At 45.2% G+C, this 72,089-nt stretch overlaps 1 protein-coding gene across 1 annotated transcript; it reads left to right on the plus strand.

Moving 5' to 3' along the window:
• The first annotated feature begins 8,830 nt into the window (after nucleotides 1-8,830).
• Nucleotides 8,831-32,278, plus strand: LOC137358650 (peripherin-like). Its single transcript, XM_068024795.1, has 9 exons — nucleotides 8,831-9,345; nucleotides 19,207-19,267; nucleotides 22,350-22,445; nucleotides 24,700-24,861; nucleotides 25,594-25,719; nucleotides 28,404-28,624; nucleotides 31,135-31,224; nucleotides 31,324-31,369; nucleotides 32,231-32,278. The coding sequence occupies exons 1-9, from the start codon at nucleotides 8,831-8,833 to the stop codon at nucleotides 32,276-32,278; spliced, it is 1,365 nt and encodes a 454-aa protein (XP_067880896.1).
• The last annotated feature ends 39,811 nt before the right edge of the window (nucleotides 32,279-72,089 follow it).

Genomic DNA, 72,089 nt, shown 5'->3' on the forward strand with positions numbered 1-72,089 from the left:
GTATGTTTTTCCACTGTCCTTGTGGTCTTCTAAATCTCCTGTGGTTGTGAATAGATAGCTTATCGGCTTCCCCTCAGCAATGCCAGGAGTTGCACCAAGAGTGAGGACTTTTCCTCCAGTTTTGGACTGGGATACTATAACAAGTCTGAAAGGCACAAGACACATCAGAGATTTTGAAAAATCAAATGAGACTTCCCTTTCTAACTGTTCACTGAATCAGCTTAGCTAATAATGTGTATGAAAAGGAGTTGCCTTTACGTAGGATTACGTAGGAAATACAGCACAGAAACTGGCCATTCGGCCCAACCAGTCCATGCCAGCATTTATGCGCCACTTGAACCTCCTCCCATCTTTCCTCATCTAAATCTATCATCACAACCCTCTATTCTCGTGTGCCTCATATACTTGTCTAGTTTCCCCTTAAATGCATCTATATTATTCACCTCAACCACTCCCTGTGGTAGCGAGTCCCACATTCTCACCACTCTCTGGGTAAAGAAGTTTCCCCTGAATTCCCTATTGGATTTCTTGGTGACTATCTTATATTGATGGCCTCTAGTTATGCTCTTCCCCACAAGAGGAAACATAATTAAAGTTCTGACAAAAGGTCATCGACCTTTACACCTGGTGTCTTTGTGACAGGAAGGAGGAAAATCAGTTTCTGAATGCTATCCAGCAACATCTGATGAATTTTGAGACCCCACCGGGACCGGGATTGGAGGCGGGTGGGAGGTAAAAATAGCCCCGTCGGCCGGTGTTCCGGTTCCCTGGCTCCGCCTTGCTTCCGTGCTGCTTTTGCGGAGGCGGGATGGGGCGGCGGCAGGGCTGCCTGCCTGCACACAGCGGGTAGCCATCACAGCTCATTAAGAGCCTATTGAGGCCAATGAAAGGAGGCCGACTGGGATTTTCCATCCCGAAGCAATCTCTCTGTTACTTACCTTCCCTTGCAGCCTGCTGCTCCTTTTAAGCTGAAAGAGTCTGATTGGCCCTCCAGCTTCGAGAGCCTGTCCACTGTCCTTACTTGGATGGTGAGCCTGTCTCCATGCCAATTAAGGGGGCGCCCCCATGAAAATCACAATGAGTGACTGTTCCCCTCCCCACCACTACCGCACTGCCCCCCCCAGGGCGTGTTTGGAACCTGGAAACAGTCCCGATGTCTGTTTTCCCCTTAAGTGAAAGTCCTGCCCCACATGTCTGGATGTTAAGTGAAGAAAGGATCAGGCTTGACTCTGATCCCTTCATGGTTGAATAGTCTGCCAACTCTCACTGTCTGGACTCACATAACAATTTGGCCACTTGAGATATCAGAGGGCTACTATGTGCCACTGGAATTATATTCCAGCAAAAGTTATTACTTTAGGAGAAGGTGCGGGGATCATGTACCCCATGTCCAGGACCCAAAAACCTAACTAGATTTTATTCTCTTAAAATCACAATATGTTAAGGATTAAATTTAAAGAACGTTTAGCTTTGGGTTGTCCTGAGCTTAAAGAAATGAATCAGGAGGAAAGAGTGAGTGTAACAGGATGCGGAACAGATGCTTGCTTCAGATGGTCAGTGCGGAAGAGGATAATGATAGTCCATTTATCACTGATTCAATTCCTGGGCTACTGCAATCATTTGTACAAAGTACATCTGGGAATAGGTTACTCGCACATGAATAATTAACAAACAGTATCATTTCTGGCTGCAACCTGCGTCTCAAATCTCAGCCTTTTGAGTGCCCCGAAGGTAGAAGGAATCTGTTACAATTGAAAAAAATGTGCTTTTGGAGAAGATTTCCTCGATGCACGATTAAAACAGGATCATAAACATGTTCTTTAGAAATGGGCTTCTGATTTTGTTCACGCAGAAAATTGTCCCCCTTTTGATATCGAACATTTTGGACATGATTCGTAACAAGAAGTAAAGCGGGTCGATGGAGTTGAGATACAGGTCAGCCATGATCTAATTGAATGGTGGAACAGGTTTGAGGGGCTGAATGGCCTCCTCCTGTTCCTATGTTCCTAAGAAAACCAGCCAGGTATCCGCTCCTAATCACTAATCACAAATAGAAGGATTTGGATTTATATAGAGCCTTTCACGACATTACAACAGTAACTACAGATTGAGTTCTCAAAGGTGGTTCTGTATGGGTATAAGAGTTGGACACTTGTGATAGGCTAGTTTGTTATTTGGCCTGGCCATAGCAGCTTTGGGAGCAAGATGCAAATCTGTAGGTAAAAGAAGTAGTTACTATTGTAATGTAGGAATTCAGATCTATTGTACACCCTTGACACACTATTCCACATTACTTTGCACACATCTCACTTAAGATTCTAGGTAATGCAGGCCTTTTTTTTGTGTTGTGGGTGGAAAAACCTCTCTACAGAAGATCAAATCAGTATCTCCTAGTCCCCAAATGCTGAATTATTCATTTTACATTAGTGTCCAAATAAATTGGTCTGTTCTAATCAGGTATATTTATTAATTTGGTGCCCTATACACACGCTACTATTCTCTATTGTAAAACTGGCTGATCCTATTGGAGAGGAGACTGGAGACAGAATCAGAACTGCAGTGGTCCTGCCTCGGCCTTAAACACATGATCCTGTACGAATTAGTGTTATGTGCAAAGCTCCCTTAGAACCCATTCTTTTGACCAAGCTTTTGGACATCTCTAATAATATCTTCTTCTTTGGATCAGCATCCATTTTGTCCCTTGCACCTCTGAGAAACGCCTTGGGACGTTTTTCTGTATTAAAGGTGTGACATAATTGCAAGTTGTTCTTGTAGTGATAGTACCAGTAGTGATAACAGTAGTAGTAATCCAGGGAGTCATGGTGATAGTCTCTCTTCATAACTAACGCCTGTCTGGTGCAATCTGACCCATGTCAATGCCAAAGTAATTTTCTCTAAGCTCCCACAATGGTGCAGTTAGTAAGTGTGGTACTGAGGCAGCCAATTCAGGAGGCAACATCGAGGGCTGAAGGGCCTGTACTGCGCTGTAATGTTCTATGTTCTATGTTCATTGTGTGGACCCAGCCACGGCAGCTGTAGGGTTTCTGACCCAGGGAGGGGGAAAAATCAGCCAGAGTGTCTGAGCGGATGTTGGGTGAGGAAAAAAAAATCCAGTTTGGCTGTGACATCCCATGTTAAATAGCCTGTCAACACTGTTCCGACTTGCGTATGAAAATGGCCAAGGGGATTGCTGAGGACCGTGGAACCTGTAACCCAGCAGTCCCTTCAAAAGAAGAGGGTTAAAAGCTCCCTTATATTGATACTGAATTCAAAATTGCTCAGGACTGACTTCACTTGACCTCAAATATGCACAGAATGGACAGCAGGAATTTAGACCTGGTCTTCTCTCCATTCCATATTTGCTGTGCAATAATTGAGCACAAATACAGCAGCTAATGTAAGAATTCATGATGAGACAGTGAAAGATATGATAGGGTTTTGGGGCAATCTGTGACACAGGGTATGTTCATACTGATGAGATTGAGTATGGCAGTGTTTAAGAAACAAGAATCAGTATCTAAAGAAGGTGTCTTGGAAAATCACTCCCTCAGCTCGGTTTCCCACTCATGGAAGTGCAGTTGTAGCAGGAAGATGGATGGGCACACACCCTGGTGCTGAATAGGAGGGAAAAATCACATTAAACATTCACATTCGACACCCATTCACAAGGACACTCCGATATGATAAAACATCCGATTTAGTGCTGAAAAGGAATCTTTCTGTCCTTACTCCAGGGTGGGTGAGAGGAAGGATTGCTCCAATGTTTGAAAGAAGTAGTTTGCAGAAAGAAATTATTTTTGCATGGGAAGAGATGTTAGTTTGGGGGTACTGGTAACCAGCAGGAGATTGTGCAATGATAGGATGGAGATCTACAACTCATTGGCTAAATGCCCACCCACTGTGGTACTAAGCATATTGACCAGGAAGATCCCAGATTCAATCACTGGAATTACACAGAAATTGCAACACAGAAACAGCCCAAAAAGTCCACGTTAGTGCTTATCCTCCACACGAACAGTAGTACTGTTTCCATGTGCCCGTCTTGTTCCCAAATCCCTTTATTCCCCATTCCTTCAGCCACCTATCTAACCAATAGTTAAATGTGGACCTGGTCTCTGCTTCTATGACTTATTCCAAGAGTGCATTCCACAGCCTCAACATGCTCTGTGTGAAAAGGTTTCTCCTGCTCTCTGTCCTAAATCACTTACAACCAATGTTAAATCTATGTCCCCTTGTTCTAGCACCCACAATCACTGGGACCAATCTGTATCGATCAGTGCTGTCGCAACCCTTTATAATTTTATCTTTTAAAAATGGCGTCGGCACCTGCACGATGGCACAGGATGGCGTTGCCAGGGACGCAGCGGCCACCCCTACATGTCATTGGGGGTGGTCGCTCCGCCCCCCCCCCACATTTTAAAAGAGCCCCTGCGCGATATATTGCAGGGACTCCTCGGCGGCCCTTCCATGTTGGAAGGCCGCCGAGTTGAAAGCACGCTGCCGAGGAACGCGGGTCCCTAGTAAATCTGCATCCTAGTGAGTCTACGCTGTATCCTCTCTATTGCCCCAACATCCTTCCTATCAGAGCCCAAAACTGCACACAGTACTGCAACTGTCGTTTTATTGAGGTTTTATCTAGAATCAATTCTTAGGGCCATCGAGTCATTCGCAGCATAGAAGGAGGCCATTCGGCCCATCGAGACCATGCCCACTCTCCGCAGAGCAATCTAGTCAGTCCCATTCCCCCGCTGGATCTCTGTAGACCTGCAAGTTTTTTTCCTTCAAGTACCCACCCAATTTCCTTTTGAAATAATTGATTGTCTCTGCTTCCACCACCCTCATGGGCAGTGAGTTCTAGGTCATTGCCACTCGCTGTGTAAAAAAGTTCTTCCTCACATCCTCTGCAGCTCTTGCTCAAAACCTTCAATCTGTGTCCCCTAGTCCTTGTGCCATCAATTAATGGGAATAGCTTTTCTTTGTCTAACTTATCTATACCTGCTATAATCTTGTACACCTCTATCAAATCCCCCCTCAATCTCCTTTGCTCTAAGGAGAACAACCCCAGCTTTTTCAACCTAACCTTGTAACTAAAATCCCTCATCCCTGGAACCATTCTGGTAAATCTCCTCTGCACCCTTTCAAGGACCTTCACATCCTTCCTAATGTGTGGTGACCAGAACTGGATGCAATAATCTAGTTGAAGCCTAACCAGAGCTTTGTAAAGGTTCAGCATAACCTTCCTGCTTTTGTACTCAATGCCTCTATTTATGAAGTCCAAGATCCCATATGCTTTACTAACCACTCTCACAATATGTCCTGCCACCTTCAAAGATTGATGCACATGCACCCCCAGGTCCCTCTGTTCCTGCACACGCTTTAGAACTGGGCAATTAAGTCTCCATTGCCTCTCCCTATCCCTTCTGCCAAAATGCATCACGTCACACTTGTCTGTATTAAATTCCATCCACCACCTCTCTGTCCTTTCTGTTAGCCTATCTAAATCCTGTTGCAGGTGGTTCATATCGTCTTCACTGTTGGCCACATTTCCAAGTTTGATATCATTGGCAGAGATTCTGCTCTGTATTCCAAGATCCAAATCATTTATATACAGCAAAAAAGCAATGTTCCTAGCACTGAACCTTGGGGAACACCACTGTCTACTATCCTCCAGTCTGAAAAACAACCATTTACCACCACTCACTGTTTTCTTGCTTATCTCAACATTTATATTTTATACCTCTTGGCATAATACCCAGTATTCCATTAGCGTTTTTATGGCCTTATCCACTTGAAGTATTGCTTTTAATGTCATATAAACCTAAACGTCCAAATCCCTCAGCTGTTCCATATCATTCAGCTTCCCCCATTTAAGTATAATTATTACTTTTATTCTTTTAACCAAAATGTACCACCTCACATTTACTGATGTTGAATTCCATCTGCCACATTTTGCCACCTTTTTATCAATGTCTCCTTGCAGCTTCCTTTGGCCCTCAGAATTATTTACTATGCCTCCTATTTCGTCTATATATTTGAACATCACTCCCTCTACCCTGTATCTAAATCGTTGTTATACACAGTGAACAGAAGCAGTCCGTCGACTTCCAGACACTCTGAGAAACCGTCTTTAACTCCTATTGTCTTGCTCTCTTCATTTTTAATCCAGTTTTTTACCTCCCAATAATTCCATGCCCCTTAATCTTCTCCAGTGATTGCCTATGTAGTACCTTGTCAAAGGCTTTCTGAAAGTCCCTATCAAGTGCATTCACCCATCCCCATATCTGTCACCTCCTCAAAGAATCTATCAGGTTTGTGAAGCAGGATTTTCCTCTCTGAAATCCACGTTGTCTGCTTCTAACTATTCTCTCTTCATCTAGATATTTAATAATTTGAACTTTAAGTATTAAAGATTCTAGAATTTTCCCTACCACAGATGTTCAACTAGAGGGACCTGATTTTGCTCTTTTTTTTGAGAATGAACATTTACTTTGGCCACTCTCCAGCCCTCCAACATACATCCACTCTCAATCGAATCCTGAAATATATCTCACCCCCCTCTCCTCATTTAACAACTCTTTTTTTTAAACTGATATATTTGTAGAATACCTTACTGTTCTTTTCAATGCTTTTTGAGATTCATTGTGTAAACCAATGATTTGGATACAGGGCTAGAGGGAGTGGTGTCCAAATTCGTTGACAAAATAGGAGGCTTAGACAACCTTAGATAAGGTAGAGAAAGAAAAGCTGTTCCCATTAGCTGGTTATACAAGGACTAGCAGACACAGATTTATGGGCAAGAGATGCAGGGGGGTATGAGGAAGAACGTTTTTTACACAGCGAGTGGTAGTGATCTGGAACTCGCTGCCTATGAGGGTGGTGGAAGCGGAGATGATCAATGACTTCAAAAGGAAATTGGATGGGCACTTGAGGGAAATAAACTTGCAGGACTACGGGGATAGAGTGGGGGAATGGGACTGACTGGATTGTTCTACAGAGTGCCGGCATGGTCTCAATGGGCTAAATGGCCTCCTTCTGTGCCGTAATGACTCTATGGCTTTATGCACAGCACACAGTTCTGAGAAGCAAAGGAAGCTGCAAGATGAGATTGAGGAGATGCTGGCAAAGAGGTGGGAGATGGAATTCAACATAATGAATGTGATAATGAATCATTACTTTCCTTATACTTTTCTTAACCTCCTTATTTTCTAATATTCCCTCATCTTTTTATCCTACCTAGAGACCTCATATGCCTGGTCAATAATCACCTCTTTAGGCATGTGGACACACTGCTTGAGGAAGAAGGAGTTCTGCACAAGTTTTAGGATTTCCACTCCCTTTTCCGTTTACTCCCTGTCCCAATTAATGAGCAGGTAATTAAAATCACTCAGAACAATAATGTGTTCTGACTCGTCTCCCTGATCCATCTATTGATTTCCCTCCCCAATTACGGGGTCTGTAGTACAATCCTGACTATACATATATATATGTTATTAATCTCACCATATATTTATATGTACATTTACCTCATCTATTGCTACCTTCTCTACTTGCATTTCCTGATTGCTTTTATTTTCCCTGCCCTCCCTCCCTAGTTTAAATGACTGCACTCCTATCTGTAACTTGACACTCCCACATCCTGCAGGAACAGCACATCCCTGACCCTTCCTGAACTGCTATTCTTCCTACAAATTGTAAAGTTATCGTTAAGCTTTATATTCTTAAAAACTTATGCTTCAATTAAATGACTGCTCTTACTTCCACTTCTGCTCTGAATTCAGACTCAAATGCTCATTATGCAAGTATAGTTTTCACCCTGTCCTGAGTTAGGTGATCACAGTCAGACCAGTGATGGAGGGGTTGGAGGGGGGGTTGCTTGCGGGATGACATAAAATTTGTCTCAATGTCCCCACGCTAGGGAAGGGGCAACCGAAATTACACTGTAATTACACTATGGCTCGAACTGGAAAGTGCTTGCAGATCTGTGATGGCTTCCATGGGTGAATAGGCTGCTAATGCAGCCTAGCCTCACACGTAGTAGCAGTCACTTGGTGACAGTACAGGATAGCGGTCAGCACCAGTGGAAATGATACCCTTGTGTAAGTCACTGCAGTCAGCTGAGATATTTTAAAGGAAAACATTTTGCTGCTGCAGAGCTTACAGTTCTGGGCATCACACTGGTGATTTCACAGTGCAAAGGGAGGGAGAGACCATGAGAACTCCAAGTACTCGTCCTGTGTATTCAGAAACCTTTGTTCCCTTTTTTAGTTTAACTTTGCTAATTGCCACTGGGAAACAGTGGGGTTCTATCTCAGTGTGAAGCAGGTGCGCCAGCCTATAGTTGCTCTTCCATCTGACGCTGCCACACAGCCGGACAAAGGCACCTACCAGTCATTACTTGTCCCATTCACCCCTTTTTATGAGTTCCCTCTCCAGGGTTGTCCTGTTTAATAACTTTTTGTCTTGGAGAAAAAACTGCAAACTTTTTGAAAAGCGACTGCTCCCTATCTATGTTTATGAGTACATAAGATCTGTAATATTTTCAGATTTATACTGCATCACCCCTCCCCCGCCAAGCCCCCTTTTCTTCTGTTTAAATCCCCCTTGCCAGAGCCAAAATTTCATTGATCTGTTCAAGTGCCGTGATGTGGAATGGGCTGGAAATCAGCCAAAGCCCCTGATCTGTGTGAACAGGGCTGCGATTCACCGCAGAAGGCGTGGTCAGTCATCGATTGAAGTCCTTATAAAGAACCTGGAGAGGTGAGGCACTTCCACTCAGTCTGTTCCCAGTCTGAAGGCTGCTTGTACTCTGAACACCATCCCACCCCAAAGCATGTCTTCCTATCGTGTCTCCAGCAACACAGCCTCTTACAGGAGGACATTTGGAGGCCCCTCCGTGTCCCCCATCTCTGTCTCCAGGCTGTCCAGCTCTGGGCGGCTGCTGACCTCTCCATCCTCTCTGTCCACGCTGAGGAACACCACCTACCGGCACAGGTCCAGCACTCCGGCCACGACCAGGATCTCCTACGACAAGGTGGACTTCTCGGTGGCGGATGCCCTCAACCAGGAGTTCCTGACCACTCGGACCAACGAGAAGGTGGAGCTGCAGGAGCTGAACGACCGCTTCGCCAACTTCATCGACAAGGTGAGGTTCCTGGAGCAGCAGAACGCCGTGCTGGTCGCCGAGCTCAACCAGCTGAGGTCCAAGGAGCCGAGCAGAGCTGGGGATGTCTACCTGCAGGAGATCAGGGAGCTGAAGAGGCAACTGGACCTGGTGGTCAAGGACAGGGACCGCATCCAGGTGGAGAAGGACAACCTAGTCGACGATCTGCAGAACTCCAGACAACGGTAGGACAGCTTTGTAGCAAAAAGAGTTCCTTTTAAATGAGAGGGGGGGGACGACTTCACATTTTCTGCATTTTAAAACAGAATCTAGGTGGTCTTGCTCCAAAATCATTTTTATTTTTATCAAAAATATCCATGCAAAGTAATCCCAGGCATGCGTTTTGCAGTGTGTGCTCCCAGTGTAATGCTTTAGTGCCATGTGATTGTAAATGTGCATCTTTTACTCTCAGATTTTGTGAAAGAGTTGCAATGTCTTAACAAATCTTTGGAAGAAGGGGAGGGGCGGAGAGCAGAATGCAAAACCGTTACAAACGGGAAAGTAGCACAAAGCTGGGAGATGGAAAAAGTGGGGACGAAAGGCCCTGTCTTCTCTCAGTCGAAACTAGAATATTTTACATTTGTTCTGAGCTCTCTGAACTTGCCTGGTTCAAGCATTCTTGTACATCCCCTTCAAGTAAATGGGCCCATATTGTGTTTCATGCTTCAATAAGAAGGATGATAGTAAGCGGTGAAAGAAAATGCCTAGGATTGTGAGATCTGAAAAGCAGAGTAACTTCTAGCAACACCAGGAACACTGACTGAAATAAACTAAGGGGATAATTTCGAACGGCGGTTGTACTGTTAAGAAATTAAATGGCATAAAAATGGTAGAAAATAAAAGATAAGTTATGTGGAAAAGTTAAGGAAGTCGGGCTTGTTTTCTTTGACAGAGTTCCAGCTGACCCTAATTGACATTTTCAAGATTGTGAAGAGAATTGACTAAGATGATCCAGGTACATTGTTCTGGTGAAGGCTTCAAATAGCAGGGGACACGAGCTAAAAACAAGGGAGTTTGTAATAAGAATAGCAGTCAGACTGAAGTTGGGTTGTGAGTTATCAGGGAGTGATAATGAATGGGACAATATAAATGGGAACAAGAGACAATCGAGTGTAAGAGATTTAGAACAGAGGGTAGGAGAAACGTCTTTACACAGAGAGTTGTGAAGCTGTGGAATTCTGCTTCCAGGGTTAGCGGTTGAGGGAGAAACTATGTCAACAGTCAAGATTAGATTGGATAGGTGGAGGAAGGGAAAGAGGTTGAAGTTATATGGGAATAGAGTGGGTAGGTGTGATTAAGACTATTTACACAGTGATTGGTTGGGCCAAATAGCCTGTTTCTTTGCTCTAATTTCTATGTCAGTATTTGTGGAGAGGGGTTAAGGGATATGGTCAGAAGGGATTAGATGGGCTTAGTCTATGGAAAAAGGACCGGTTTGTAGGGCCAAATGAACTTTCTCCATTGATCAAAATTCTTATTTTGAAAAACTCAACCAAACCTCTCAATAACAATGAAACATGCAATTAACATTTTCCAATCAGTAACAGTCATATATTACAACAGCGCAGATTTTTTTTTATATATTCGTTTGTGGGATGTGGGCTGCACTGGCTAGGCCAGCATTTATTGCCCATCCCTAACTGCCCTTGAACTGAGTGGCTTGCTCGGCCATTTCAGAGGGCAGTTAAGAGTCGACCACATTGTTCTGGAGTCATATATCGGCCAGACCAGGTAAGGACAGCAGATTTCCTTCCCTAAAGGACATTAATGAACCAGATGGGTTTTTGCAACAATTGACAATGGTTTCATGGTCACTATTAAACTAGCTTTTCAATTCAAGATTTGTTAATTGAATTCAAATTTCACCATCGAACCCATGTCCCCAGAGCATTAGCCTGGGCTCTGGCTTACTAGTCCAGTGACATTACCACTACACCACTGCCTCCCCGTAAAAATGGTGTCATATAGGGGGCTTGATTCACACATCACTGTACCACAGAGTGGAAAGATGTGACTATGTGGCAGTGATTCCCGACATGGTGAGTTCCCTATCTCAGCTATGCTGGTGGAGGGAGATGTGGAGCAGAGTTCCAGTGCTTCCTCCCTTACTGACAAAGCTGATGCATGAAGAATGGGCACCTGGCTGAGATACCAGAAGGAACAGTATTCCCAGCATAGGTTCAGGAAAGGAAGGGAGAATATTGGAGGGGGAATGTGGGGTGGGTGGGACTTGAGGGAAGAGGAAACCAGATGCTTCCCCATAGGGAGGTAAAATTGCAAGGAGAGTAATCACAGATCTGCTTTCCAGCACCTCCTAGTGCCTGGTTAAAGAGCAGCATTGCTAGAGGCCTGTGAGTACAAGGTCTACTCTCTTATCCAATATTGACTTGGTAGACTAGACAAGGAGGATATAGATGAAGGGGAAAACAGTGTAGAATATGCTACATCAATGGGTCTGGGTTGCACTTTGTGGCCACAAAATCGCCTCATAAAGATATTGGACTGCACATCTCTTTTCAACACAAAGTTTGTGCAACCCAGACCTTGTGGCCACAAAGTCAGTTCTTCAAGATGATGCCCAACACATTGGCCTAGATTTTCGGCTAAAAGTAACAGTGAGGCTACCAGCCTGATAAGTCTTAATTACTGCCAAGCAACCTCACTGGGACTGACAATGAGATTTTACAAGTGTGGAGCCTCATTCCTTCAAATTGTAATTATTCTCAGATTTAAAAAAGTATATTTATTAACTTTTTCTTTCTGTCTCTTATCTCTCTGAATCCTTTCTTGCTTTCCCTGTTTTTATTTGCTTTCCATACATGATTTGGCATTGAAGTTAGAGGAGGGCCCTCCTGCCCAGAGTCCAATTGAGCCACTTAAGTGACCAATTAAGGGCCTCTTCTCACTGCTGCTGGCATTTTACCAGCAATGGGTGGACTGCCTGGTGAACTCTGGTGGCCTCCCTGCGGGCTCGGGGTGGGGAGGCCCTCCTCTTCAGGCACTCTGTGGCCCACGGAGGGGCCCCTGGCAGCAATGGTCACTCCCATGGTAACCCACCCTCCGCCCTCACTAAGTCCCCCCCCCCGCCCTCCCCACAACTCGAAAGGTCCTGCATGACTGGCCTGGTGCCACCAGGCCTCACTTACCTGGTTGGGAGGGCGCTCCCAAAGCATCTTCTCTTCCAGGATCAGTCCCAGCAGTGGCTACCACTCCCGGTGGCGCTGCTGAGACTGCTGAGCTGTAGGCCCTCCAATTGGCCGGCAGCTCCTGGGGGAACGGGTGGCCATTCTTTAAAGGGATGGCAGCCTTGACAGCAACTAATTAGTTGACTGACAGAGGTAAAATGCGGCCAGTGTGGTCACGCAAACTGCCAAGGCGGGATTGCCCCTCGCTTTCTGGCCCATTGTCGAGACCCCCACCGCAACGACAAAATTCAGCCCATTATTGCATATCCTGTTCACAGAGTTTCCAGATGCCCTGCAGAAGGTGCCACACTGAAATGGATTTTTATTCATGGCAAGTTCCCTGGACAAGCCCATGTGGGCAAGTGCAAATGTACTGAACAACTGGCGCAGTTTGTTCACCCGTGACCGCAACATCCGGGCCATTATGTTTCCGCTAGACAGCATATAAATCAAAAGGTTGTAAAGCCAAAGTACTCTAAAAGCAAATGGTTGAAGGCTTCTGCCTTCCTGGCACTCAGTCAATGAGGCTAAAAAAAAACAACCTGGCTTCAGGTTTAGTCCAGGTATCATTTTCATGGAAAAGCTTTGCTCATTGTTGAAGATTTTTGATAGGGACCAATAGGCAGAGTTTTAGTTCTAGTACGCAAAAAAACATTGAAATATCAAATGGCCATGTCTGAGATTCTTGATCTCTTTTATTGTCAGGATAAAGTGCACTGACTGTATGCACCGCTCTGTTATTTAACTATATCCCACTCATACGCAGAGCAGCATCTGAAACGTGATTCCACAGTGTGACTGCACGTCGCTTCTGATGGTCTTGTTAGCCTTTAGAGAACTGTTGGTAAAGCATAAGCTTGACTCAGTTGGTTATCCATTTAGAAGGTTGTGGGTTCAAGCCCCACCTCTGGGACTTACGCACATGATCTAGATTGACACTTCAGTGCAATACTGAGGGAGTGCTGTATTATTGGAGGTGCCATCTTTTGGATGAGACTCAGGCCCCATCTGCCTGTTTTGGTGGATGTAAAAAATCCCAGGGCACAATTTAAAGAAGAACGAGGAACTGTCCTGGCAAATATTCCTCTGTAAACAACACAACTGATTACTTGGCTCTGGTGCTGTCCCATGCTTGTTAAGAGGTGAGGATGACATTTAGACAGATGAACCTTTCCAATAAAACTGCACAGCAGAGCTTTTGAGGTGCTTTTCTTGGTGTTTGGCAGCGTGCAGGCAGGTCAAGCTCTCTCAGTCTGCAGTTTGGAAACTTTGTTCTTCACCTCATCTATCAGATAGACCTTTCCTGTTCGGTATCTAATGGTTACAAACTGCAACAAGATAATCAATTTCTGTCATAAGCATGTTCTACTAACTATCTGAAGACTAATGGTGCCTTCGATAAACGATGCATTTAGCAGGAGATCACAGTTAATCTTCACAAGCAAGGATATGGGTTAATGGTTAATGGAAAGAAAGCACTTACCCAGTCTTGCTCCCCATTGAAACTCAGTCCCTGGGTTTCTTGTCCTGCGAGTTGGGTAAAAATGGTTTTTGATCCTTAACTGAAGGATTGGGAATTGATAGCTGGGCAAATGCTTTCCATTAACCATTAACCCATAGCCCTGCTTGTGATCCCATTAACTGCGATCTCCTGCTAAATGCATCATTTCTCAAAGGCACCATTTTCTTTATTAGTCTGAAAGTCTGTTCCATTAATGAAGCGTAGACTAATTGAAGGTGTTTACTTTCTCGTATCTAGTTCAGAGTTAACATTTCTGATGAAAGGTCACTGACCTGAAATGTTAACTCTGTTTCTCTCTCCACAGATGCTGCCTGACCTGCTGAGTATTTCCAGCACGTTCTGTTTTTATTTCAGATTTCCAGCATCTGCAGTATTTTGCTTTTATCCATTGACTGGGTCCTGTTCTGGGAAATGAATATGATCTTCAGGGTGGATTTAAGAGGCATGGGGTTCCATTGTATTCTAGCTAAAACTGTACAGTGTCCTGTTCAGACCACAGCTCGAGTACTGAGTTTAGTTTAGGTTACCAAGACATAAGGGAAACAGTCAGACCCTGGAGATGGTGTAGAGACGAGCTACAAGGCTGACCTCCAATGTCAAAGGATTGATTTATGAGGAAAGACTGGAGAAACTGTGGGGCTATTTAGCCTTGAATGGAATGGAGTGAAAGAGGACCTTACAAAAGTGTGCAAGATGCTAAATGACATAGATAAGGCTAATCTGGTGCACAACTTTGAGGTATTCCATGATATTAGAACCAAGCACCATAGGTTATAAGTGCAAATGAATTCCCATCTGTCAGCTCAGCGTTGACGAGGGGGCTGAATGAATTCACTCCATTGTTGTTGGTTCTGTTGCCGCCTCAGTCATCCTTCCTGTGACAAGTCATTCCTGACATTGTCCATCCAATGCTTATTGTATCATTTTTGATTCTTTGTATCCTGGATAATCCCAGTATTCCTCTCAGCCAACTTATGTCTGCTGTGCATAACTTTTTCTCGTCAACTTTTCTCAAGTTCCAACCTTCGGATCTGCATATTAAATAGGATCAACCATCACTTACCTTTTGCTTTTACTGAACTATCTTAAGGCTTCCACATCCTGCTTAATTGATGAAAGGAACATTTTGGACGGAGTCATTGCTAGGGGGAGGAAGGTGGATGCTGGGGTCGGTCTGGTTTCTGGGATAGTGCGGATTTTTCCATTGCTGCTTTCATATTTCGATATTAAGGTGAAAAGTTATGCAAAGAATTGAGTGGGAGATGTGTGGCTCAGTGGGCAGGATTTTTGCCTCTAAGACAGAAGATTACGGATTCAAGTCTTCCTCTTGATTTATACACGTAATGGATGCTGCTCTACAGGGAGCAGGAGTGGGACCACAGGATTACTTTTCTCCCCTCCCTCGCCTGGGATCACTGATTGGGCCCCTACCTGAACCCTGGCTGAGGCCAGTTATCAACAAGTTAATCATTTCATTGCTGATGTTCAGATCTCAGTTCCAAGAATGACATAAAACCTTGAGCATTGGGTTCCTTGTTTGTCCGTATGGAAAAACAAATAGACAACCATCTAGAGTGATTGAGTCAGCTTTACTCTTGACCGTAGAAGAATCGCAGTTACCCCTCTGAGCCTGCACTATATGCAGCCACAGGTGGCTTATGCTGCAGAGGAGTGCATCTTTCCTACCTTATTTTAACTAGCACAGAAGTGCCCACATTTTTTTGTCTTTGTGGGCCACTTAGGCATGTGCCATGGAGCCTCTGGGCCACGTATTCTTATTCATCTACATACATCTCAAGCTGCTGATAGTGACAGATCTTGGTGCCTCGGCTCTGAGCTCTGGAATTCCCTCCCTAAACCTCTCCGCCTCTCTACCTCTCTCTCCTCTTTTAAGACGCTCCTTTTAAACTGACCTCTTTGACCAAGCTTTTGGTCATCCGACCTAATATCTCCTTATATGGCTTGGTGTCAATTTTTGCCTGATAACGCTCCTGGGAAATGCCTTGGGCTGTTTTACTATGTTAAAGGTGCTACATAAATGCAGTGTTGTTGTTATTCTGATCTAGGATTTGTCCATCAACAAGAAAACAACACCAAGAAGAGACCTTTCCAAATCTCCAAGCCCACAAAATTTGAAGCCAACAGTTAAGCGGCCATGGAAACTGAGATGACAGAGCTTCAGGAGCTGGTTTGCCTGGATTTACAGGTCCCATATAACCCCAGGGCCATAGTTTGGACATTCCAGAGAAAACAGCGTTCTAGACTTCTGATTAGCTACATTAATACATTGCATGTTGTTTACAGCAGTAACATATTCCTCTTCTCAAGCTCTGCCCAATGGCAAAATAAATACATGGCCAGTGTCCCATTAAGCCATATAGACAAAAGGGTTTAGGTTCTATCCCTGGTCTAGCTGCTTTCTGCAACGTGAGCAATGTGGGTGCAACCACCAGTTTCAGGCAGGCAGTGGGGAGATAAGTCATTGTTTAGTGATGTTGGTTGTAAAGATGCTGGTAAGTATTGGGAAGACCAAAGCCATTGCCTTTGGTCCCTGACACAAACTCGGTTCCTTCGCCACCGACTCCATTCCCCTCCTTGGCAACTGCTTGAGGCTGAACCAGACTGTTTGCAAATTTGGTGTCATATTTGACCCCGAGATGAGCTTTTGAACACATATTTGCGCCATCACTAAGACCGCCTATTTTCACCTCTGTAACATCGCCCGACTTCACCTCTGTCTCAGCTCATCTGCTGCTGAAACCCTCATTCATGCCTTTGTTACCTCTAGACTTGACTATTCCTTAGCACTCCTGGTTAGTCACCCACGTTCTGCCCTCCATAAGCTTGGTCATCCAAAACTCTGCTGCTCGTGTCCTAACTCGCACCAAGTCTCATTCATCTATCACCCCTGTGCTCACTGACCTACATTGGCTCCCGGTTAAGCCATGTCTCGATTTAAAAATTCTCATCCATGTTCTCAAATCCCTCCATGGCCTCGCCCCTCCCTATCTCGATAATCTTTTCCAGCCCCACAACCTTCCGAGATATCTGCGCTCCTCAAATTCTGGCCTCTTGCGCCTCCCCAATTTTTATTGCTCCACCATTGGCAGCCATGCCTTCAGCTGCCAAGGCCCTAGCCCTCCCTAAAATCTCTGCCTCTGTACCTCACTTTCCTCATTTAAGCCACTCCTTATAACCTATCTCTTTGACCAAGCTTTTGGACATCTACCCTAATATCTCATTATGTGGCTCGGTGTCAAATTTTGTTTGATAATGCTCTTGTGGAGTGCCTTGGGACATTTTACTATGTTAGAGGCACTATATAAGTGGACATTCTTGTTGTTGGCTGAAGACAGGGTTGAAGCCCATTGTTAAGGCCCATACGTGAAGAATGTCCACACAGCTGAGGTACTGGAGGGCTTCTGGTGGCCTGGAAACCAGATTCCAGCAAGGGGAGTAAGGGATAAAGGGGCACGGACAAAAAAAACCCTCTGTTTATCTAATAACCCAGTTATACTGCTTTGGGTGCTTCAGTCTAAATGAGGTGGCATGACTGCTCCTGGAGACCCAGAACATGCAACATGTTGCGAGTAGTCTGAAGCATAGAGGCAGGAGGTCGAATTTTTGAATAAGAAACCACTCGGCTGGTAGGAAGTTAAAACATGAGAGGGAGTAGAATTATTCAGGCTGCTATTATGTAGCTCCATTGTAAATGCTTTTAGAAAAAAACGTGCCATTACACATAGCAACCAGAGCTATGCTGCTGCTTTCGGGAATTACCTCACTAACATGTTTGTATGCAGTCGAGGTTCAAAGCTTAAAATATTTTTTATTTAAAACCCAAAGTCACCAGGATACCACGCGACATTGTTATAAGTGGTGGGAGCCATTTGTAAATGAACAGGACTTTTCCTATATCTTTTTGTTTGACAAGTCCCACTAATAAATATGTTTTGTAGTTTGGGGTCAAAATTATTTCCCTCCAATAAAGGTCAATTGGATAATAAAAGCAAAATACTGCGGATGCTGGAAATCTGAAATAAAAAAATAAAAACAAGAAATGCTGGAACCACTCAGCAGGTCTGGCAGCATCTGTGGAAAGAGAAGCAGAGTTAACGTTTCGGGTCAGTGACCCTTCAGACCCTTAAGGTCAATTGGGGATGCATTCTATTTGTCCCCTGGGAACATAGTTACCCTAACGAGCTGGGCCTGAATAAATCTTCTTCCATCACTGTGGACTTTCCTGAACTGCATCCACAGGTTGGCTCTGTTTTTGTACATATTCGCTGGTTAGTGTCCCTGTCATTAATAGTCCCCCTGAATGGTTTAATTACAGTGCTCAAGTCATGCAGATCAGGAAGGCCCCAGGTTCAATTCCTGGCCTGTGCTTAATTAACTGAGCCTGCAGAGAGGCCTTGCCGTTGATCCCAATGCCCCTGGGCCTTGGACCATGGAGGGAATAAAGCAGCTGGGATCCCTGAGGTACCAGAGGGCTTCTGCCACTCATATAACCTTAGCCTGCACCCCAGCAAGATCCAGTGCCCACAGGAGAGGAGGAGGCGTCATTTGGGGCTCTGTTTTGCATCCTGAGTACTCCAGTCTCAAAACAACCACCATTCAAAATAATTGGCTAACAGAGTCCCCTAGTGGTTGACTACAGAAACCTCACTTTATTCTGACACGAACCCTCTGAATACAGACAGAAAGAATTTCCCTGCTATTAGCTTCCATTGCTTTTCTCAGTTAGTGGTGTGGTTGCCTCTGAGTGAGAAGGTTATGGGAGGCTGAGTCCCACTCCAGGGCAGCAATCAACTGATGCTCCAGTGCAGTACTGAGGGGGCGCTGCCTTGTGGGAGGTTCTTTAGCCAGTTTGTTAACGTGAGGGCTTCGCCCGTCTGTGCCGATGGCTCAGGTGGACATTGAAAGATCCCAGGGTGCTGTTCATCAAGAGGAGGGAGATCGCCTGGTCCTGGCCAACATTCATCCCTCAGCCAAGACCACCAAAACAGATACCCTGGCTCGGAACATTGCATTTTGTGTGGGATCTTGCTGTGCGCTAAACGACACTGTCAAGTTTGCCTACATAGTGACAATCACTGCAGTTTGGAGTAATTCATTTGGAGATGGTATGTGGTGCGATTGACGTGCACACCTTTTTTTCCTTTTTACGTTACTGCGCACCATTTGCCATACCTGGAGAGGAGAAGCCTCAAAGTTCCACACCTCCCTGCAGCAGCGTGCCTGAGATGGGGAACTCAGTGGCGATGGGGGAATCGAATATTTGAAGTTTTATTGTCTGGCTGGGAACTCAGTAACGTTCGCGTGTAATTGTGCTGCAGGTTGGAAGAGGAAGCCCAGAAGAGAGAGGATGCCGAGAATAATCTGGTACTGTTCAGGAAGGTGAGTGACTGAGACTGACTGGCAGCAACAAGCAATACACTGTCTGCAATTCCCTATCAATTTTCTCCCCTCCCTTCTTGAAGGATTTGACTTTTAAGGGGTATACAGTGGAACCTGTATAACCCAGACACTCTCAAAAAAATGGACACGTATTCAGGAACCTAAATAACTTGCATGGTAAAATATACATGAAGCGCTCTGAAACCATGGACACTCGCAAATTGCAAACTATGGAAAGCCTTCAATTCAGCACGAGGCAGTAGTAGGTGAAAGAAATTTGTGGAATGGAGAGCTCTTTACCCAACCTTCATAGCGGCAGAGAAACCGCTCAATCACTGGGAATGAATGCTTGCACGGCCCTGTCCCAGGGATAGAGGGGTTTCTCTGCTGCTGTGGATGCTGGGTAAAGAACTCCCCATTCTACTGAAAATTGTTACTGTACATACAATGATCATTTGGAAAATAAAGACACCGGCAAAAAAAGTCCCTAAGATGTCCGTAATTTACAGGTTTCATTGTAGTTCCATACATGTCCACACAAAAAACTCGCGAAAGCTGACACAGCCCCAGAAAACCTGACGCCTCCAAAACAGGCCTGGATATGAACCCGTAAATTCTCTTTTTATTACATGGTATTTCTGAAGTTTTCCCAGTGTTTTGGTAGATCATATTCCATGAATCATTTTGGTTTGCAAACTGAAACCCTTTGCTTCGCTTGTGACATGTGAAAATGGGTACTTACACTGAGAATACAGTGGGACATGAGCTTCTCATACTTGACCCAATATTCCACCAGTTGTATTGTAAGGAAAAACTAAAGTATACAATGTGTGATTTTTGCAGTGGCAAATTCAGATATGCTCGAAGAGGAAAGTGAGCACTGAAAGTGAAAAATGTAATTCCACGGGAGTCTGATTTAGATTTTTGACCCTTTTTTGGGTGCTTTTTCCAACATTTTGAAGTGTACTGTAATTCTGCTTCAGAAGCCAAAAATGATGATCAGTGGAGCACACTGGATCCACAGGTGATTCCAGCAACACAGTATAGACTACAATACAAGGGGGTAGAAGTCATGCCACAGCTATATAAAGCCCTGGTTAGACCATAACTGGAGTGTTGTGTTAGGTCTGAACACCACGCCTTAGGAAGGATATATTGGCCTTGGAGGGAGTGCAGCATAGGCTCACCAGAATGATACCTGGATGTTGTAGGTTAAATTACAAGGAGATTAAATTACAACTAGGGTTGTATTTCTTGAAATTTAGAAGGTTAAGGGGTGATTTGATCATAGGGTGAGGGGGTGGGGGTGGGGGGCGGCAGGGTGGAGGAGGTGTCTGTGGGCCAACCCAAAGAAAGAAGTTCCAACCCTTTTTTTTTGGCAGAAAGTCATGGGTTTAAGCCTCACTCCAGAGACTTGAGCACAAAATCTAGGCTGATACTTCAATGCTGTGCTGAGGGAGTATGCACGGTCGGAGGTGCTGTCTTTTGGATGAGACGTTAAACCTGTCTGCCCTCTCAGGCAGATGTAAAAGATCCCAGGGCCATTATTTCGAAGAAGGGCAGGGGAGTTCTCCCTGGTGTCCTTGTCAACTTTCATCCTTCAACCGACATCACTAAAACAGATAATCCGGTCATTATCACATTGCTGTTTGTGGGATCTTGCTGTGCACAAATTGGCAGCCACCTTCAAAAAATGCCTCGTTTGGCTGTTAAGCGCTTTAGCACACCCTGAGGTTGTGAAAGGTGCCCTAGAGATGCAAGTTCCTCTTCTCTCTCCTTGTCCTTCTAGCAGACTACCTATTGGCAGCTGTAAGCACATTGGTCTCTGACACATGTCCAACATGATCACATGTGTGCAGACGAGAAGCGTGGTCCTTTCCGGGATAACCTTGGGCGAGGAGACAGGTGGCACGGGGCATTCGCCACTGCGCAAGCGCACAAGCTGCGGCTGGCACAATTGCTGAACAAGGTGGCCGGCCACTTTTGGAAGAGGGGTGAGACAGTCACCGAAGTGCTGATTTTTGTCAGGAAACGCTGATTTGCAAAAACAATCGCGAGCACCAACTGCCAAGGCAAAACACTGACGGTTGGTATGCATGCAGTGCCACATGGTGCCAATCACCCCCTGGCACTTTGCCCGTGTGGCCATTCTTCATGTGGATAGCAAGTGTCATCAATAGCGACAGCTTACATTCACACACTGGCTTTCATGTACAAAAATATCCTAATGGTCCTTCACAGAATAGAAATGAATGAGGACACAGACACCGAGCCAGGGACCCAGAGATTAGGAGGTGTGAACAGAAACTTGGACAAAGAGATGGTTTTCAGAAGAGTTTTGAAGGTGGAGAGAGAAGTGGCAGGCTTTAGAGAGGGCGCTGACGAGACATTTCTTCATGCAAAGGCTGGTAGAAGTGTAGAACACTCTCACACAAAAAGCCGGAGATGCGAGCTCAATTATTCATTTGAAATCTGAGATTGAATGATATTTTTTGCGAGCCAAGGGTATTAAGGAATATGGAGCCAAGGCAGTTGGGTGGAGTTAGGATACAGATCAAGCATCATGTCAATGAATGGTGCAACAGGCTCGAGGGGCCTTCCCATTCTGCTCTCACCTGACATCCATATACCCACTTTTCAGTGTGGTGAGGCAGGGGTGGAGGGGGGGGGGGGTCACTGGATTCACATAGACATTAGAAACTCGAAGAAATGTTGCACGTTACTGCCTGAAATAATGTCACAGCTTCCACAACACGAGGCTTGTGGCATTTGCTGTATTTAGGAAACTGAAACTGTACCACATCAAGCTGCAAAATCTGGGCAACTTTACATACTTGAAGTGGGAAACATTACTTCAAACTCAAGCATTAAAACCAGTATTTTTAGTCGAAAACTAAATCTGACGATTTCATCCATTATTGAAAACTGAGTCCAGCTCAGAGCAAACAATCCTATTACAACAACAAGCTCAAGCAGAGGGATTAAAAATGTCTTCTTTTGCCCTTTTCCCTTGCTCCTTTTTCTGATTCCCCTCCTCCTTTCTCCGCTTCCCTTCCCTTTTCCCTGAACTCAAACCCCACAGGATGTTGATGATGCAACTTTGGCCAGGCTAGAGCTGGAGAGAAAGATCGAATCTCTGCTGGATGAAATCGAATTTCTCAAGAAGATACACGATGAGGTGAGCTGGGTTTTAGTTGTCTTGATTATTCCTTTGTCTGCTTCAAGGCATGCCGATAGTGGGAATGGAATCCTTTTCCACTCTGGACCTGAATTTGTTGGGTGTAAGGTGGTTTGGGATGTTATGAAATGAGCTATATAAATGCAAGTCATTTTTTTTTCCAGCTCTCCCAACACTTATAGTAAAAGCTCATAAAACATAGGAACAGGAGGAGGCCATTCAGCCCCTCGAGCCTGTTCTGCCGTTCAGTTAGGTCATGAATGATCTGTATCTCAACTCCATTTACCTGCCTTTGCTTCATACCCCTCATAACCATATCCAACAAAAATCACTTGATCTCAGTCTCGAAACCACCAATTTTCCCCCAGCTTCCACAGCCTTTTGGGAGAGACAGTTGAAGATTTTCACCACCCTTTGTGTGAAAGTATGAGACCTCATTTCACTCCTTAATGACCTGGCTCTAATTTTAAGATTGTGCCCCCTTGTTCTGGATTCCCCCAGCAGAGGAAATACTTTAAAAAAAATTCTTTCATGGGATGTGGGTGTTGCTGGCTAGGCCAGCATTTATTGCCCATCCCTAATTGCCCTTGAGAAGGTGGGGGTGAGCTGCCTTCTTGAACCGCTGCAGTCCATGTGGGGTAGGTACACCCACAATGCTGTTAGGAAGGGAGTTCCAGGATTTTGACCCAGCGACAGTGAAGGAACGGCGATATAGTTCCAAGTCAGGATGGTGTGTGGCTTGGAGGGGAACTTGCAGGTGGTAGTGTTCCATACATCATCTACCCTTGTCCTTCTAGGTGGTAGAGGTCGTGGGTTTGGAAGGTGCTGTCGAAGGAGTTTTGGTGAGTTGCTGCAGTGCATCTTGTAGATGGTACACACTGCTGCCACTGTGCATCGGTGGTGGAGGGAGTGAATGTTGAAGGTGGTGGATGAGGTGACAATCAAGTGGGCTGCTTTGTCCTGGATGGTGTCGAGCTTCTTGAGTGTTGTTGGAGCTGCACCCATCCAGGCAAGTGGAGAGTATTCCATCACACTCCTGACCTGTGCCTTGTAGATGGTGGAAAGGCTTTGGGGAGTCAGGAGGTGAGTTACTCACCGCAGAATTCCCAGCCTTTGACCTGCTCTTGAAGCCGCAGTATTTATATGGCTGGTCCAGTTCAGTCTCTGATCAATGGTGACCTTCAGGATGTTGATAGTGGGGGTTTATCTACCCTTTTGGATCCTTTTATTATTTTAACCACCTTGATTAAATCACCCCTCAATCTTGTAAACTCAAGGGAATGCAAGTCAAATCTATGCAACCTGTCCTCATAATTTAACCCTTTTAGCTCCGGTATCATTCTGGTGATTCTGAGCTCTAAGGCCAAGATATCTTTCCTGAAGTGCAGCACCAGATTCGTGAGATTGTCATCAACTGATGAAATATAAACCATTCAATCCACTTTGTGCTAATTGACTCTCTTATCCTGCAAGCCACAATCTCACCCCACCCCACTCCCAACTGTGATATAAACTGAGAATAAGTACAATGAGACGTAAAATCACAGCACTGCCTTCAAGCAAAGGCTCCAATACAGAAAGCTTTCTTTCCTGTATCAACAACTATCAAATTCCTTGCCCCATCACCACTGTTCCTCAACCAAATCTCAGTCTACTGATGCATCACCAGTGGGACATTTCTGCTTATCCTGTGTCCTCACAGTCCCTCTGAGTGATATTGGCTGAATGGGTGCTTGCTAGTCATACATTGTCGATAATTGTTGTGGACCATTGTGAAATCCACCAAGAATGTTTGAACCAGGCCCTTAAGTACCTTTTACAGCAACATGACGTTGCTTCATTGTCGCTGGGGCAATGTCCTGGACTTACCGCCCTAACACCATTGTGGAAAGACCATCCCCACATGGACTGCAGCAGTTCAAGGAGAAACAGCCACCACCACCAGCCCAGGGCAACTAAGGATGGGCAATAAATGTAGCTGTGCCAGCGTTGCCCACATCCCAAGAACAGAAAAAGGGCCATCAGTCTGGGTTGGCATTGACTAAATGTAAATGGAGAGTAGTCATATCCACTGTGCCATCCAGCCCCTATAACTATCCATTTTTGAACAAACATTGAGGTTTTTTTCCCTTTTTTTTGGAGAGTTTCAAAGTCATGTATGACTGTCAGTGGCTGTTCTGTTTGGACGTTTCATGTGCAGTTCAGTTGATGTATGTCTTAAATTTCCATGTTCCTCGCTTCTTTCCAATGTCAGGAGCTGCGGGACCTCCAAATGAACATGCAGGCTTCACAAGTACAGGTTGAGATGGAAGTGGCAAAGCCAGACCTGACTGCAGCTCTGAAAGAGATTCGCACACAGTATGAGACAATTGCCACCAAGAACGTGCAGGAGGCTGAGGAGTGGTACAAGTCCAAGGTACAAACTCAGCCGGATTCCGGAAATGTCTACAGCTGCGAAGAGCACTGGTGACTGATCCTGTCGTGAAGCCTATCACTGCAGGCCTCAAGTGCCCCAAGAGAGTAACAAAACCTCTGTGTCTTTCTTGTGAAGCAGTTTAGCAAAGATTATATTCTAAGTAACCATTTTTGTATATTTGTTCCTGGGGTGTGGATGACACTGGCATGGCCAGTATTTGTTGCCCATCCCAAGTTAGCCAGCTGTATGCCCAGAGTGGGTTGTGGCGGCAGGCCCCTTTCTTTGAAGGTTATTAGGTGGCCGGTTGAGTTTAATGGTCATCTTTTTCTTCTGACACCAGCCCACGAATTACCAGGTTTATTCAATTTCACAAAAAGGAGACATATATATCATATTTATCTTTATTTATTTTCCAAGCTTCTCTTCACTTTTCCTGCTAATGGTGGCTCATATTGGGTTCCAGTTACACAGGTGCCTCACCTCCTCGCCGATGGGCATTCTTCACGTGTGAAGCTTGATGGTGGTTGTCACCAGGCTATTTGACCACGCGTGGTGGCAGGGTGGGTGGCATCACGGCTGAGCTCAGTCCTTTCTCCATGCGTTGGCCATGGGTGCACACTTGCTAGGCAGGACTCAATGGATAGTTCCTTCCTCCCCGCGTGTTTATGCTGTTTTGTCTTGTTTAAGTGACTGGAGTGCTCTAACCGCATCTGGCCTCGTTCCACCCAACAGTTTACCGATCTGACAGATGCCGCCAACCGGAATAACGAAACTCTGAGACAGACGAAGCAGGATCTGAATGAGTCACGGCGTCAGATCCAGACTCTGACCTGCGACCTGGATGCCCTGAGAGGAACTGTAAGTGGAAAGAAAAGCCTTGACTTCTAAAGCCTCTGCCAATTGGTAAATACAACTGGGGGGAGGGGGAGGGTAAGGTCACCAGTTTCCTGCAGGCAGTGCAATGTGGGTCAAAAGTGTTAACCTTGGATCAGTGGGTAGCACTCTTGCCCTTTAGCCAAATGGTTGTGGGTTCAAGCCCCACCCCAGGAACTTGAGCATGCACTCCAGGCTGACACTCCAGTACTGCACTGTTACAGATGCTATCTTTTTGATGAGACATTAAGCTGAGGCCCCATCAGCCCCCTCAGGTGGATGTAAAAGATTGCATAGCCACTATTCCGAAGCAGAGCAGGGGAGTTACCCCAGTGTCCTGACGAATAGTTATGTCTCAATTGACCTGACTGTTTGTGGGAGCTTGCTGTGTGTAATTTTGCTGCTACATTACAACAGCGACTACACTTCAACAAAAAAAAAGACTTAATTGGCTGTGGTATGCTTTAGTATGTCCTGAGATTATGAAAGGCGCTATAGAAATGCAAGTTCCTTCTTTTAGTATAAAGTGAAGGAGAATGGGACCTCGGTAGAGGGAGGGGGAGCTGAACCGTTTGATGAAACCCTCAAGGGATGGTCAAACTGCCCCAGAGGGTGTGAAGGGTGTTTTCTCTTTTGCTTTTAAGTTGTGGGTAAGGGACACACACCAGTAGTGAGGAATCTTTCCCTCTCTGGTGTATTGATAACAAGAAGTCAGAGGAACTAATTAATAAAATAGGTTTAGTTTGTGACAGCCACTCATGATTAAAGCAGTGACAATGGCTACACTAGGAGACTGTAGAATTAATCAAAATTCTGAGTTATCAGCGTAGACATTTTTAGTCGCCTGTTCGGTGACATCATAAGATACCTCTGTGATTAGTAGATGGTTTTGTGTTTGACCCCAAGATGAGCTCCATCTTCAAGTCTGCCTACTTCCACCTCCCGACTTCACCCCACCTCAGCTCATCTGCTGCTGATGACAATCTGAGTTCTTTTTGCCTTCAGTCTGGTTTAGTAAATATACCGAGTCGGATGTGTAGGTAAAATCAATTACTTTATTTGCGCATTAGCCGGCGGACTTACTCTGACACAGCGGCACTGACTCCAACAGAGTCTGTCGGGTCCACCAGAGTAAGTGTCCGTTTGTGATACAGATACTACTGTTTATACATTAAGATTCATGCTACACCTCCTTGTTTAACCAATCAGTGCGGTACAATTCAACTTCAACCACGTGATAATGTGCAGTACATCTGTTATTGAGGTTAACAATACACTCCATTCTCAATACATATTTGTTACTAATATATAATATGGTTCTACACAAGCAAGATAAAAAGCAGACAAGCAAGATAAAATAGCAGGAGCAGAGGAGTCAGCAACGAACATTCTGGTCTCACTCCCCACATCTGTCATGGTTCTGCTGATACCTTGTGACTGATGGTTGTGGTTAGATTAGCTGCAAGCTGCATTCTGCTATGGCTGTTTCTTAACAATTAAGTCATACTAGCAAAGCTCAGCAAACTGCTCCTATTATTCCTAACTTGGCTAAATTTCCCATTAAGCATAGTACCATGCCTTTCTGCTCACTTCCACACTGAAACCCTCATCCGTGCCTTTGTTACCTCTAGACTTGACTATTCCAATGCATTGCTGGACTGGCCTCCCATCTTCCACCCTCCACAAACTTGAGCTCATCCAAAACTCTGCTGACCGTATCTTAACTCACACCAAGTCCCATTCACCCATCACCCCTGTGCACACTGACCTCCAGTGGCTCCCGGTCCGGCAATGCCTCGATTTTAAAATTATCATCCTTATTTTCAAATCCCTCCATGACCTCACCCCCTCCACCCCAACCCCCAGTCACCAACCCATCCTATCTCTGTAATCTCCTTCAGCTCTAAAAGCCTTTGATATATCTGTGCGCCTCCATTTCTGGTAACTTGCAAATCCTTGATTTCCATCGCACCACCATTGGCAGCCGTGCCTACAGCTGCCCAGGCCCGAAACTCTGGAATTCCCTCCCTAAGCCCCTCCATCTCTCTCTTCTCCTTTAAGACATCCTTGAAACCTACCTCCTTGACCAAGCTTTTGGTCAGCTGTCCTGATATCTCCTTCTGTGCTTCGGTGTCAACTTTTGATCGATAATCCTTTTATAAAGCACCTTGGGATGTTCTGCTACATTAAAGCTGCTATATAAATGCAAATTGTTGTTGCTGATTGTACATCCTTTGACAATTTTTCAAAACGTGAGGAAAAAATGGAGGTCATATGATGTCGATTTAAATTGAGAAACGTATATTTACAAATGTACCTCGGCGCTAATTTTTTTAAATTAGTTTGCGTTACGGTCATGTTTATGAAATCCTGATATAATATCATTGATCTGCTAAATAAACAGTAAAAATATACTTAGTGACTATGTGTCAGCAGCGGATAAACGGGCCAGAATAATGGCTTTTTCTATTGGTCAAGCAGACTCAAACAAGGTCGCAAAGAAGCTCCTGTTGTCAAGTGCAAATTAGTAGGATCAGTTAAACCCAAGTTCTTTGGGGGTTCCCATTGATTCTTAGCCTCTCAGGTCCATTCCGTGCCTATGGTATGTTATATGCTTTCAGAATCTGTTTTGTACGTTTTTGAGTACATCATTGAGCATTTGTCTACAGAATGAGTCTCTGCTGCGGCAGCTGCGGGAGATGGAGGAGCAGTTTTCTGTTGAAGCTTCTGGCTACCAGGAATCCATTGCCCGTCTTGAGCAAGAGGTTCATCACATGAAGGATGAGATGGCAAGACACCTGAGAGAGTATCAGGATCTACTCAACGTCAAGATGGCCCTGGACATTGAAATCGCTACCTACCGGAAGCTGCTGGAAGGGGAAGAGAGCAGGTGAGCAGTTTGGGAACAATCTTCAAAGTTGTCCTCATGAAGCTAAGGGCATGGTAGATAGTAGTTAGTGCATCAGGCCCCTGTTGCAATGGGAATTGCCACTCCAATAGCTCACCTAAGAGGCTATTCTTCATGAGTGAGCCAAGGTGATGTGATTCGACAGGGTAGTGGACAGTAGAAAGGCCCTGTCTCCCCTTGATGTCTAGAGGCGTGCAATTCCAACTGTTGCACCCTTTTGCTTCTAAATCAGCACAGACTTGGTCAAAGCTGGCACCTGCCTACATCACCACCTCCAACCTCCCCTCCAACCCACACACCATCCTGACTTGGAACTATATCGGCCGTTCCTTCACTGTTGCTGGGTCAAAATCCTGGAACTCCCTCCCTAACAGCACTGTGGGTGTACCAACCTAACATGGACTGCAGCAGTTCAAGAAGGCAGCTCACCACCACCTTCTCAAGGGCAATTAGGGATGGGCAATAAATGCTGGCCTTGCCAGCGATGCCCACATCCTGTGAATGAATAAGTAAAAAGAACGTGGTATGACAAAGAGTACTCAAAATTTGGCTCCCGATCAGGAAAAATGACTGCATTAAAATTTTGATCTTTTTTATTACCTCTTGCTTCCTCTTTATGATATTGTGTGGTTGGGGGGGGGAGTGGGGGGAGGTGGTTGGTGGTCACTAAATGGCTGGGAACTCTCTTGCTCTGCTGTCAGGTTTTACATCACCAGCCCCATAGCAGTATTTTGATCCATCATCTCCACATCTAAACACATTTCAATATGAAATCTCTTCGACCTATCAGAGTAAAAACCGAAGTGAACTTGTCAGGCTCTTACAGTGCTGAAGAAGCACTGATTTTTCCTGTCAAAGATTGGCATGTTTCCATCTTCGAAAAGATCCAGTCAACCGAGAGAATCTTGCCTTTTCATTGGCTGAAAAAATAGCTTGTCAAGCCAGTTTTCAGCCAATGAAATTTGAAAACAAATAGTGGTTCCCAACTCTTCACCAGTGGCAGTGGAGAGACTGAAGAAAGATTGGTAAAGGTTTGAAACTTCACAAGTGTAGCGAAGAGGGTTGGAATAGAACAAGAAAAAAGGAGGAGGATTCAAGTTAAAATGAAAAGGGCAGGGAATGAGGAAGAAAAGAAGAAGAGGAAGATAATTATCCAGCTGCAGTGTTCGCAGTTTTGTTTTTGTAAAATTGTGCTTTAGGAGTTTCATTTAGCAGTTTAGCATTAATATTCCAGTCATAAATTCACATATAAATGGGATTTTTTTGATGAGCTTCTGCTGAAGTTAGAACAGTGGTGAGACTCTGTGTGCTAGTGTTCAGTTTTATTCCGACAATATTGGTGCATATTTCAGCTCATTCACTGGAGTGGAATTTCCTCTTCAGGGCTGAGGTGTCAGAGTTTTGATGGGGCAGCAGCCCTTGTCGTGAAGCCAGGAACCAGCTGCCTGGTTATCCCGGGAAGAAGGCAGCACCTTCTCACATCCCCAGGACATCCCAAAGTACTTCACAACCAGCGATTTACTTTTTAGACAAACGCAACTGCCAATTTGCACACAGCAAGATCCCACCAACAGCAAGTGAGATGAATGGCCAGTTCATCTGTTTGAGGTGGAAGGAAGAGTGTTGAGTAGGACATAGAGTCATAGTTATAGAGAGATACAACACTGAAACAGGCCCTTCGGCCCACCGAGTCTGTGCCGACCATCAACCACCCATTTATACTAATCCTACACTCATCCCATATCCCCTACCACACCCCCACCTTCCCTCAATTCTCCTACCTACACTAGGGGCAATTTACCATGGCCAATTTACTTATCAACCTGCAAGTCTTTGGTTGTGGGAGGAAACTGGAGCACCCGGCAGAAACCCACGCGGTCACAGGGAGAACTTGCAAACTCCACCCAGGCAGTACCCAGAACTGAACCTGGGTCGCTGGAGCTGTGAGGCTGCGGTGCTAACCACTGCGCCACTGTGCCGCCCCAAAAGATATCTCCCTGATGATCTTCAAATAGTGGCATAGAGTCCATAACATCCACCTGAATAGGCAGACGGGTCCTCAGTTTAACCTCTCACCTGAATGGTGGCACTTTTGGCAGTGCCATACTCTCTCAGTATGGCAGTGAAGTGTCAGCCTAGATTATGTGCACTTGAGTTGATCACAGGAGTAACCCAGAACCTGTTGACAGTCTGAACGGTTGGAAATGTAGAGATTATGAATTAAGCCATGATTGTGGTCCCTAAGGTGCCCTGATATATCCCGGCAATCTGCTTGAATGGGCCTCTCACCTAAGGGGGACGGGGGGGGGGGTGCGGGGAGAAAGAACCAATGATGGAAATCACACAGCATCATAATAGGGCAACCCTGAGCACCACAAATCCTATATGTTATGCCGATCCCTCACCTATTCCTTGCAATATTCCTTTCAAGCTAAGTTTAAGGTAAAATATTCTGGAATTAGCAGTCACTATCTGTCTCTTTGTCTCAATAGGATTGCAGTCCCGGTCCAGTCTTTTTCTTCCCTCAGCTTTAGAGGTGAGTCTGCGAGGGTTCAGAAGACATATAAACACCATTTAAAATGGTAGGCTTTTACATCAGCGTGCCTGGGGACCATTTGATAATTGCTGTTTGTGTTTGGTTGTCATATTTTAGATTACGATCACAATTCAGATATTCAAAGCAGGAAGACTGTGTTAATCAAAACCATTGAGACCCGGGATGGAGAGGTGAGAATTACTGACTGAAAGAGCTGTTGGGTCTCTCGTCTTTTTGGAGAAATGGGGATTGCTTAAAAAGCGAGGTTGGTTTTGTGGGATGTCAGTAATTGGATGCTTTCCCCTGGAATGGGGTCTTCCTTTTCCAGGTAAAACCAAACCCAAATCTTAAAACTAGGGATGAGAGTTCAGATTCATTCACGCTTTGGATGTGGATATCCACTGAAATGTGGATATAGATATCCCTTCACCAGCCATCAGGAAGATAGAAACTTGCAGACTCACTGAACCAACCATTAGGGATTTGGATGCAATAGATACAACAAAAGTTTGCATCTATGTAGCGCCTTTAATGTAATAAAATGTCCAAAGGCACTTCATAGGAGTGTTACCGGGCAAAATTTTACACCGAGCCACATAAGAAGATATTAGGGCAAAAACTTAGTCAAAGAGGTTGGTTTTACAGAGCTTCTTAAAGGACGAAACCCCTCTACTCACCAAATCAACCTCCAGGAAATAGAGAAGAATGCCTTGAATAATTATTCATTTCTCTGATGCGTTGTAAGGTGGATAATTCAAACAGATAATTACACACACACAAACTCAGTCATCAAGAAAATGGATACACTAGCTGACCAGCTCCCTAGAATGACAGGGTTTATAATTCTGTTGCACAGACAGAAACTTCTCCCCCCACCATGTTTAACTGGGATTATGAATAGTCACATTCTGTTTGATCACCATTCTCACTGCCAACTGTTCCCTGACTTTTGACAGCAATGGGGGCAGTGTACAGTTTCTGAACTCTTTCTTTAGACTTGCTATCTATTTGCAGATGTTTTTTTCAATGTAATTTTTTTTTTGATTCCACAGGTGGTAAATGAATCCAGAAAGGAGCAACAGAACGAGCGTGATCACTGAATGGTCACAGCCTCAAACAATAGATAGTTTGAATTTGGGAGCTGCGTAAAATAGAAGCAGAAGTGAAGACTGATTTTTCATTTGCCCTTAGACAGTTTCCATTTACCCTTATTTCTGTGGCCTGTATTTAAAGTTCAGAGGTGTAAAATTCCCAATCAATCCATTACACTGTAACCCTGGAGACTCACTCTATACAGCAAGCAAATTCAGGGTCTGCCACATTCTTTCGATCCAAACACTTAATGGGCTCCTTATTCAAACCTTTACAATCATAAATCTAGACTTTTTAAAATGGAATTCCAAATGTATGTTGCTCCCCTCATCACCGGTGAGCTAGTCTGCTCGATAATGTCATGAATTCAATATCCAATTACAAATTCAGCTTGCAACTTCTGCAGAGCAGTCATAGGAACGAACATAGGGACAGAAGGAGGCCATTCAGCCCTCGAGCCTGTTCTGCCATCCAATTAGATCATGGCTGATCTCCATTTTAACTCCATTTACCCGCCTTGATTCCATATCTCTGGATACCCTTACTGAACAAAAACCTCTCAATCTCAGTTTTGGAATGTTCAATTGACCCCCCCAGCTTCAACACCTTTTTGGGGGAGAGAGTTCCAGATTTCCACTACCCTTTGTGTGAAGGAGTACTTCCTGACATCACCGCTGAACGGCCTGGCTCTAATTTTATGGTTTTGCCCCCTTGTTTTGATCTCCTCCATCAGAGGAACGAATTTCTCTCCATCTACCCTATTTAATCCTTTAATCATCTTAAACACTAGTCCATTGAAACCAATGGGAGCAACACAAACCTTTTTTTCCAGGAGTTTAAACCGAAGAACATTGTTGTTAATGACCTGGTGACGAACGTACAGACCAAAAGGCCCCAGGTCTGTTTTCGAACCTGAGCTCAATTATTTGACCACAGCCATGACAGCAACTGGTGTCAAAGGTCTGTCGACATCCATGGACCCATATCCCAGCAAGGGTCAGCGTCTTCTGGAGAGGTGGGGAGAGCAAATGAAAAATATGTCCCTCCCTTTTCTCTGGGGGGCGCGGGGGGGTGGGGGGGGGCGGGTTCCCTAGATTGTCTGGTGGAAATTGGGGATTTGTCAATTGGCGATTTGTAGTTGAGAAGCTAAGCGCTGCCAACCAGTAGCGACTAGTGCGTTGGCACAATGTTCTGCATTGCCGTTGCCTGGCAGTGCTTTGGAATGTGGCAAAAAGCCTTTACAAGTTCATGTGGCCTTAATTAATCTGCTCAGTTTAGCTTTGTCCTTTACGTTTTTGAGTGATAGATAAGACTTTTATGTGGTGTATACTTTTAAGTGGAATTTTAGTTGCAAGGACAAAAAAACCCCAAAAGGTTGCATTCATTATAAATGAGGCACAGCTTTTCACCACATTTTAGTGCATTACTGTCAAACTGTGGCTTTACTGAAGGTTTAATGCAGGAGTGCAGATGGAATGGAAAATCGTTATGGAGCCTCATTGGCCCTGAAGTGATGGCATGGGATATTAGTGTCAAGCTTTGTTTGAGAATTGCTCCTGTTAAGCGTCGTGGGACGCTTTGCTGCATTAACGACGTTATATAAATGCAAGTTGTTGCTCTTGGACAACTACTTATGGTGTTTGTCTGAAAGATCTCTCTGCTATTTTAGCCGAGATGGTGAGACGTTTAAAAAACTCTGCTGAAACAGCACCGAGAGGAATTTCAGTTCAGTGTGCTTGTTAGCAGCCGTGGCATATTTGCAAGGCCGTCATTATGTGTGTTAGATACATGAATAATAAAAGGGCCTTGTAAATTAAAACTTAGGGGAGAAGCCTCAGAGGAAAGATAATGTCAGGAGATGATTCTTAAAGGAGGTCCGTTTGAAATCAAAAAGTGATGTTGTTGACAAAGGCACAGTTACGACAGGAGTGTGTGTTCACACGAAGGAAGGGCCAGCTTCATGGCACGTTGGAGCAGAATGCAAAACAGTGTCGCGCATTGCGGTCGCTGCGTGTGCAGATTGCATGAAGGTCACTTCTGTGACGTGACATGGAGATCAGTGGTGAGGCAAAGAGAAAGTGACAGTAGGATTGGGGAAGGTAGCAGGAAGAGCCCCTGGGAGGATGGGGCACCATTTGGGATGTAAGGAAGCTCGTCAGAAGACACTGCAATCTAGTCCGGTTAGGATCGCTTTTCTAACCTTCCACCTACAAGTGGTTGTGGCCGTCCAGTACCTTGGTAAAGGTCACAGCCATCTGGTGTTCAGTGGATAAACATTTCAGGAAATCACACAACATGGCCATCGCAATTGACTATCCTGCAGGAAACCTAACCTGTGGAAAGGAATCTTAAGCTGATATGTTCAGGTACGCAATTCGTGTCACTGTTTAAATAAGAAATCCTAAAATCTGATATTCCTCCCCAAAATAACATTTAAATGAACCAGACCACTGTGTCCAGATTTGGGTGCCTTATTTCAGAGAAGATGACAAGGCCATGGAGAATGTGCAAACAGGATCCACTAGCCTCTTCTGGTAACTAAGGCTTCTCGGCCCTGCCACCGTCTTAAAGAAATTGAGGCACTGTTAATTACAACAAAGCAGGTTGTTGTGATCCCTGTGGAGACCACTAACAAATGAGAAGAATCAAATCCACTGATTGACTCTAATTTAGGAAACCAAACCAAACGGACAAGACTTCATTTATATAAATTTTACTTGAACACTCAAACCAAAACCAACATAAATTAACATGAAGCAACAGACAGGTCACGACCAATATATAACAAATTACACCTTAACTATCAGATACATCAGAGATGGGTTTCACTGGACAGTCCACCCAGCATAAATGGCAACAATTCCAGTCACACAGTTCTTCACAACTCTGAAGTTCCTCAGGCAGATTTTCAGCTCCCTTCTTCAAGGATTTAGCCGCTGTTCTTCTTCCGACAGCAGTTCCCTCTCAATCCAAACTCCACAGGTGTGGTCTTCACCACAAGGTGCACTTCTCCAGAACCTCCTCAGCTCTGCTCATGACAATCTTGATGGTGTGGATTTACTAGTCTTCCCTTTAACCGAGTCCGTCAGTGACGACCTGTGCACTGCATGGCCGGGTCTGATTAGTCAGCTACTTTTAGTAACAGAAACAGTTCCTGGATTCAGTCTTCACTTTCTTCTGCTTGCCAGCACTCCACTCCTGCCTGGTCTGGGGAGGACTCTGTCTCCTTTTATCTGGTGCTAACCAGTGTCAGTTTCCCCAGAAACCTGAAGTTGTTTTTCCAGTTTCTGTTTCAGTTCTGGTTTCTGTTTCAATTATAGTTTCCCTCTCAGTTAGGGCCTACGAAAAACAAACTTTGCAACCACGGATTCCATCACAGGGTCAAGAGGAGATCTAATCAAAATGATGAGGGATATCACTGCAGCACCAAAGTACAGACCTATTGTACAATCTGGTATATAAGCCACATCATCAGGTATGTTTTCATATCGGCCACTGCCACCAATCCCAGAAGGAAATGTCAGCCAGACAATAGGGGAGTGCCTTACTTATACATTCGACTTATACATTTTATGGTGCTTCGTAAACTCTTAAAATTAGGTCACAAAGATACACCAGCTGCTGAAATGCTGCAACACCAACACCCAGTAAACAGTCTGTGCTACAGAACGTGCCAGCAGAATTCAGAACAACATTTCTTCAGACTGTGAAGGGGCAGTTGTGAATGTTCCCACGCCAGGCCGTTCAGTGGAGTCTGTTCAGATAGCGAAAGGCAAGAGCAGGACAAACATTTGCACAGAGGGTGATCAGTGGCTCGGGCAGCTGCGGTATTGGGTTTCAATAGGAAGGATGTTGAAGTCATTGAGAGGATACAGTGTAGACTCAGTGGGACGCAGACTCACGAGGATGCTGCCTGGTGTGAGGAGATACAAATCTGAAGAAAGACTTGAAAAATTGGAGCTGTTTTCATTAGAATGGAGGAGATTATGGGGAGATTTGATATGAAAAAATTATGAAGAGATGGAAACATTGTTCCTTGTGATTAAGTGTGCTAGAAACATAGATTTAAGATTAAATGTAAGAGATTTAGGACAAAGAGCAGAGAGAAACCTTTTCACACCGAGGGCAGCAAGGCTGTGGGATCTCCTACTAGCGTTGGTGAGTGAAGGAGAGATGAGATAAGGTTAGGATAATTGGTTGACGGAAGGGGGAAGAGTTGGATATGGGAACAGGGCTGGTACATGGGATTAGGAGTACTGCTCATGTGGAGGATAAACACCAACACGGGCTAGTGGGGCTGAACAGCCTGTTTCTGGGTTGTAATTTCAATCTAAGGCTTGGGCACGGAGACCAAAACCTCTGAGCCACAGGACATCACTCTTAAAGGGCCCGAGGCGGGGGGGGATGGGTGCGTGTGGGGGTAATCTGATGCCATCACCCGCAGCAGCCCAGCATCCTTCTTTGCTTCGTTTAGACAAGAGTCGAACAGAAAGACGATGGTTCGGGGTAATGAGAACGCAGCAAGTGATCCTCTGATGTGAACAATCACATTTAAAAATACAAGCCAGCAAAATGCTTGCGGATGCGATTGACACGAGCTGCTTGTTGCAGTGAGTTTACTGGCTTTATACACTTTTTTAATATCTGACTCTGGGATTACACAGTGTGTACACAGGGACAAATGCAGTCATTTTATAACCTTTTTTGACAATGAACCTTTTTACCTCTGGCTTCTCCCCCGCTTTGTTTTTTCTCTTTACTGAAGCACAACTTTAATGTTGCTAATGTCATCTTTCTGTTCTCTATTTATAAGCTATCAGCAAACCCCCAAAACAATCAACAAATTGAGTGAAAATCAAACTAGTTACACGTTACCATAGTGCATTGAAAGAATGGAGTATTAGTCACACGTTTGGACAAAACTAGGTTTAGGGAGCCGCAAGGAAGTTGGGAAACACTTGCCTCAGGTTAATCTTGGCGATGTGAGGAGCGCTTGGTTTTGGCACATGTTAGTGCGACAGATGACGATTATTACGCTTCTGGTTCTGCGAGCAACATGTATGACTGGGAAATAAAACGAGTAACTGTGCTTCAGAAGTGTGTTGTTATATTTATACGAAGTGTGAAATTGTTCGTCAGAGTGAGATCAGATGGGGTGTAAATCGAACAGATGTGAATCCACCAACATGTCCCTTTGCCACCCAGTCGTTGCGGTTAAAGTTAAGCCCATCCCCCGCCACCACAGTCAAGCACACAAGAGTTGTGACTTAATCCATGAGAAGGAAATGCAAGATGGGATGGTGAGTTGCCTTTACAAGGTCATGGGCAGGTCACATCAGACAGGACATCATGTTCCCTGATCCTGATGCTCCTCTAGGTGTAACCTCGATACAAGTGAGTCTCCACTGCCTTTTAATTCTATTCATAAAAATGTCTGAGATCCTGAAATTGACCTGACTTTTATCAAAGTTGGCACCTTCTAGGCCCTCTGGCCTCATGGTCTTTGTGGTCAAGTATATTGGCCTTGTCACCCCCTGCTCCTCACATTCTAATACTGTGCTGACACACACCAATGAAGAATGACTACATGGGTAAGATATCGGAGAGCTGCTAATTGGCTGGAAGACTGTATCCAGGAACAGTCAGCAACCTCACAGGGGAAGAGCTGGGAAAAATTATTTTCAGCTCTCCTGGCTCTTCCTCCTTGTCAAACTATAGTTTGCCAAAGATTTCCATTTCAAATTATTCATTTTTCTTTTAAATTAAAAATTATCTTCGCTCACTTGCTGCATTCTTGTCCCAGTGGGGCTTCATTTACAGGGGCTAGTGATTGTTGGAAATAGGCCGATGATGCAGTGTAACTAGGCTTCCAGATGAGATGTTAAACTGAGGCCCTGTCTGCCCTCAGGCAGATGTAAAAGATCCCACAGCGCTATTGTCCCAGGCCCAACCATCTTCAGTTGCTTCATCAATGACCTTCCCTCCATCATAAGGTCAGAAGTGGGGATATTCGCTGATGATTGCACAATGTCCAGCACCATTCGTGACTGCTCAGATACTGAAGCAGTCCGTGGCCGCGTGCAGCAAGACCTGGACAACATCCAGGCTTCGGCTAACATCCTGGGGGTCACCATTGACCAGAAACTTAACTGTACCAGGCACATAAATACTGTGGCTACAAGAGCAGGTCAGAGGCTGGGAATTCTGTGGTGAGTAACTCACCTCCTGACTCCCCAAAGCCTGTCCACCATCTACAAGGCATAAGTCAGGAGTGTGATGGAATACTCTCCACTTGCCTGGATGGGTGCGGCTCCAACAACACTCAAGAAGCTCGATACCATCCAGGACAAAGCAGCCCGCTTGATTGGTACCCCATTCACCACCTTAAACATTCACTCCCTTCACCACTGACGCACAGTGGCAGCAGTGTGCACCATCTACAAGATGCACTACAGCAACTCACCAAGCCTCCTTAGACAGCACCTTCCAAACCCGCGACCTCGACCAACTAGAAGGACAAGGGCAGCAGATGCATGGGAACACCACCACCTGCAAGTTCCCCTCCAAGCCACACACCATCCTGACTTGGAACTATATCGCTGTTCCTTCACTGTCACTGGGTCAAAATCCTGGAACTCCCTTCCTAACTGCGCTGTGGGTGCACCTACACCACAAGGACTGCAGTGGTTCAAGAAGGCAGCTCACCACCACCTTCTCAAGGGCAATTAGGGATGGCCAATAAATGCTGGTCTAGCCAGCGACGCCCACATCCCATGAATGAATAAAAAAAATTTGAAGAGCAGGGGAGTTCTCCCCGGTGTCTTGGCCAATATTCATCCCTCAATCAACATCACAAAAGAACAGATTATCTGATCATTATCACATTGCTGTTTGTGGGATCTTGCTGTGCGCAAATTGGCTGCTGTGTTTCCTACATTACAATAGTGACTACACTTTATATAATGTTTCTCTGCTGGTGAGAGCCACTTTTCCTTTCCCAAGCCACAGCATTGTCACCTACTAGTTGCCTGGCAACACACAGGGACATCAAAGGCTAACGTGGGTAGGCTATCAGGGCTGTGTTTATTCTCTTGCATCCCACGACAGACATCCCAACTTTCCACAGCTCATTCCAGGAAACCGTTGCCAAAATAAATTGGGAATACTTGCCAAGGACAACTCCTGTAGCTTGGGGAACCTTTTCAAATTGCATTTATGAATATTTGAACAAAAAAAAGAGAGGATGTTGCCTCAGTGCTGTCAAGCAGACACTGGAGTTCAAATGTCACATGCGGAACAGGCTGCCGTGTCTTAAAATTGCTTCGTAGAGTTTGAAAAGCAAACAGGTTTTATTTTCTGATGCAATCTGCAAAGATACTTCCAGAATTCTTTCTCATACAAATGATTTCCATTAATAAAACACATAAGCTGCTCCACTGTTCAATATGTGGTAGGCCGCAGGCTTTTTCCCTCAGTCGTCCCCAAAGAGACCACTGGAGAGAACTGAACAGCATTCTTTTTCATGGTTTTCATTATTTTCTCCCCTTCACAGCCGAGCTTTGGCACTGCCCCCAGATGCATGCACATTGGGGGTGTGGTAGCATAGTGATTGTGTTACTGGACTAATAATCCAGAGGCCTGGACTAATGATCCAGAAATGTGCGTTCAAATCCCACAGCAAGCAGTTGGGGAATTTAAATTCAATTAAATAAATCTGGAATAAAAAGCTAATAATAGTAATGATAATCTTAGAATGACTGGATTGTTGTAAAAAACCATCTGGTTCACTAATGCCCTTTAGGGAAGGAAATCTGCTGTCCTTACCCAGTCTGGCCTGCATGTGGCTCCAGACCCACAGCAATGGCCTCACAAGCCACTCAGTTGTATTCAAGAGGGTGGTTCACCACCTTCTCAAGGGCAATTAGGGATGGGCAAACATGCTGGCCTTGCCAGCGATGCCCACATCCTGTGAATGAAATAAAACATTTCAGTGCAGGGCCATTGGCTAGCGATCAGTCAAACAAACCCTGAGTGAATAGGCTCTCTCAAATGCAGCAATGCTGAGGTCAATTGTCACTCCCTAAACTGCCTTCAAGAGAGGAGGGAAAATTAGTGAAAAAAGAGAGGACCGAAAGTTTTTTTGCCTTAGCAGGGGCCAAGTTGGCCGAAAGAAATCCGTCACAGAAGGAACTTTATGGCTTACATCGGATGGCATAGAATCTTTCAGCGTAGAAACAGGCCATTCGGCCCAACTAGTCAATGCTGGTGTTGATGCTCCACATGAGCCTCCTTCATCTGACCTGAGCAACATAATCCATCTAATATCCTACTAACAAGTAAAACTCTATACACTGAACGTCAAGGGAAATGCGTGAAGAGATGGCACAGGGCTGGAATTAAAGGCCGGCTCGGGTCTGCAAATGAAACCTGACCCGAGCCCGAACAGAACCACATCTGACCCGAGCCCGACCCAGCCCGAGTCCTTTCATTTTCCCCCGACCTGACCATCTGTTAACCTAGCTTCTGTTTTTCATTTTGTTTCTTATCTGCACAAGCTTAAAAAATCTGTAACTAAACAACCTTTCAAATCCAGAAAGTACATTAACATTCGAGCGTTTCCGACCCGACCCGATCCCGACACATGTCATACCGTCCCGTCAGGTTCGGGTCAGGTAGCCATGCTCGAGCTGGAATTGACAATAAACAGGTAATATTATCAGATCAAACATTAGAAAGAAGGGGAACTGTCATCACTTCTCAAGGGGTTTGACAGGGTAGACGATGAGAGGTTGTTTGCCCCCGGCTGGGGAATCTAGAACATGGGGTGACAGTCTCAGAATATGGCGTCGATCACTGAGGACTGAGATGAGGAGAAATCTCTTTATCCAGAGAGCTGTGAATCATTGGAATTCTCTACCCCAGAGAGCTGTGGGTGCTCTATCACTGAATATATTCAAGACAGAGAGCGATAGATCTTTGGGTGCTAAGGGAATCAACGGAGTTGAGGTAGAAGATCAGCCATGATCCTATTGAATGGCAGAGCAGGCTCGAGGGGCCGAATGGCCTACTCCTGCTCCTGTTTCTTATGTTCTTCTGCAAGGTTCCAATGCACCTTGACCAAACCTGATGTAACTACATAGATGTTCCACTAGGTGTCTTCAGAGACCAACCCAATGTCAGCCAGTTTTACTGTAAAGACAGAAACTGCTGGAAATGCTCAGCAGGTCAGGCAGTATCCGTGGAGAGAAAAACAGAGTTAGCGTTTCAGGTTGTTAGCCTTTCATCAGCCAGTTTTGACAACATTTGACCCAAGGTTGGTGAGACCTGCATAGTTCTCTGTCTGGATCAGAATCGTGTTGTGTGGCACTACCACCATGCTAAATGGGATAGATTTCAAACAGATCTAGCAATGCAAAACTGGGCATCCATGAGGCGCTGTGGGCCATCAGCAGCAGCAGAATTGTACGCAACCACAATCTGTAATCTCATGGCCTGGCATGTCCCCCACTCTACCATTACCATCAAGCCAGGAGACCAACCCTGGTTCAATGAAGAGTGCAGGAGGGCATGCCAGGAGCAGCACCAGGCATACCTCAAAATGAGGTGTCAACCTGGTGAAGCTACAACACAGGACTATCTGCGTGCCAAACTGCGTAAGCAGCATGCGATAGACAGAGTGAAGCGATCCCATAATCAACGGATCAGATCTAAGCTCTGCAGTCCTGCCACATCCAGCCATGAATGGTGGTGGACAATTAAACAACTAACTGGAGGAGGTGGCTCCACAAATATCCCCATCCTCAATGATGGGGGAGCCCAGCACATCAGTGCGAAAGATAAGGCTGAAGCATTTGCAACAATCTTCAGCCAGAAGTGCCGAGTTGATGATCCATCTCGGCCTCCTCCTGAAATCCCCAGCATCACAGATGCCAAACTTCAGCCAATTCGATTCACTCTGCATGATATCAAGAAATGACTGAAGGCACTGGATACTGAAAAAGCTATGGTCCTTGACAATATTCCAGCAATAGTACCGAAGACCTGTGCTCCAGAACTTGCCGCGCCCCTAGCCAAGCTGTTCCAGTACAGCTACAACACTGGCATCTTCCCTGCAATGTGGAAAATTGCTCAGGTATGTCCTGTACACAAAAAGCAGGACAAGTCCAACCCGGCCAATTACCGCCCCATCAGCCTACTCTCAATCATCAGTAAAGTGATGGAAGGTGTCATTAACAGTGCTATCAAGCGGCACTTGCTTAACAATAACCTGCTCAGTGACACTCAGTTTGGGTTCCGCCAGGGCCACTGAGCTCCTGACCTCATTACAGCCTTGGTTCAAACATGGACGAAAGAGCTGAACTCAAGAGCTGAGGTGAGAGTGACTGCCCTTGACATCAAGGCAGCATTTGACCGAGTATGGCATCAAGGAGCCCTAGCAAAACTGAGGTCAATGGGAATCGGGGGAAACCTTCCGCTGGCTGGAGTCATACCTAAAGCAAAGAAAGATGGTTTTGGTTGTTGGAGGTCAATCATCTGAGCTCCAGGACATCATTGCAGGAGTTCCTCAGGGTAGTGTCCTAGGCCCAACCATCTTCAGCTGCTTCATCAATGACCTTCCTTCAATCATAAGGTCAGAAGTGGGGATGTTCGCTGATGATTGCACAATGTTCAGCACCATTCGTGACTCCTCAGATACTGAAGCAGTCCATGTAGAAATGCAGACTTGGGCTGATAAGTGGCAAGTACCATTCGCACCACATAAGTGCCAGGCAATGATCATCTCCAATAAGAGAGAATCTAATCATCTCCCCTTGACATTCAATGGTATTACCATCGCTGAAACCCCCACTATCAACATCCTAGGGGCTACCATTGACCTGAAACTGAACTGGAGTAGTCATATAAATACCGTGGCTACAAGAGCAGGTCAGAGGCTAGGAATCCTGAGGCGAGTAACTCAGCTCCTGACTCCCCAAAGCCTGTCCACCACCTACAAGGCACAAGTCAGGAGTGTGATGGAATACTCTCCACTTGCCTGGATGGGTACAGCTCCAACAACACAAGAAGCTCGACACCATCCAGAACAAAGCAGCCCGCTTGATTGGCACACCATCCACAAACATTCACTCCCTCCGCCACCGACACACAGTGGCAGCAGTGTGTACCATCTACAAGATGCACTGCAGCAATGCACCAAGGCTCCTTAGACAGCACCTTCCAAACCCACGACCTTTACCAACTAGAAGGACAAGGGCAGCAAATACATGGGAACACCACCACCTGCAAGTTCCCCTCCAAGTCACACACCATCCTGACTTGGAACTATATCGCCGTTCCTTCACTGTCGCTGGGTCAAAATCCTGGAACTCCCTTCCTAACAGCACTGTGGGTGTACCTACCCCACATGGACTGCAGCGGTTCAAGAAGGCTGCTCACCACCACCTTCTCAAGGGCAATTAGGGATGGGCAATAAATGCTGGCCTGGCCAGCGACGCCCACATCCCATGAATGAATGGAAAAAAAGAAACTGTCCAGAACACAATGAGAAATGCGACTTGACCTCTCCCAGGCCCTTAGGTGTATGTGCACATTATGGTGCTTTGACTGGGCTGAAGCTTCACTCCACCAATGTATTGCCAGCTCCGTTAGAAAGGCCCTTTTTAAACTGTCTCTTTTCAAAGCTGAAAATCCCTCACTTATCAAGTTGTTCCTCATAGCTCTTCCTTCTGACACCAGGGAGCAACCTTGTTGCCAAGAATCAACTATTCCATGACTCTCCTGACCGGCCTTTTATTTTCCACACTCTGTAAACTTCAACTCATCCAAAACTCTGCTGCCTGTATCCTAACTCGCACCAAGTCCCATTCACCCATCACCCGCACCCCCCCCCACCCCCCATGCTCGCTGACCTATATTGGCACCCGGTCAAGCAACCCCTCGAATTTTAAATTCTCATCCTCATGTTCAAATACCTTCATGACTTCACCCCTCCCTTTGCCTCTCCATCTCTCACTCTCTCTCATTCTCTCCCTCTTGCATTTCTCTCTCTTGTTCTATCATGCTCAATTCTCTCCTCTGTCTTATTCTCTCTCATTCTCTCTTCCCCTCTCATTCTCTATTTCCCGCATTCTCTTTCACTTTGCTCTCTCGTTCTCTTCCCTTCTCATTCTCTTTCTGCCTTGTTCTGTCTCTCATTCTGTACGATTCTCTCTCTCTCTCTCTCACTGGTCCTGAGGAGATGGTCAGTTCTGACACGCAAAGCTTGAATGAAATTTCAACTCTGGTACTGAAACAGGCCTCAAGCCTAAGGCCCCAGAAATTGGGACAGACCATGCAGGGATTTCCAACAATAACTAATTACTCTTTTGAATACGTTTAATGACTTTAGATCAAATAATTTCATTGTAAAACATTTTTGATGTTATGAATGTTATTTGTACAGCTACTTATTCTGCTGGATCAGAAATGAAGATGGCAACTGGGACCACTTTGGAAAAGAAAAGGAGAAATGTGATTGGCTCAAATGGCTGTGATTCAATTGGTTGTTTTTCTGTGGGATCTTTTTTCTGATCTGTATTTCAGTAAAATCAACTCTGCGCTCCTCCAATTCAGACCTCTTCCGCATCCCCCGATTTTCAACACTCCACCATTGGCGGCCGTGCCTTCTGCTGCCTGGGCCCGAAGCTCTGGAATTCCCTCCCTAAACCTCTCCTCCTCTACTTCTCATTTAAGATGCTCCATGAGACCTACTCCTTTGACCAAGCTTTTGGTCACCCGTCCTAATATCAGTTTCTGCGACTCAGTGTCAAGTGTTGTTTGATAACCCTCCTGTGAAGTGCCTTGGGATGATTTACTACATGAAAGGCGCTATATAAATGCAAGATATTGTTGTGACGCTTGATCTTTTTTTCTCTGCTACAGACAGATTGAATGTGTTATTTTACACATTGAACAATATGCACTTATCTATATATATATATTACTGTGGTCTGGGAGCTGACAATCATCACTGTACCAAATAGCTCTTCAGTTTAAATTTCAGAGGCAAAGTAAATTGAACAGTCTAGACTCCTAGATTTACAAGACCCTATTTATTTGCTGAAGATTGGACGTCCGCGATGTCCTCGGCTGTGAGACCACTCTGAAAGGTCAATAATGGCATGAGTTGATGGGTGGGCCAGACAGCCATGAGGAAAGCTGGGCTTACTTATATTCCCTGCAAGAGCTCCACTTCTCTTGGAAGCAAAGAGAACACACAGATAGGACCTCTGGGAATTCTGACATGCGCAGGCCTCCCACATTGAGAGAGCTGAATGAGGACTGAGCATAGAAAAGGAGATGAGAGAGGTGGTCACTGGGAAAGGGGAGGAGGGACGATGATTAAAAGGAAAGCTTCTGCACCAAGTCACCAATTGGAGAGCAAACGTTCGGAAGGTTTTTGTTTAATACACCGTATGGATTAGCTACAAAGTTTGTGAAGTTCCACTGAATTCTGCTGTTAACATTTTCTGTGTGCCTCTAAAATTTGACTCAATCGTGCCTGAACTCTTTAAGCGACATTACCCCAAAGGTGTCAGTTCCCCTCTTTTGCCCACTCTCTATACTTCTGTGTCTCACAAGATAGATAAGGTTGTGGAAGGCCATTTAGCCCATCCTAGCCCTTCTGTCCAGTCCTCCTCATCACAACATCCAAGCAATTTGTCTCCACTACCCTGCCCAGAAGTCCATGTAATGTGTTGACCAGTCTCTGTGTGTAGAACAACGTTCTGTTACTAGTCCTAAATTTATTTGTGACAGTTTGAACCCATGTCTCAAAGTAGTGTTTCACTTTTACTTTTCCTATGTGTTCTATCTATATCTCTCTCTCTCTCTTTCCCCCTCTCTCTTATGCATGCACACTCTCGCTCTCATACTCACTCCTGCTCTGTCTCTTTCTCTCTTTGCCTCTCTTACGTTCCCAGTCTCCCTCTCTGTCTCTTTCTCAGTGTCTCTCTCCCACACCCACTATCAGTCTTGCATTCTCTCTCAGTATATCTCACATGTGCTCCCTCTCACAATCTCAGGCTTGTCCTTTGTCTCTTCCCTAATGTCTCACTTGCCACTGTTACAAGGCTGTGTCTGTGTCGCTTCTCACTCTTGGTCGCTGTCTTTCTCTGTCTCGCTCTTGCTCTCATGATAGCTCTCTTTAATCTCTTTATGTCTTGATTTTCATCTTCCTTACATTTCCAGCCACTGCACACAAATAAACTTCCGTGTACAAAACAGAAATGCCTGTATATGCTGCAGCAGATATAAGCCACATAGACATGGACTGGTTACATGGAAATGAGCAATATATCCAGATGGAGAAGATACAACAAACACCTTTGAATTAATTTAAGCACTAAACTGCATTGGAGATTCTTCATTTCAGTGACATCGAGGTGTGTTGGACAGGAAGTGGAGATTGACTTCTTCAGTGTTTCTGAGTCCCAAGCAGTGGGTGGCTTATCAGAGGTGCAGGGCCCAGCTCTAGAGGCAGAACCACATGTGGTATACAACATATCATAACAAAAAGAAAATAGGATCCAGTCCGTGTCCTCTTTTATCTGTCCCATCCTGGGCTGAATCCAAATAAAATCTTTTGATATATGTTCCAGCAAAACATCTGGATATTTTGATTCAGCTTTGGAAACAGGATTTTATCTGCATCCGACGCAAATGTTTATTGTTCCACTTTGGCTTTAATCACCACCTTTCAATGCTGAGTTTTCCAGTGTTTGTTTTAAATGCTTTCGCTGTGGTTGCGTCCAGCATATCTTGTGCCCGACTCTTCGACCTGTGCAAAATCCCAGAGTGACAGCACGTTCTGAGTGCACAGGACTCGTGCAAATGGATGTTCATTTCTCAATCGCCGTTGTACTCAGCCATGACTCTGGTGGGCACCCTGGCCGAACTCTGGGTGCAGAGAATTGAAGTACAGTCACGACCATGTACACCATCCATGGGTATCATGGGCAGCTGCCCATAATCGGGCAAATGGTGCCAGTACCACAGGATTCAATGTCACGTGTGAAGCACGCCCACTTTTTCAAGCAGTTCCATAGATTCTCCATTCCTCCACGGTAGAAACCAAATTATGCCAATTCGCCCAATGCGTCAATGCCCTGTACATCTCCGTTTAAAAACTCTGCTGATTTCGGGCAGTCGGGTCTTCGGGCAGCGTCAATTAAACGTTCGCACCATTAACAACTGTGGGAATTATTCCGTTGTTACAACCTATTACGGTTGTACCACCCACCACATATGGCAGGAAGATTGCGTTGGCACAAGTGTGCCTGCCATATGTGGTAGGGACTGTGATCTAATCTACGGTGCCTCCATGGGCTTAGATTTGTGGTCGGGCAATGGCCAGCTCCCCTCTGATGTGACAGATTGTGGGAGGTGATTGACTGCTCCTGCTCTCCAAAAGGCTGGTGGCACTGAGGTGTTGCTCCTTGACTGGCAGCTCGCTCCTGGTGGGGAGCCTTGTTCCTGGGCAGCCTGGTCTCACCTTCTACACTCCACTAGTGTAGTGATCTGAGGCGGGGTGGGGGATGGCCCGAGGCCTGTACGTGTCAAGCTGTCCCAAGCGATGGCAGTACCAGGCAGGTGGACTCCGCCCATTTTAAATGGCTTTTATGCCAATGGCTGCACCAGTGTGAAAGCAAATGAGCAGAGCCAGGAAACCCATAAGCAACCAGAGGAGGCAGTGCTCATTGGTGAAATTCTCGACCAATGACTGGAAAAAAAAACTATCTCCTGGAAATTAAGAGATAATCAAACCCATTTCTGAATAATATCAAGGATTTATACTGTAATATCCTCCCTTCTGTTCCCATGCTATCCTTCTCCTTTGATGCCATTGTATATTCTTTCCTGGTTTGGTTTCAGTGCTGGAGGCAGTGCGGGTGTCAATTAGAACATTGTGTGATGTGAATTTGGAAAGGTTCTGCTTTCAACATCCTCCGCAAATGAGAATTCGTTCTCTTATTTCAAAATCACACACGAATAGCCACTTGGACAAAATATTGGAGGGTTGCCATGGAACCAGGGTCCGTCCTTTAGGAGAAGAAGAAAAGAAAGTATTTTGGTGGGGGGGGATTAGAGGCTGGTGGGGTGGGGGGGGGAAGATAAATTTGATCAAGAATATAAAAAAAATCTGGGTATCATCAGAGAAGGGAAAAGAGATGAAGAGATATGAGGGCAGTAACAAGAGTGGGCCTATCTCCCGTATGCATCCTTACTACACAGTCTTGTGACTGAAGCAAGAGACAACAGCTAAGACTATTTGTATTTTCACAGCACCTTAAACAGAAGAAAGAGTTCTAAGGCACTTCACAAATAGGCATCATGAAAATGGACGACGAGCCAGGAAGGAGAGACTAGGAAGAGTGAGCAGAAACTGGGTTGAAAGAAAATGGTTTTGAGAAAGTTTGGAAGGTGGAGAGAGGGAGGTCAGAGGCGGAACAGTTTAGGAAGGGTGTCCCAAAGAGTACGACAAGTCAACTGAGGGCGCTGCCACCACAGTGGGGAGGTGAAGGGAAAGGAGAGATGCATAAAAGGCTGGATTCAGAGGAAGGGAATATCTGTGAGGGAGAATGGGGGTGGAGAATATTATAGAGATAATGTGGGGGAAGACCATGGTAGGAGTTACAGATAAGGAGGGTTTTGATTGAATGAATTCATTGACTGATGTCAGTAAGGAAAGGCGTGATGGGCAGGTTGGACTTAGTGTGGGACAGGGTACATGCAGAAAAGTTTTGGACAAGTTGGTGAATGACAGGATGGGAGGCTGGCAAGGAGAGCATTAAATTGGGCAAGTCCAGAGGTGACCAAGACATATGTCAAGTGCATTCAGGAGTGTAGTAAGGAGTGCTTTTTGAGCCAGCACATAGAGAGCCCTACAAGAGGAGGAGCGGTACTGGACTTAATCCTAGGGAATGAAGCTGGACAAGTGGTAGAAGTGTCAGTGGGGGAGCATTTCGGGGATAGTGACCATAACTCTGTAAGATTTAAGGTAGTTATGGAAAAGGACATAGTTGGACCAGAAATAAAAGTACTGAATTGGGGAAAGGCAGATTTCAATATGATAAAACAGGATCTGGCAGCTACTTGTAGGAAAGTCTACATCAGACCAGTGAGAGTCATTCAGAAAAGAACTAGTGAGAGTTCAGGGCCAACATGTTCCCGTACAGGTGAAAGGTAGGACCAACAAATCAAGCGAACCCTGGATGTCAAGGGATATAGAGGATTGGATAAAGAGGAAAAAGGAGGCTTATGGCAGATTCAGAGTGCTGAAAACAGTGGAGGCCCTAGAGGAGTATAGAAAGTATAGGGGAGTACTTAAAAAAGTAATTAGGAGAACGAAGAGGGGACATGAAAAATCACTGGCAGACAAGATAAAGGAAAATCCCAAGGCATTTTATAAGTATGTTAAGAGAAAGAGGATAACCAGGGAAAAACTGGGCCCATCAGGGATCAAAGAGGCAATCTGTGTGTGGAGCCAGAGGGCATAGGTGAGGTTTTGAATGATTACTTTTCATCTGTGTTCACTATGGAGAGGGACGATGCAGATGTAGTGATCAGGGAGGGGGCTTGTGATATACTTGATAAAATTAGCATTGAAAAGGAGGAAGTATTAGCTGTATTAGCGGGCTTAAAGGTGGATAAATCCCCAGGCCCAGATGGGATGTATCCCAGGCTGCTATGTGAGGCAAGGGAAGAGATTGCAGGGGCTCTGACATAAATTTTCAAATCCTTTCTGGCCACAGGAGAGGTACTAGAGGACTGGAGGACAGTGAATTGGTGCCATTATTCAAGAAGGGTAGCAGGGATAAACCAGGTAATTACAAGCCGGTGAGTCTAACGTCAGTGGTAGGGAAATTATTGGAAAAAATTCTGAGAGATAGGATTAATCTCCACTTGGAGAGGCAGGGAATAATCAGGGATAGTCAGCATGGTTTTGTCAGGGGGAGATCATGTCTAACAAATTTGATTGAATTTTTCGAGGAGGTGACTAGATGTGTAGATGAGGGTAAAGCAGTTGATGTGGTCGATATGGACTTCAGTAAGGCTTTTGATAAGGTCCCGCATTGGAGATTGGTTAAGAAGGTAAGAGCCCATGGGATCCAGGGCAATTTGGCAAATTGGATCCAAAATTGTCTTAGTGGCAGGAGGCAGAGGGTGATGGTTGAGGGTTGTTTTTGTGAATGGAGGACTGTGACCAGTGGGGTACCGCAGGGTTCGGTGCTAGGACCCTTGCTGTTTGTAGTGTACATTAATGATTTAGACATGAATATAGCAGGTATGATCAGTAAGTTCGCAGATGACACGAAAATTGGTGGTGTCGTAAATAGTGAGGAGGAAAGCTTTAGATTACAGGGCGATATAGATGGGCTGGTAAGATGGGTGGAGCAGTGACAAATGGAGTTTAATCCTGAGAAGTGTGAGGTGATGCACTTTGGTAGGACTAACAAGGAAAGAGAATATACAGTGGATGGTAGGACCCTAGGGAGTACAGAAAGTCAGAGGAACCTTGGGGTGCTTGTCCATAGATCACTGAAGGCAGCAGCACAGGTTGACAAGGTGGTTAGGAAGGCATATGGGATACTTGCCTTTATTGGCCAAGGCATAGCATAAAAGAGCAGGGAGGTTATGATGGAGCTGTATAAAACACTAGTTAGGCCACAGCTGGAGTACTGTTTACAGTTCTGGTCACCACACTATAGGAAGGATGTGATTGCACTGGAGAGGGTGCAGAGGAGATTCACCAGGATGTTGCCTGGGCTGGAGCATTTCAGTTATGAAGAGAGACTGGATAGGCGAGGGTTGTTTTCCTTAGAGCAGAGAAGGCTGAGGGGGGACCTGATTGAGTTTTACAAAATTATGAGGGGCATTGATAGGATAGATAGGAAGAAACTTTTTCCATTAGCGGAGGGGTCAGTAACCAAGGGACATAGATTTAAGGTAAGGGGTTTAGAGGGTTGAGGAAGAATTTTTTCACCCACAGAGGGTGGTTGAAATCTGGAACACACTGCCTGAAGGGGTGGTAGAGGCAGGAACCCTCAGAACATTTAAGAAGTATTTAGATGAGCACTTGAAACGTCATAGCATACAAGGCTACGGGCCAACTGCTGGAAAATGGGATTAGATTGGACGGGTGCTTGATGGTCGGTGCAGGCGCATTGGGCTGAAGGGCCTATTTCTGTGTTGCAAAACTCTATGACTCTAAAGGTCTCAGCGTCAGCAAGTCTGAAGTAGCAGCAGAGACAGGAGATTTTGTAGAGATGGAATAAACAATCTTGGCGACCAATAGTGCACACAAAACTGGCCGCTGTCTTTCTTACATTACAACAGTGACTATACTTCAAAAGTACTTCACTGGGTGGGGACCACTTTGAGATGTCCTGAGGTTGTGAAAGCTCAACTAAGGGTCGAACAGGACGCCAAAATTGCAATCTGGTTCAGCCTCGTGTGTGGCCAGGACTGAAGGCAATGACATCGGGCTTCCAGATGTTGAACTGGAAGGAGCTGTAATCGATCTAGGAGTTGGACCAGCTATCTAACAGCACAGAGGTAGCGGAGGGCCAAGAGAAGAGGTGTAGAGGTAGAGCTGAGTATCATCAGCATCCATGTGAAACATGCCACTGTGTCTGCGTATAACGTCACTGACGTACAGCATCTGGATAAGGAGACGAGTCAAGGGTATATCCTTGGGGGACTTCCGAGGTGATGGTGTAAGGGTGAGGAAGAGAAGCCATTGTTGGACAAGTGCTGGCTGCATTCAGAAGGGTTGCAATGGACGCATCTAAGGACAGAACCACACAAACATCAACAATTTGCATTTATATAGCACCTTTATCTTAGTAAAACATCTCAAGATGCTTATAAGAGCAGGATGACAGAGAGTCATTGGACAAGGCTGGTGTGGTCAGTCCAATCAATTGTTGTGGAGAGGTTTGGCATCCATCTGAGAGGACAGACAGGACCTCGATTTAACATCTCAACTGAAAGACGGCACCTCCAACAGTGCAGCACTCCCTCAGTACTGCGCTAGGAGTGTCAGCCTTGATTTTTGTGCTCAAGTCTCTAGATTGGGACTTGAACCCAGAACCTTCTTACTCAGACATTCATGCATCACTATATACATGGCAACAGAGACATCTTGTTCTTCAGTTGAGGGAAGGTTTCTTTTCCCCCTAGACAATTTTCTCCTATCTCTCATCTCCTTGCTGGGGCTCAGTTCAATGAGTGCCTGGCACCCTATGGTATTTTTTTTCCATGCATTCATGGAATGTGGGCATTGCTGGCAAGGCCAGCATTTATTGCCAACTTGAGAAGGTGGTGGTGAGCAACCTTCTTGAATTCAACTGAGTGGCTTGTGAGGCCATTGCTGTGGTCTGGAGTCACATGTAGGCCAGACCGGGAAAGGACAGCAGATTTCCTTCCCTTAAAGGGCAATAGCGAACCAGATAGGGTTTTACAACAATCCGGCAGTTTGATGGTCACCATTACTGAGACTAGCTTTTTAATTCAGATTTATTTAGTTAACTGAATTTAAATTCACCAGCTGCCATGGTGGGATTTGAACTCATGTCTCTGAATTATTAGTTCAGTAAAACAACCGCTGTGCTACCATACTCACGTGTACGCTATGGTATCTATTCGCCGCACTGGTGCTAAATGGGGCTCACACAGAGTCTCCCTCCATAACCGGTTGACTATAATGTTGTGGTATGTTTTATAGCTGCACCACTAGGAGGTCGCAAGCAAACAGCTTGAAAGGAAGTTGGCCACTTTACAAACTGCTGAAGCACAAATGTCAATGGGCAGAGGGAATATTGCCAGAAAATGATTGCATTGTTCAGCTCTGCTGTTAATTAAGGTGTGCGACCTGAGAAAATTAGTCCAGGAATCACTGAGTAATAATCTACATAGGACTGATACATGTGTATGTCTGTGTGTGTTTCTGTGCTGTTATGATCCCCGTGGAGACCAAATGAAAAGAATCAAATCCATCGACCGACCAAACCAAACAGACAAGATTTCATTTTTATAAATTTTACTTTAACACTCAAACCAAAAACAACATAAATTAAATATGGAGCAAAAGACAGATCAGGGTCCACATATAATACTACAAATTGCATCTTAACTATCAGATACAACAGAGATGGCTCTCATAGTTTCACTGGGCAGTCCACCCAACATAAATGGCAACAATTCCAGTCACACAGTTCTTCACAACTCTGAAGTTCCTCAGGTGGATTTTCAGCTCCTTTCTTCAAGGATTTAACTGTTGTTCTTCCGACAGCAGTTCCCTCTCAATCTGAACTCCGCAGGTGCCGTCTTCAAAACAAGGTGCACTTCTCCAGAACCTCCTCAGCTCTGCCCACGACAGTCTTGATGGTGTGGATTTACCAGTCTTCCCTTTATCCGAGTCCTTCAGTGACAACCTGTGCACTGCATGGCCGGGTCAGGTTAGTCAGCTACTTTAAGTAACATAAACAGTTCCTGAATTCAATTTTCAGTTTCTTCTGCTTTACGGTGCTCCAATCCTGCCTTGTCTGCCCGGTCTGGGGAGGACTCTGTCTTCTTTTATCTGGTTCTAACCAGTGTCTGTTTCCCTGGAAATGTAAAGTTGTTTTTCCAGCTTCTGTTTCAGTTTTGCTTTCCATTTCTGTTTCATTTCTAGTTTCTGTTTCAATTCTAGTTTTTCTTTCAGTTCATGTTATGAACGCTGGACTTTGTAGCATGGTTATATTTTAAAAATTGTGATTTTTAATGTACTGTAAGATGGAGTCAGAGAAGTCATGTGACTTCATATCTACAAGAAATGCTGGAATCACTCAGCAGGTCTGGCAGCATCTGTGGAAAGAGAAGCAGAGTTAACGTTTCGGGTCAGTGACCCTTCTTCGGAACTGACAAATATTAGAAAAGTCACACTACAGCCTGCCGGACTGAACATTGAGTTCAATAATTTCAGAGCATGACAGCCCCCCATTTTACTTTCATTTTTAGTTATTTTTTCTTCCTTTTTTTTACATTCTTTTTTACATTTTTTACAATCTTTTTTTGCATTTATTTCATTTCATCTTAGTTTGTTCAGTTTGCTTACCCACTGTTTTTTTCAGGTTTGCACTTGCTGCTATTCAATATTCAGTGTATTCACACCTAATCTGTACTAATGCTTTGTCTTTCAACACACCATTAACATATTGTTTGCCTTTGCTCCGTGACCTTTTGGTCAGCTATGTGGCCTGGTCCAATCTGCACCTTCTCCTTTGTTATCTCTTGCCCCACCCCCACCTCACTTGCTTATAATCTGTGACTTTTCTAATATTTGTCAGTTCCGAAGAAGGGTCACTGACCCGAAACGTTAACTCTGCTTCTCTTTCCACAGATGCTGCCAGACCTGCTGAGTGATTCCAGCATTTCTTGTTTTTGTTTCAGATTTCCAGCATCCGCAGCATTTTGCTTTTATTTTAGTGTTGACTTCATATCTACTCTGTTTAAAGACAAGACAGGGATCTTGGTTACCAGGGCAACAAGGAACCCAGATCAAAGACCCTTTTGAAAAGCAGAGACTGCAGAGCTATAACACCTGAAAGAAAATGGGTTTCACCCTCCCAGACTTTCGGATTGTAAACAAAAAGTCAGTAACTCTGGAAATGTAACTGTGAATTGCAATTAACACCTGGAAACAAAGGAAAGCCCAGATGGCTCTGCTGTAGCCAGACTTGTGGGCTTTGCATATAGGAACAAACAAATGGCTATCGACCTTCTGTTTCTGGATAAATTCTATAGACTTTGGGAAATCTGCAGGCTGTAAAGGAAGACTGGAAGACAAAGACCAGACCAGCGGTGGCAGCCTCCGGAGAAAGGGAGAGAGAGGGAACACCTGCTGATTGAACACTGACACAGCGAAAGGCTGCAAAGACTTGAACCCAATTCGAAAGTCAAGGTTTGCAGAGAAGAAAAGACCAACAGGATCATCAGAGATCAGCTTATTCACGGATATCCAGGTTGAAAGTGCTCGGAAGAAGTGAACGGAGTGGACGTTGACTTTGAGAAGGTCTGGGAGATCCAACTCATTGCAACTGGGAGGAGTTTGGGACTTTTACCTGCAAAGTTGTCACTTCAAGGAGGACTGTGTAATGTATAAGTGTGACGTGAGGTCTTCAGGTGTTTTAATAAGTGAAGAAAATAGCTTTTTCTGTAATTTGGGGTACTAGCTACTTGTAAAGTACCATTTAGTTAATTGTGATTTTTAGTTTAGTTATAATAAAAGTCGTAAAACATGAAATCTTGTGCAATTCATTAAATTGATCGAGGGAGTTTATATCTCGTGTTTTAACGTTAATGGTCTCACTGAGGTCGTAACAGTTAGGGTGTGAAAAGAAGCTTTGCAACCACGGATTCCATCACAGTGTGTGTGTGTGTGTGTGTGTGTGTGTGTGTGTGTGTGTGTGTGTGTGTGTGTGTGTGTGTGTGTGTGTGTGTGTGTGTGTGTGTGTGTGTGTGTGTGTGTGTGTGTGTGTGTGTTTGAGGGCAGGTGTGTGTGTGTGTGTTTGAGGGCAGGGGTGTGTGTGTGTGTGTGTGTGTGTTTGAGGGCAGGGGTGTGTGTGTTTGAGGGCAGGTGTGCATGTCTGTCTGTGTGAGCATGTATGTCTGTCTGAGTGTCTGCCTGTGTTTGTGTGTGAGTGTGTGTGTGGAGGGTGTGCGTGTCTGTCTGTGCATGTGTGTGTCTCTGGGTGCGTGCTTATGTCTGTCTATGTATCTGTGGGTGAGTGAGTGTGTGTGTGTTTGTGTGTATGTCTGCCTGTGTTTGTGTGTATGTCTGTCTGTGCATCTGTGTGGGGAGTGTGCACATCTGTCTGTGTGAGTCCATCTGTATGTCTGTCTGGGTGTGTGTATGTCTGTCTGTGTGTCTGCCTTTGTGCATGTGTGTGGCGGTGTGTGGACAGGGAGTTTGCACCTGGGGAATAGGCAGGGACAGTGTCAGAGGAAAAACATGAGGGAACTAATCCTCATTTCTGTTCCAGCTGTAACTTTTAATTTGTTCCATATTTTAAGCTGCTTTACGTGTCATTGCAGGGGTGAATGAATTTGCTCCCCTGTTAAATAGTCCCACCTCCTCACTCAGGCTCTGTCCTGCCTCTAAAACAAAATAAATTCAAATCAGGTTGGTATAAATAGTATCTTTAAATCTCTGTTCCTCTCCTGCCCTGAGATTTACACCAGTGTCTATGTCATTGCTTCAAATCTGCCGTCCCTTCCTGGACTGCTGTTTAACACATTGGTTGCTTTATAAGATACTTGACTCTGATTCTCAACCGCTTTGCAAGATTTAACAGTAAAATGACTGGTGTCCTACCCATCTGCTCAGTTTGCAGCTGAGCCACAAAGACTAGAATGTCCCAGGTTTAATACCCAACTTGTGCTGGGTTGGCTGATCTCAGCTGGTGAGCAGGACTGGTGCCCCAGTTGGCCTCAGTACCCCAGACTAGTGTTGGGACAAACATTTCCACTCCTGATTTGCTCTTCCGTGGGCCCCGGTAGCATGTTGGCACCAGGTGAGGTTCAGATCAGGCTCATGGATGGCTGTGGTGCCCAGGTATTGGAAGGTGGCTAGGTGCCTGTTGAATGGTTAGCCCAGTAAGGGTCAGCACCTTCCGCAGAGAAAGGGGTAGAAAATTAAAGGCAGTACAAAGGAGCAAATGCGAGAATCAGCAAACCTGCAGTCAATGGCCAGGAACATCCTCAGAACTACTGCCTCAACTAACATCACCAAACCAAAGCCCCGTCTGACTTCACAGGTGGATCCCATGGTACTATCTTGAAGAACAGCAGAGGAGTTCTCCCCGGTGTCCAGCCCAATATTTATTCCTCAGTCAACATCACTAAAACAGATGATCTGCTCATTCTCCCATTGTTGTTTGTGGGAGCTTCCTGTGTGCAAATTGGCTGCTGGGTTTCCTACATTACAACAATAGCCACACTTCAAAAGTACTTCATTGGCTGTAAAGCGCTTTGGGACATTCTGAGGTTGTGAAAGGCGCTATAGAAATGCAAGTCTTTTTTTTTCTTTAGAGAAGTAAAGATGGAGACTGATGGAAGGAAAACAAGCGAAGATTGAGATGAGATCCATAGATGGCTCACACTGACAATGCGCCATTGATTAGAGATACAGCACTGAAACAGGCCCTTCGGCCCACCGAGTCTGTGCCGAACATCAACCACCCATTTATACTAATCCTGTATTTAATCCCATATTCCTACCAAACATCCCCACCTGTCCCTATATTTCCCTACCACCGACCTAGACTAGGGGCAATTTATAATGGCCAATTTACCTACCAACCTGCAAGTCTTTGGCATGTGGGAGGAAACCGGAGCACCCGGAGGAAACTCACGCAGACACAGGGAGAACTTGCAAACTCCACACAGGCAGTACCCGGAATCGAACCCGGGTCCCTGGAGCTGTGAGGCTGCGGTGCTAACCACTGCGCCACTGTGCCGCCCAATGTGGTACAGAGACACGGAAGTCATACACGCCCCAGTTTAAACCTAGTCTGGACTGTTAGTTCATCTCAGACAGCACTGCCGGAGGGAGAACATCATCTGTGCCCCCTGGTCTAGACAGGGGAAATAAACCAGCCAGGGTTCCTGAACCTGGACACTATGCAATGCCTTATTCTGGAAGGTGCATGTGTGTAGGTGTTGGGTGAGGGGGGGATTAGGCTCGTCTGTGAAGACCCTCCCTCCATCCCTCTCCCCCGTCATTGAAACAGCCATCTGACCCTCACCGTCTAGGCCTACTCACAAAGACCAGTCACTTGGCTGTGGACAGTCAGCACGGAACCGCATGCCAGCACATTTATTTGTTGATAAACTTTGGCACATCCAAAACTTTGCTGCCTGTATCTGAACCTGCACCAAATCCCATTCACCCATCAACCACCCCCTTTCCCCCATCCCACCCACCCTGTGCTCACTGACCTGCATTGGCTCCTGGTCCGACAATGCCTCAATTTAAAATTCTCATCCTTGTTTTCCAATCCCTCCATGGCCTCACCTCTCCCTATCTCTGTCATCTCCTCCGCCTCTACAATTCTCTGAGATCTCTGTACTCCTCCAATTCTCGCCACGTGAGCATCCCCGATTTCCATCACTCCACCATTGGTGGCCGTGTCTTCAGTTGCCTGGGCCCTAAACTCTGGAATTTCCTCCCTAAACCTCTCCACCTCTATCTCTCTTTCCTCCTTGAAGACTCTCCTTAAAACCTACTTCTTTGACCAAGCTTTTGGCCACCTGACCTAATATCTCCTTATGTGTCTCTACATCAAATGTTTTTTGACAATTACTCCAGTGAAGCGTCTGGGGACGGTTTACTACATTAAAGGCACTATATAAATCTGAGCTGTTTTTGTCGATCATTTAAGTCGGTTCTTTCAAAGGAAGAGGGTTAAAACCATCACAATAAAAGAGAGAGAGACTAACAAATAAAAGATGGTGAAGAACAAGAGAGAAGGGGGAGGGAAAATGGAGAGAAACAGGATGCACTCATGATTAATGTTCATTGAAAAACTGATTGGAAGAGAGAGGAAAAGGAGACAAGCAAGAGCTTCCTTCCCTCTTGTGAAATGAATGGCTTAACTTCTTGAGCAAATGGAAGCTGCATTGGACACAAAGTCCCTTCCATTTCCTCCCAGCCTCACTGCTTTCTGCTGATTTTGGCATTACCGCTTGAAAATTCCAATTGTCTCTCAAGGGATCATTTCTTTTGTGAAGTTTTCAACGCTAGCTGTAAGTGCCAATTTCCATTTTTTTGTAAGCATCAGAGCATTTGAACTTGAGGACATTTGACTTTCTAATAAAAATACAGGGCTCACTTCCCTCACTTGTGTGAATGCAAGATTCATTAGCAGGCTGGAAGCTGAAAGCCCTTTCCGTTACAAATTTTCAAGACAAAAATGCTCAATCTTTGTCATATTTAAGTCATTAGATGATATTTTTAATTTAAATGAAGTAATTTTGCAGACAACTTAAATAGGTGCAATATTTTGTTATTGTCAAGAAAATATGCCATACCAAAAGAGGATTTTTAATTCATCGGTTGGAAACCTACATTAAACTTTTAAAAAGGAGCTGGGGTCCTACATTTAAAAAGCTGGCAGCCAAATGGCCACCACAATTTGCATTGAAATACCTCACATTCCAGGACATCAAATCGGAGACGCATGTTTAACGAGGTTGCATCCAGGTCAATGCCTCATGAATTTGGCATCAGCGAACAGCTTCACTTATAATGGCAAAACATTCAAAGCCATTTTGGAACATTAACAGGAATGAACATTGAAACAATGAGACTCGAGAGAGATTGAAAATATCTAGACTTACCATCGAATTAAATTGCAAACAAGGCCACTGGACAATCATGTGACCGCCTCCCCAGCTGTGGAAAAACTTGCAGTCTTTTGCAAAAGGACAAGCTCCTGAGACTTTGAGGCAGACGAGCTTTGAGTGCGAACCAGACAAGACTCCAGTGGGGCTGTGTGTGTGTGTCTCTCTCTAGATAACATCACAAGTTTGAAATCTGTCTGTGACTGTGGAACATCTAGGTCTACCATTGCTACAGACAGAGACCCCGGGGAAGAAAGCCACCTGTTTCCAAGAAAAACCCAAACCAGGTGGACCAGCTGTAAAGTACTTCCACTAGCCAGAAACTTCAAGGTCACAACTTCAGCTGGAAGGCAACGGAATTACCTGACCCCACTGACTGTACATTAATTTTACTTGTCCTGGACTCTAATCCAAATCAGTGTGTGTGTGTGTGTGTGTGTGTGTGTGTGTGTGTGTGTGTGTGTGTGTGTGTGTGTGTGTGTGTGTGTGTGTGTGTGTGTGTGTGTGTGTGTGTGTGTGTGTGTGTGTGTGTGTGTGTGTGTGTGTGTGTGTGTGTGTGTGTGTGAGAGAAAGTGCAGCATAGTTTTATTATTTTAGCATAGTTTTATTATTTTATCTGGATCGGGTTTAGATATTTTTAAAGTACAATAAACTAACCTCTTTCTTGTTTAAACTCGATAAAACCTGTCCAATTGGTTTTTTTATGATCACAATAAAGGTAAAAGGTTAAACACTCACTGAGGTGGTAAGCACATCCACTGTTTTAAAAAGGAATAAACACTGTTGCGGTCAAACTAGGACAAGGACGAGAGGGGAGCCTTGTGACCCCTCCTCACCTGATCGTAACAGTTATCCTTTTCAGATCAGGATCGTGCTAAAAGGAAGTGAGTGACAGTTGTTCAGTGCAGTTTACTGACCCTTTTCCATTGCGTAAGTTCAGGCAGGCTGTGCTTTGTAGTGTCTTTCAGTTCACTTAGCTGACCAGTCCACTCACTGACCATGAGGCCTCTCTTGTCCTTCTGCATGCCATTCCATTTCACAAATCTTCAGGGGGAGGCAAGTGAAAGACAAGCACGCCTACCCAGTGGAAAGATTTACAGTCAATTGAATTTGTTCCTGTCTTTGTTAATGTTTGATTCACAAATATGACTGGAGAGTCCCAGCGATCTTGGGCGCAGCAGGAAGCCTTTCCCAGTGCTCGCTCCAAGATTGGAGTGAATCTATTCCAATCCTATGTCCCTGCTTTTTCCTCATACCTATGTTTCCAACATTATAACAGCGACTATACTTCAAAAGTACTTCACTGGTTGTAAAGCGCTTTGAGATGTCTGGTGGTTGTGAAAGGTGCTATATAAATGCAGGTCTTTCTTCCAATCCTTAGAAAATCTGAACAATGTTGCTGATTTATTTATCATGGGTTTGAAGGAGACGGACCAGCTCCACTGGCACCTCCTGATACCTCATCCAAGTGGTCATTCCTCATGTGTGGGCCTTGACAGCGATTGTTGGTTAATTATCTTGGCTACAAGTCATGTCAGAGCTGAGCCAAATCCTCCTCTTCTCACAACAGTGAAGTCAGGAGCAGGAGCCCTGGCTGATTTTCTTCCTCTCCCATCCAGGGTCCGGATGTCCATTTTAGTAACCCTTCTACTGCCATAATGTCAGCTGACTGTGCAATCTAAACCTGAAGTTATTTGCAGTCGACCCGCTAAATCACTGAAGGAGTTCAAATTGCTGATTTTTAATGAACCCAAGCAGCATTCCAGCTGTAATCTCTCTCCCGCCTACAGGCGAACCACACTGTCCCTACACAGCTAAAGATTACTCAGCACTGCACTGATGTGCAAGTCTTGTACGCGAGACTTGAGTGGGACTTAAACCCACAATCTTCTGACTCAGAGATGAGTGTTATCAACTGAGCCACAGCTGACACCTACAAATGATAGGAAACAAAAAAAAGATGAGAGTGAAGGTGGGCCTTTTCCTTATCCTGAATCCTGCCCTCGTTATTACTGACTCAAAGGCTTTTATTTATGTGGTTATGATTATTAAGTCCAGTTATTATTAGCAGTAATTCTCTTTGCTTTGAATTGAGATTTTCAGTGTTTAATCTCCTATGTACAGATCATGTGTTCACGATACCATTAACCCTGGTAGCCATCTCCCTCCTGTCGCACATGGTTTTTGGTCCAGTTTCCTCTGCCTGTTGTCAGCTGCTTAAATTGCCTGAGATCGGGTTGTGCGAAGTTTGAAAAACATATGTTTTGAATTTAATCTTTTCCTGCCTTCGGCCTTCAAATCTCTTTTAACCCATTCAGCCAGCCATTGAGAATCATCAGCTGGCCTTCAGTCTTACAAAGGCAGAGGTGCGAACCCACGTGTGAAAGCATGCCAGTCCCCATCGTCAGACTGTGCCCTGTTAGGCAAGGGCAGTTGCGGTGGCATGATTGGCCTCAAATCCCTGGGTCGGGGAGGGACAAATCAGTCAGGATTCCCACTGCTGATTGTCATCCAGCGATTCCTGCTGGAAGGACACATGCGCGAACACCAACTGTGGACAGAATCAGATGCGCTGCCTCGGGCAGTCGAAGTGCCTGCGCTGGGTTCACCCGTGAATAATGGCCACTTGAATGAGTCACTGGAGGGTGACCAACCATGCCACCTGACCCCAGCAAGCAGTCAACACCACAATGACAACAAATTGCATTTATATAGCGCCTTTAAAGTAGTAAAACATCCCATGGGCACTTCACAGGAACGTTATCAAACAAAATTTGACACCGAGCCACAGAAGGCGATATTAGGACAGGTGACCAAAAGCTTGGTCCAAGAGCTAGGTTTTAAGGTGTGTCTTGAAGGAGGAGAGAGAGGTAGAGAGGTTTAGGGCGGGAATTCCAGAGTTTAGGGCCCAGGCAGCTGAAGGCACAGCCACCAATGAGCAGAGAGGGGAGAGAAATAAATACATTTCAGGATCTTCCAATCGTTAGCCAATGAGCTCGAATGGAAAGTGTGTGGACACTGGCTCAGGAGAGCAGTGGACTTGGCTGTTAGACCCGCCACTGGCATCCAGACTCATAGGCAAAGAATGGCCACTTGGGCAAAGTGACAAAGGACCACCAGAGCCCACAGGCCTGTATTGCAGAATGAGTCCATGCACCTCTGCAAAAGAGGAGAGAAAATTGGAAGGGGGAGAAAAGAGATTGAACGTCCGACCAAGTTTGAGGCTGTTCTCCCAAGATCCATGTCCAATAATTTCTGTGGAGCAAAAACAATGGAACATGCAGATTAGAAAATCAATAGTGAAGGACACAACAACACACCATGAGACAATGAATTCCCCACTGGATCACAATCAGCCTCCTGAGAATTGGACACCAAAATAAAAGCAAAATACTGCAGATGCTGGAAATCTGAAATATCTCTGTCCTGGGATTGCTGCAGTGTTCCAGTGAATATCAACGCAAACTCAAGGAACAGCATCTCATTTACCAATTAGGCACACTACAGCCTGCCGGACTGAACATTGAGTTCAATAATTTCAGAGCATGACGGGCCCCCCTTTTTTATTTTTATTTTTAGTTCTTTTTTCGTTTTTACGTGTTTATTTTATTTTAGTTTGTTTAGTTTGTTTCTACTGTGCCTACCCACTGCTTTTTTCATGTTTGTTCTTGGGGCCAGGGCTGTTCAGTTTTCTGTCAATTAACACCCTCTCTGCACTAACGCTTTGTCTTTCACCACACCATTAACATACCATTTGCCTTTGTTCCATGACCTTCTGGTCAGTTATTCTCTGTGACCTTGTCCTATCAACACCTTCTCTTGTGTTATCTCTTGCCCTACCCCCGCTTTACTTGCTTAAAACCTATTACATTTCTGGCTCTGCCAGTTCTGATGACCTGAAACGTTAACTCTGTTTCTCTCTCCACAGATGCTGCCTGACCTGCTGAGTATTTCCAGCATTTCTGTTTTTATTCCTGAGAATTGGAGTTGAGCAACTGAATGGGCTTCCACTGTCACAATATGGGCCTAATAATGATTCCAGCCAATTGGCGGCGGTGTTTACATACATTCGAGGAGGCCATCAGAATATGCATTGCCCGTTTGATGTGTTTTGCATTCTGTGGATATAATGGTCTGACTCACAAGACACCCCGAGCCTTTCTATGAGGAATATCCATTCATTCCGCCTACTTAGAAATAAATTATTTTCTTGAGCTCTTCGTTTTGCTGGGGGGGATCAAACGGGTGAAGAGTAGCGAAATATTTCTACTGCTAAATCAAATGATTTGGTTCAGTAAGCTCTGCCTTTTTCACTTTGCAAGTCCCTGGACTGTACCCATGATTGAATCACTGAGTGTAATCACACTCATAGCAGAGGGCGAGTCAACAAAAGCTCTGATCAAACAATGGCTCACTGCGTAACATCCCATTTACATCGGACATGATTTTATTAGAACTTCAAACAAGATTTTCCGGCCTATTGAGTCCTGTTAGATTCCATTCATTGAGCCCTTTCGTAAAAGGCCTTTCTGATCTCAGGGAAAATATGTCGCTGAGTTCCCAGCTGCGATGTAGTAAGCAGAGAAGGTCTGAAGTAAACAGCAGTCTCAGTCCGACAGCATTGCTGCTGTTGCCCCCAAGTGCAAGGTATTTGACTGAGCACGAGTCTTGGCTGACAGTCGCCTAAGAGGCTTCAGGGCTGTCGGCTACATTGCTTAGACAGCTTGATGGTAACAGAACACCAGCAATGACTGAACAATGGTTTTCATTATTGCGGACTTACGACCAAAAAACAAATCAAGATTGAGCTTCATGTGATCAACAATGAAGCCTGTCGTGCCAGGCTCCATCGACAAACAGCTCTCCCTCCACATTAACACTCACTCACCCAATGATTACCTGTCATCCAGGCCACACGTCATCTCATCTCAACTCTCATCGCATGCTACTCAGCAGCGCTTGCATTATTCAAAACATTTGTCCCAATAGGGACGTCATGAACCCATCATGCTGCCCCCTCGTGCTCACTGACCTACGTTGGCTCCCTTTGCCCCCATCGCACTGCATTGGGCCTTTCCAGTGGAGTGCTGCAGTAGGATCGCCCACTCCCCAGTCAGTTCATTTCAATAACAGAAGACACCAGCATATATTTTCATTCAAATAACTCGTTATTGAAAAAAGAAGCTACAACTCCTTGCTAATGATTCTTCTGCTCCCTCCTCTCTTACAGACACCGACACGTGCTGGGGTCACCCATTGCACAGCAGCTGGCAGTGCCTCGCCCAAGCGGCCATTCTTCCCCTGTGAACGCAGGTTGGCTATTCGGCCATGGGAGGCCATGCAGCCAAGTCTGATGCAGCCCTGGCCTGTTATCCATCTGCAATGCAGCACAGGAGACTGGATAGTGATTTAGGAGCTGGCACCCTGGACCTCCCTCCTGTGCCTGATTCAGCTACTCAGTGGCTCAGCTGACTGAGCCATCAGAACTAGGGCACCTTACATGGGTTGTTAGTGGGGTTGTTGGGGGTGCAGTGCCAACCAAATGGGAGACATTTTGTCCCTAGGTGGGGGAAATCAGACAGTGAGCTGTGCCTGTATTATGATCAATGGAAACAATGGGCTGGAAAGGACCATCTGACCCATCAAGCCTGTCCCATACGGTCATGTCACAATTAACCACATAACCTTCATGCTCCCACCCAACAATCACCATTTAACCCAGAAGCAAAAAAACTGCAGATGCTGGAAATCTGAAGAAAAAGACCGCATCTACGGAGAGAGGATCAAAATTAACGTTTCAGATTGATGACCAGTTTGCAGGCAGTTCCGATAAAAGGTCATCGACCTGAAACGTTAATTCTGTTTCTCTGTCCAAGCTGGAAGGCCTCTGATTGGCCCTCCAGCTTTGAGAGCCTGCCCGCTGTCCTTATTTGGACGGTAAGCCTGCCCTCTGGCCACCAATTGGTTGCTCCAGGCTAAAATCACATTGAGTGACTGTTTCCCACACAGTGTGGGTTTTGACCCCCATTTGAGCCTGATGGCTGGGTTCAGAACCTCAGCCAGGAATTTGTCCAGCTCCCTCTAGAACAGCAGCTGTGGCAGAAGCAGAGGATGGAGAGCAGGTTACCTCTCTGCCCACTGGAGCGGACACTGCATGGCATGGGAGAACCCAGGGCAATATTGCCCTTGGCTTGAGAAATAAAAAGGAGCAAATACTGTTTTTCTTTGTGATCCACCGATGACATGTCAAAAACATGCAGCTTTGAAGCACGTGATTCACCTTGTACAAAGAAGGAAGGACAGACTTGCATTTATATAGCACCCTTTCACAACCTCAAGACAGCCAAAGCGCTTCACAGCCAATGAAGTACTTTTGAAGTGTAGTCACTGTCATAATGTAAGAAACACAGCAGCCAATTTATGCACAGCAAGCTCCCACAAACAGTAGTGTGATAATGATCAGATTATCTGTTTGAGTGATGTTGATTGAGGGCTAAATATTGGCCAGGACACCAGGGGGACCTCCCCTGCTCTTCTTCAAAATAGTGCCATGGGAATTGTTACATTCATTTGCGATGACAGGCAGGGCCTCGGTTTCAGGTGACATCCAAAATGCAAGACGTCTGACAGCAGGGCACTCCCTCAGCACTGTACTGGAGTGTCAGCTGGGATTACATATATAAGTCTCTGCAGGGGGACTTGAACCCAGAACCTTCTGACTCAGAGGCAAGAGTGCTACCAACAGAACCTCAGCTGGCATCGTAGGCAGGCACTGTTGTCCCCTGGAGATTTTTTGATCACCTCAGGGTGGTTGAGGAAGAATCTTCCACATTTATTTCCCCAATTGGCCCTGGGATTTTATCTGTTTTTGTGCCTCTCCCAGGAGATTCCATGGCTCTGGGTAGGGTGGACACTCGGGTGAGATCCTTGCAAGCTGCCTATGGAACTGTACACCAGCGAGTGTCAACGTGTTGACGAGAAGGATCAAGACAAAACCAGGAGCAAAGGACAACCTCCTAATGCTGAGCATTATAGTATTCTAAACTCAGTCTTTGAAACCCCTGAACAGCCCTTCATTTTTGTTACCCACTAAAAATAACAATTAAAAGAAACATTTTGTCCTCTGTGTTCTTACAAGCTATCACTGTTTGAAGAATTGCTGTTAAGGTTACAGAACAAGACTATGTCACTTGGCTACTTTCTGATGCAGTGAACTGAACAAGCTGTGTTTGAGGCCTTATCCTGGATTCACTTGTCACTGTGTTGACGCAGAATGTGAAACCACTGTTAAGAAAACCAGGCTCCTTCAAACTCTGTAAACCTGAGGTAATGTAAAACTCCGCTGCCCTTATTCTAACTCACAAGAAGTCCTGTTCACCCATCACCCTCTGTGCTCGCTAATCTACATTGGTTCCGGATCCAGCAATGACTCAATTTTAAAATTCTGATCCTTGTTTGCAAATCCCTCCCATTGCCTCGCCCTCCTCCGATCTCTGTAACCTCCTCCAGCCCCACAACCCTCTGAGATATCTCCAATTCGGGTCTTTTGCGCATCCCCCGATTTTAATCGCTCCGCCATTGGTGGCCGGGCCTTCAGCTGTCTGGGCCCTAAGCTCTGGAATTCCCTTCAGAAACCTCTTCGCCTCTCTCTCCTCCTTTAAGACGCACCTTTGACCCAGCTTTTAGCCACTTGCCCTCATATCTCCTTATGTGGCTTGTTGTCAAATTTATTTGTTAACGTTCCTGTGACTTGCTCATGGGATGTTTACTACATTAAAGACACTATATGAATACAAGTTGTTGTTGCTGTTTTCAAAACCAGGGCTCCCCTCGGGATTGTTGGATTGGACTAGAGGAACCTAACGAAAAGGAAAAATAAGCCGGGCATGCTGTTCGAATCTGCAGTTACCTTCCTTTCTGTTCCGTAAAGGCGAAGGGTAGGACTAACAAGTCCAGGGAACCCTGGACATCAAGGAATATAGAGGATTGGATAAGGAAAAAAAAGGAGGCTTATGGCAGATTCCAGGGGCTGAAAACAGCGGAGGCACTAGAGGAGTATAGAAAGTGCAGGGGGGTTATTGAAAAAAGTAATTAGGAGAGCGAAGAGGGGACATGAAAAAACACTGGCGGGCAAGATAAAGGAAAATCCCAAGGCATTTTACAAGTATATTAAGGGCAAGAGGATAACCAGGGAAAGAGTAGGACCCATTAGAGACCAAAGTGGCAATCTGTGTGTGGAGCCGGAGGACGTAGGTGAGGTTTTAAATTATTACTTTTCATCTGTGTTCACTATGGAGCAGGGCGATGTAGGTGTAGAGATCAGGGAAGGGGGATTGTGATATATTTGAACAAATTAGCATTGAAAGGGAGGAGGTACAAGCAGTTTTAGTGGGCTTAAAAGTGGATAAACCCCCAGGCCCAGATGAGATGTATCCCAGGCTGCTATGTGAGGCAAGGGAGGAGATTGCAGGGGCTCTGACACAAATTTTCAAATCCTCTCTGCCACAGGAGAAGTGCCAGAGGACTGGAGGAGAGTGAATGTGGTACCATTATTCAAGAAGGGTAGCAGGGATAAACCAGGTAATTACAGGCCGGTGAGTGTAACATCGGTGGTAGGGAAACTAGTGGAAAACATTCTGAGGGACAGGATTAATCTCCACTTGGAGAGGCAGGGATTAATCAGGGATAGTCAGCATGGCTTTGTCAGGGGGAGATCCTGTCTAACAAATTGGATTGAATTTTTCAAAGAGGTGACTAGGTGTGCAGATGAGGGTTGATACAGCAGTTGATGTAGTTTACATGGACTTCAGTAAGGCTTTTGATACGGTCCCACACGGGAGATTGTTCAAGAAGGTAATAGCCCATGGGATCCAGGGCAATTTGACAAATTGGATCCAAAATTGGCTTCGTGGCAGGAGGCAGAGGGTGATGGTCGAGGGTTGTTTTTGCGATTGGAAGCCTGTGACCAGTGGTATTCTGCAGGGATCGGTGCTGGGACCCTTGCTGTTTGTAGTGTACATTAGTGATTTAGACATGAATATAGGAGGTATGATCAGTAAGTTCGCAGATGACACGAAAATTGGTGGTGTCATAAATAGTGAGAAGGAAAGCCTTAGATTGCATTTTGGGAGGACGAACAAAGCAAGGGAATATACAATGGATGGTAGGACCCTAGGAAATACAGAAGGTCAGAGGGACCCTGGTGTACTTGTCCACAGATCACTGAAGGCAGCAGCACAGGTAGATAAGGTGGTTAGGAAGGCATATGGGATACTTGCCTTTATTAGCTGAGGCATAGAATATAAGAGCAGGGAGGTTATGATCTTCTTCTTTGGCCTCCTTATCTCGAGAGACAATGGGTAAGCGCCTGGAGGTGATCAGTGGTGTGTGGAGCAGCGCCTGGAGTGGCTATAAAGGCCAATTCTAGAGTGACAGGCTCGTCCACAGGTGCTGCAGAAAAATGTGATTGTCGGGGCTGTTACACAGTTGACTCTCCCCTTGCGCTTCTGTCTTTTTTCCTGCCAACTGCTAAGTCTCTTCGACTCGCCACACTTTAACCCCGCCTTTATGACGGAACGGTATAAAACGCTAGTTCGGCCACAGCTGGAGTACTGTTTACAGTTCTGGTCACCACACTATAGGAAGGATTGCACTGGAGAGGAGATTCACCAGGATGTTGCCTGGGCTGGAGCATTTCAGCTATGAAGAGAGACTGGATAGGCTAGGGTTGGTTTCCTTAGAGCAGAGAAGGCTGAGGGGGGACATGATTGAGATATACAAAATTACGAGGGGCATTGATAGGTTAGATAGGAAGAAACTTTTTCCCTTAGTGGAGGGGTCAATAACCCCAGGGGGATTTAAGTTAAGGGGCAGGAGGTTTAGAGGGGATTTGAGGAAAGAATTTTTCACCCAGAGGGTGGTTGGAATCTGGAAAGCACTGCCTGAAGGGGTGGTAGAGGCAGGAACCCTCAGAACATTTAAGAAGTATTTAGATGAGCACTTGAAATGCCATAGCAGACAAGGCTACGGGCCAAGTGCTGGAAAATGGGATTAGAATAGATAGGTGTTTAATGGCCGACACAGACACGATGGGCCGAAGGGCCTGTTTCTGTGCTGTATAACTCTATGACTATATGTCATTGATAAATTGCAGACTTTTTCCAAGTGAGCTTCCTTCTGTTTGGTTTCTGTAGTTGCATGGGCCATGGGGTTAAAAAAAAAGCAAAGTCTCATCTCCTTTCTCCACCACACTTTAGGGAGAAATCTGGCCCCCACAACCCCCTGCAAGTTGGTTGGCATTCTTCCATCTTCCAATTTTTATCCCGGGAGGTCCTGGAAACTCTTCAAAGTGAAGACACTAATGCTGTGTACGTTGTGGTGCGCTTGTTAAATGCAACATTCTGCTTGTCCCTACTTCACTCATTTGCAGTATTGAGGCGGGGATGTGTATGAGGAATTAACCCTTATCCCGCCAGCAGATACAGGGACACTTCCTGGGCTGATCAATGTGTTTGTTTTCAGCTCATTCACTGTGACACTGAAATAAAGATACTTAAATATCAGGAATAAATTTACTGAGATCATATTAACCTTAAAATTGCTAAATTAAACACAAGAATAGAAACACTTTACCTGCTATTCCTTTTTGGTCTGATCTCTTTACCCTCTTGTTTCTCAGTCCTATTTAAATTTTGTTTGACTTTTTTTCTAATTAACTGACCTCTCACCAATTTTTAAATCCTTTTTATCCTTCTATACGACCGTTCATTTTGGAAATGGGAGAATCTTTTAATTTTAAGAAAAAGATTGTCATTGGCGGTAAACCTACAGTTTGGTTTTCCAGCCAATCAAAAGTGGATGTTTGGAAACTTATCAGTCGTGCTTCAGTGGACAGTCCTCTGATCTCTGAGAGGTCATTCTGAGGTCCTGAGTACATCATCTAAACTGATACTTCCAGTGCAGTCCTGAGGGAGTGCTGCACTGTCAGAGATGCTGTCTTTCAGATTAGACATTAAACTGAGGCCCTGTCTTCCCTCTCAAGTGGACAGAAAAATACTGTTTAAAGGAGAGCAGGAGAGCTCTCCCCAGTGTCTTGGCCAATACTTATCCCCCAACCAACATAAAAAACATATTATCTGATCATTACCAGATTGCTGTTTGTGGGAGCTTGCTGTGTGCAAATTGCTTGCTGCATTTCCTATATTACAACAGTGACTGCACTTCAAAAGTGGCGGTAATGCACTTTGGAGTGTCCTGAGGTCGTGAAAGGTGCTTCAGAAATGCGAGTTGTGATGCTTGCATGGTTACTGCAGTGCCCATGGCGACCAGCACTCAAAATTATTTTGCGGTGCCACGGGTGCCCCAGTGATCGTGTCGCACTGTGATCTGTCCCTGTGTACTGTGTAGTATCTTTGGGGCACAGTCATTGAAGTTCTGTCTTTTAAAACAGTAAGGTTGAATCCAGACCAAATATGATAAGATCTGATCAAGAAAAATGGAAGATACTTAGAAATTGGTGCCTCCAATGGCTTGGTTGGTAAATACTCTAATCCTCCCCTCTCCTCTGCTCCCTCTCTTCCCTTCGCTCTCCTCCACTCCCCCTCCCCTTCTCATTTTCTTTCCTCTCCTCCCCTCTCCTTTCCTCTCCTCTTCTCTCCTTCTCCCCCTCCCCTCCTTTCCTCTCCTCTCCCCTTCTCATTTTCTCTCCTTTCCTCCCACTCCTCCCATCTCTTCTCTTCTCCTCCTCTTCTCTTCTCCCCTCCTCTCTTCTCTCCTCTCTCTTTCCCTCCCCTCTCCAGCCCTCCATCTACTCCCTCCCCTCTCCTCACCTATTTAAGGTTTTAATCCTTGGACTGTCCTGGTTGAGCTGATCTCAGTAACCATGGGCCACTGAGGCCAGTTTTGGTGCTCCAATCGTTATCCTGACTGAGAGGATATGTGTGTACGTGCTTGTACGGGCATGCGTGTGTGTACATGTGCATGTAACTCAGTAAATAAAAAGATTAAATAGAGATTCTGATCCATTGACATTTGGTGAGTGACATCACTGATAGTGGAGGAGGACAGAAATATAAAGAAAAGTCCTTTAGAGGAATATACTGAGATAAGGAGCCACAATTTCTAGCTGAGAGCCTCTTTGTATAAAAGGGTTAAATTATGAGGACAAATTGCATAGACTAGGCTTGTATTCCCTTGAGTATCGAAGATTCAGGGGTGATCTAATCGAGGTGTTTAAGATGATTAAAGGATTAGATAGGGTAGATAGAGAGAAACGATTTCCTCTGTTGGAGGAGTCCAGAACGAGTTGGCAGAACCTTAAAATTCGAGCCAGGCCGTTCAGGGGTGATGTCAGGAAGCACTTCATCACACAAAGGGGAGTGGGAATCTGGAACT

This window comes from Heterodontus francisci, chromosome X, assembly GCF_036365525.1.
Source record: "Heterodontus francisci isolate sHetFra1 chromosome X, sHetFra1.hap1, whole genome shotgun sequence".
NCBI classification, from domain to species: Eukaryota; Metazoa; Chordata; class Chondrichthyes; order Heterodontiformes; family Heterodontidae; genus Heterodontus; species Heterodontus francisci.

What these genes read in the sequence shown, in the direction of transcription:
- LOC137358650 (XM_068024795.1), top strand. Translation starts at nt 8,831, where the DNA reads ATGTCTTCCTATCGTGTCTCCAGCAACACAGCCTCTTACAGGAGGACA. An exon ending in CTGCAGAACTCCAGACAACG is followed by an intron (nt 9,346 to 19,206) that starts GTAGGACAGCTT and finishes ATTGTGCTGCAG; the next exon opens with GTTGGAAGAGGAAGCCCAGA. An exon ending in TTGAGACCCGGGATGGAGAG is followed by an intron (nt 31,370 to 32,230) that starts GTGAGAATTACT and finishes TTGATTCCACAG; the next exon opens with GTGGTAAATGAATCCAGAAA.